The sequence below is a fragment of the Nycticebus coucang genome, chromosome 5, assembly GCF_027406575.1.
Source record: "Nycticebus coucang isolate mNycCou1 chromosome 5, mNycCou1.pri, whole genome shotgun sequence".
Classification (NCBI taxonomy): domain Eukaryota; kingdom Metazoa; phylum Chordata; class Mammalia; order Primates; family Lorisidae; genus Nycticebus; species Nycticebus coucang.
The window spans coordinates 108,823,802-108,895,890 of NC_069784.1; the positions used below are offsets into that span (position 1 = coordinate 108,823,802).

Genomic DNA, 72,089 nt, shown 5'->3' on the forward strand with positions numbered 1-72,089 from the left:
TTTACTTTATTCTTTGTCTTAGTAACAGTCTATATATAAGAAGTATGATTCATAAGGTAAGGAATAATCATAAATTTACAGAGGAAAATCTTCCATGGTCTTATTTATGGAATGGGAAAATGGGATAAAAGAATATACTTAATAGACAATGAACATGAATTCCCTGAGGTTTTCTGTATGTTGCACATACTCCTAGGCACATGGCTAATTAAGATACAGTGGCCTAAATAGCTAAGCCATTTATTTATTTATGTATTATGAGCTGTTTAATCTAAATTCAGAACCATGAAAAAGCCAGTCGCAGTGCCTCACACCTAGAAGGCTGAGGTGGGCAGCTTGCCTGAGCTCAGAAGTTCGAGACCAGCCAGAGCAAGAGTGAAACCCCCGTTTCTAAAAAAAAAAAACAAAACAGTCTGGCGTTGTAATAGGCACCTATAGTCTCAGCTACTTGAGAGGCTGAGACAGCTTCCCAAGTAGCTGAGACAAGAGGATCACTTGTGCCCAAGAGTTTGTGGTTGTTGTGAGCTATGATGCCACCACAACTCTACCCAGGGTGACAAAGTGAGACTCTGTCTCAAAAACAAATAAACACATGAAAAGCTCTTAACAATTTTTGGCATATTCTTTGCTGTTTTTTAATAAGGAGATTAAATATTTATTTTTAACAAAAATCTCATAAAATAATTCCTATTCATTTCAGTAAATTCAGAAAAGCACAAAAAACTATTTAAAAAGGATATAAAACTAGATGAACATTATTCACCAAGAGATTTATTATTATTATTTTAATCAATTTATTTTGTTGTTATTATTGTTGCAGTTTGGCTGGGGCCGGGTTCGAACCCACCACCCTAGTTTGGCCGGGGCTGGGTTCAAACCCACCACCCTCAGTATACGGGTCTGGGGTTACTGATATCTTCGGATACTGTGGTTGTTACAGTATACTTCATATACTTTGGATATCTGGGGTTGTTACTGCTATCTTCGGATACTGTGAGATGTGAGGTGCACAAATTATATTTGTGTATACTGAATCAGTTCCCTACCATTCCCAGAAAGTAACCAATTAGATTTTTTCTTAACTATTAATATATTGTGAATTAATGATATGGGAGCATAGATGATAATAAGCTTTATGCACTGCCATTCTCATGCTTACTGAAGCTCAGTTGCTTCAGATTGCCTTATCTCCAGTAGTAGGAATCTCTTTAATTTGTCTTCTGAGTCCTTCTGATATCTTAATGACACTTGTTCACTTCTTTTTTATTGTTGGAGATTCATTGAGGGTACAAAGATCCTTTATTATGAAATATCAAAAGATGTTCTGAACATAAATGTATTTATCTTACACATTTCTTGCCCTAGAATTGGAATTAGCCATTCTCTAAGAAAGCCCTAATTTCTTCAGAGGCAAGTAAAATTTCCAGAATACAATCTGGGCCTAGGGATGTTCATTGCTGTTGAGTTATCATTCCAGCTAATGCTCTTTTGCGGGCAGATGGATAGATTGTGTGTGTGAAAATAAAATACCTATGAGTTTATGCTGATATTTTCAGTTCAAATGCAGGACTTTAGAATTTTACTTACCACATTTATATCTATATTTTTTGACTTGCTTGCTCAGAATCCCAGTACTATTGAACACTGCGTGTAGAATGAGAATATCTATAGTGGCTAATGTTCTTTATTCTGTATTCTACACCACACAGTCTCAGAATAACATTATTAATATCACTACCATTAACAAAAGCAGCCAAAGTTAGGGGCAGAGAGTAAGGCGTATGGCATCTCCATTCCCTCCGCTGGTTGTAGTTTATACCATCAGAGAATATAGACACTGAAAACTATACTTTCTTCTTTTTAATCTAATTTAGTGTTAGTTCTAAAGTAAGCTACGTTCAAGTCTCAACCAGTACTGATGTTAATATCTCTCTGACCTTTTCATTGTTTGAGGGTGTTTGCTAGTAGGAAGGGCTCACAGGAACAATAAGCCCTGAGTTGTTGCATATTATTAATAGATTGTTTGTATCCTTCATTATTGAAAATCAGTTTTGGAGGGAAAAAAATCCTTGGCTCTCATTTTTTTCTTTAAACATGTTTTTTTTTTCTTTTTCCCCTTGGCATAAAGCATTGCTGTCAAAAAATCTAATGATGAGCTAATTTTCTTAGTATTTAAAAAACACATGTTCTTTTTACCTTCATGTCTAGATAGTTTTTCCTTTTTCTATAAATTCCAGCAATTATACTAGAATATGTCTTGGTGTTGCTTGATTTTATTAGCACACTCTTTCAATGTGTGATTTTAAAACACTTTTATTTTAGTAAAGTTTTCTTGATTTATATTTTTGGGTGTTTTCATCTTCAAGAGCACTGACCATCCACATATTTGATCTTCTTTCTACCCTGTTTCCCCGAAAATAAGACAGTGTCTTATTTTAAGGTGTGCTCCCAAAGATGCGCTAGGTCTTATTTTCAGGGGACGTCTTATCTTTCCTGTAAGTAGGTCTTATTTTCAGAGGATGTCTTATTTTGGGGGAAACAGGGTATCTACATTATGTATCACTTTTTAAAATTTAAATAAAAGAATAAAAATGTTTAATTTTTCTTCTTATCTGTTGTACTTATTTACTCCATGTTCCTTCTAGTTTGATATATTTTCTTTATTTCGAATTCTTTGTTGAATTCTATCACCGTATTTTTAAGATTTGTTAATTCTGATTTGTTGCTGTTTTATGATATCGTTTTCATGTGGTATTAAAAATATGGCAGTGTACTTCCTGAGATTTTGAACCTCTTCTCCCCTCCTTGTTGTTAATCTGGATCTTAATGTCTTTGCTGTTCCTGACCGGCTCAAGTTTTATATCCTATGATGTTTTACATTTACAGATAAGGTTATTATTTACCATGTATATCATGATGCTTTGAAGCATGTATATATGTGTGATGAATGTAGCTAATTGGCATACGTTACCTTACATGGTTATATTTTTCTGTTGATAATACTTTATATCCACTCTCTTAGCATTTTTTAGGAAAACAATGTATTATTAACTAAAGTCATAGGTTGTACAATAGATCTTTTAAACTTATTCCCCCACCTGAAATTTTGTATCCTTTGAACAACATCTCCCCAACCTGGTTTTCCCATCCACTCAAGCCCTGGTCACCATCATTTTACTCTCTACTTTTATGAGATCAACTTTTTTGATTCCCCATGTGAGTGAAATCATGTGGTATTTTTCTTTTTGTACCTGGCTTATTTCACTTAACATAATGTCCTTCAGGTTCATCCATGTTGTCACAAATGACAGGATTTCCTTCTTTTTTTCTGGCTGAATAGTATTCCAGCATGTATATGTGTACCACATTTTCCTTATCCATTCATCTGTAGATAAACATGTTGATTTCATAACTTGACTGTTGTGAACAGTGCTGCAATGAACATGCAGGGGCGGATTTGACATGCTGACTTTGTTTTGGGGGCTATATACACAGTTCTAGATCATATGGTAATTCTTTTTTTTGTGGAATCTTCATTGTGTTTTTTTATAATGACTGAACTAATTTACTTTCCCAATAGCCTTGTGCAGGCTTCCTTTTGTGCAGGGTTCCTTTTTCTCCCCATCCTCACCAAAACTTGCTGTCTTTTTTCTTTTTGATAATCATCATTCTAACAGGTGTAAAGTGATATCTTCACTTCACATAGGTTTGATTTGCATGTCCCTCATGATACCATTATTGAGCATTTTTTTCATTTACCTGTTGGCCATAAGTGTGTCTTCTTTTGAGAAATGTCTATTCAATGACCTGCTTAATTTTGACTTCCCTCCCAAGAGTGTGGTAGTCTTCTCTGGGAAAGGAGCCCTGGCTTTTAAGTTTTGTTGAAGTGGTGGGCCAAACCCCTACCAGTTTTAGCAACTGTTCTCAAGTTAGCTTGGTATGTTTCTAGTGGATACTTGCTGGCTGTTTTGAGGGTCTTATGTTCTCATAAGTATCGGATGCCCTGTTTGTTTCTCTGCTTTTTCGCACACCTGTAGACACAGTGCATTTCTTTGGGTAGTTGATGATTTGTCTCCTCTCATATCTTGGGGGCCAAGCAGTGTCTTGTCACCTAGTTTTGTTATAAATAGTTTTCATGGGGTTTTGGTTTTGTGGTTCAGTTACTTTGTTTTTATATGGGGAATTGGGAAATCTGAAATCTGAGCTTCTGTTACTACTTCTATCTTTCCAGAATTCTCTGATTCCTTTCGGAACAGTCAGGCTCAATGACCGCGGCCCTTCATCTTTGCAGTTGTCATTTAAGAGAAAGAGAATGTGAACTAACTGTGCCCTTGTGTGTCCTGGCCCATGTGTGTGTCGGCATATATGTGCGTTTATTTGGGGAAGGGGGTGCTGTTGCTGACAGCATTGCTATGTATGTATATGGGTGTATTCTAAAAGTTGAATGTTTTGACCAGAAATACTCTTCACATTTTGAACACAGGAAGTTTCCCCTTTGGTTTGTGGTGTGGACACTGTTTGGAGAACGAGTCTTTATTTTTGTCTCTCAGAATGACACTGGCACTACAACATTGCTAATTACCTTGGGAAAGGTTAGTCTGTCTGCAATTTTTTTCCTCCTAAAATCCACAGCTATTCTCATCTGGAAAACACTGGGCTTCTGTTTGCCCTTGGAGTTTTTCTTTTGTTTGCCATTTACTTTGGTTCACTTTTCTGTAGTGTAAAAAACTACCTGGATAGGTACAATATTCATTTCCATATCAGGGTTTCTCGAACAATTCCATTTTATCACTTCTAAACCATTTGGTAAGGTAGGGCTTACTAACCTTGAGGTCTAAGAGAGCTGAAGACTTGGCTTTTGAGACATTTCTATTAATGCTAATGAATGGAAGATTTGCTTGTCCTTTCTTTCCTATTTATCCTGTCCTTTATTTGTCCTTGGTTATCATGGCAACTGAAAACCGGATTATACAAAATAAGATTTATTCAATGGCTCCATTTTAACATAGACATAGGACACTTTAGTTCAGATATAGACCTACAGTACAGCATAAAACTAAAAAATATTTAAACATTTTCCATGCACAAGGCCGGTGGACTAGTTTGTGATGTGAAGGGTTGGAAAAATTAACTTACAATGGCCAGAGAGGTACTTATGTAAAGAGGACCAGGTGTCATATAATAGGGGTTGGTGGAGACTGAAGTAGTCTATAGAGAATTGCATTTTAAAGTGTCTATAATGTGCTGTGAATGTAACAAAAAATGCCTGTGTATTCAATATGGCGTTCACGCCTGAAAATTTGTGACACTTGATTCAGTGTGAAGAATGCTATGTAAAAACCCTGTGAATTAACTAGCTTATTAGTATATATGATAAGAGATATTTAGAACATCATTGATGAATTTTCTTAAGATCAAAATTTTCTGTTTATATTCAAAACTTAGAAATGTTTAGAAGAATAAATAACTGAGCCCTTTATAGAAAAAATATATACTTTATTTTCAACTAGAAAGGTGCAAACATGTAACTTTTGGTCACACTCTCAACAAATGAACTGTCCAAAAAACAGTCATAGTCAAAGTAGAAACAAATGCTTCCAGGTGAAAAAACTGATCAGCCATATAGAGTCGCTCTTTTTTTTTTTTTTTTAAATAAAGGACATTTGTTCATTAAAAGTGAGGCTTCCACATTTCCTACCTAGAATACATACTTCCAAAGACATTGCTGCCTCACCTTTAGTAAACAATCTGTTTTTGATGGACTGTCACTCTAACTGAGCAGAATTTCCATTTAAGTATCCATTTCACGCTTTGAATTACCAGACAAGTTTTACATCCTACCTAAGGTGTTCAGAAGTTGAGGCTAACATTGAAATATCAAAGCATTAAAAACAAAAACAAAAAGGCACAAACAACTTTAAATTAACTTAGATAACTGTACAAATATATATATATATACACACATACACACAAAATATTTACAAAATCAATAAAAAGATTCTGGCTTGTTATAGGCAAACTAACTTGCCACAAGCTGTCCAGTCTAATAGACAGGATTCTGATTCCTGAACACTTGTCAATGGAATCAGAATGTCAGCACTGAATCTGCTGTTCTGACTTAAAGAACAACTTGACTCAGCCGCATGATGGCAGGAGTGCACATCCTAGCTGTCGCTGGAGCTACTGGCAGGTCAGTGAGCATGCTAAAATTTCCCTTGGCAATTACATTCCAAAGAGCAGGCATATTGCTACTTGAAGATGACAGGCGACAGTACTAGCCTTTTTACTAATGCCCGCCCACTGCTCCTGAAGCCACGCCTTCTTCGACATTCTGGCACAGTGTGCTGATAATGTAGTCCCACGGTCAAGTCTTAACTTCTTCAAACCAGTGTCTGGGGTTGATAGGCTATTTGTGTGACACGCCACAATGTTCTGAATTGGGTGGGGGATGTTTCTCCCAGTTAGACAAACAGATTTAAATACCTTGTGCTACTGAAATCATTTTTTACATAAAAATGAGATGCGAATCAGTTCAAGTTCCAGTCTAAAGAGTTAATGTCTCTCTCTCTCTGAGGCTTCATGCCATGTCTCCGTACATCTTCCTGTAGTACAGGGACTCAAAGATGTCATTGTCTCCGGGACAGTTGTAATGGCAGGCACAGGTCTTGATGAACATCATGCTCTTTTTCATGACCTCACCATCAGGACACTTGAACTCCACAGGCAGGGTGGTGGTTCTGTGGGGGGTGCAGCACCGGCCGTCGGTGCACACTCCGCAGAACTTCGCCCGGTAGGTCTTCACGCTGGTACAGCCGGAAAGCTCAAACTTGACAGGTTTGGAGATTTTGGGGGTACGGATGCACTTTTTGCCCTTCTAAGGAAAAAGGGAAAAGAGGGAAAAAAAATCAATGACTATAAGGGGAGTGGTTTTCCTCAACCCTCTGTGCTCCAGTCTCCTGTTGTCTGACTTCTGTTTATATTTGGAGGAGAGGAAGTTTCAGTCTCCTTTGCCAGTTTCCCAAAAATAGACATGGCCTCTTTTGGAATGTTTTGAATTAACTATCACTGTGGGCAATTTTGTAGTGGAAAACTGGTGGTTCTTATTACACCATCTCTCACTGCAGCAAAACAGCTCAATGGTTAGATATTTTTGAAGAAAATGGGGTATAACAAGGGTGACACGAGACCTAACTTTGGTGCTATCCGCTATCGTCCGGTGACAATTAGTGAACAGGAGCTGAACATGCACCTTAATGTTCTCCTCCAGGTCCGCTTCGCAAGGCCGGACCATGCAGAGGCGGCTCTGCTTCTCCAGCCTGCAGAGGGCGTTGTCATTGGTGACCCGGGTGGAGATGCCCATCCCACAGGTCTTGGAACAAGCGCTCCACTCTGTGGTCTGGACCAGGCAGTTGGCTCGCATCATAGTTGGGTCTGGGCCAAACGTGTCTTCCAGTCGGTAGGCTGTGAGAGCGGGGAGCACAAACACGAGGTAAAGCGCCTGCATGAAAGATTCCCACCGCCTTAGCTAGCCAAAGTTAGGACGCCCTCCCCTGCCCGGGTCCAAGTCCCGACTCTGACTTAACAGGCAAAGACGCGACTCACCTGCCAGGGCAGGGCCGACCGCGGTCTGGTCCTTGGACTCGTCACACACCCACTCCTCGCAGCATTTCCCGGGCAGCTTGACCCTCCTCGGCAAGGGGCAGTCCGGGCTGGGCAGGCGGACGTCCATGCTGCACAGGGGCACGCAGCCCACCGCCCCGTCCAGGCAGGTGCATTGGTACTTGCAGCTGCTCTGGAAGGACTCTCCGCTCCGGTACACGGTCCCGCCGAAGACGCAGGGAGCACCATCCTTAGCTGAAGGGGAAGAAGAAAGGGGGAAAGAGGGGAGACGCGGAGGTCAGGCACCGGCTCCCCGCGCTCCACCAATAAGCGCGTCGGGGATGCGAGTGGGGATCTGGGCTGCAGGGGGCGGGCTGGACGCAGCCGGAGAGAGAAAATCGGCTGGAGTTTCTTTTTCTAGCGGGCGGGTGGGCGTGAGGGAGGAGGTGGCCGGACGCCGGGCGGCTGGGGCTGCGGGTCTTACCGGTGCACACGCCGATCTTGCGGTTGGCCGGGGAGCCAAAGTCGCAGAAGAGGCCCTTGTGCGGGTCGCAGGGGTCGCGCTCGGTGCACAGTTCGCCCAGCTGCTTGGCGCAGACGCGGCAGCAGCCGCAGCCGTCCAGCACCAGGCTCACGCCGGCGGGGCAGCGCGGCGCCGGGGCGGCTGGGCACTGGCACCGGCCGCCGCAGTCCTGGCTCGCGGCTGGCTGCGGGAGGAAGGGGCGGTGAGCGGGCGATCGGTCGGGGCGCACGCCCTCCCCGGCCGTCCCGAGTCACTCCCAGCAGCCGCCCGCAGCGGCTGGGGCTCCCGGTGCTTACCCGGCTGCAGAGGGCGAGGAGGAGCGCGAAGGCGAAGCGGACCGGGCCCACGCCGGCGGCGGTCATGGTCGGGGCGCTGCGGGCGGCTGGGAGCGAGACGCGGTGGCAAGGTGGGCGCGGCGGGCGGCGGGGCCGGGGCGCTGGCTCTGGCCGGTGGCGGTGCCTGGACGCGCCGGCTTTCGTCTCTGGGGCTGTAGCTGTCGGCCGAGCGGCTGCTGTCAAGCGGGAGGCGGTGGTTCGCCGGAGGTCGCAATGGCACTGGCTGCCTCCTCTCAGCGGGGAAGAGTTGTTGTGTGAGGCTGGGGCCGGCGGCCCAGGCTTTTATACGCTCAGGGCGGCCGGGCTCGCCAATGAGCTGAATGGAGTCCTACACAAACAGGGACATTCCTCGCATTCCTCCCCACCTTCCTGCCTCATCAACTCACACCGGATTGATCCTGACCCCTTGACACTCAGCATTCCTCCGTCTGAAAAAGTTGGCACACTCCAGCCCACGGGGGGAAAAAAAGGCACAGTATTTCCAGCATCAAATAGGACATTTTCCCCCCATGCTCTTCGCACCACTCCTAATTTACAGCATTTAAAAACACACCGGCAATTATTATTTTTCAAATACCATCTGTTTCTAATAACTTTCCCCCCATCTATCCACTGACATCAATCCTTTTTTAGGAGGTTGGTGGCTGAAGAGGCAAACGTCAGGGATTCCTAAAAATTCAAAAAGTCTTCCTTTTTATTGATTTTGTAGTGATTTTTTTTTTTGGAGACTATAGGCTCTTGAAACTATCCAGAGAACAGCAAAGGAGTGAGTTGCTTGGAACCATTTGAAATCCCCAAGATGTTTACCTACAAATTGATCCTTTTTTACTTAAGATAACGGTTTGGTTGCCCCTCTCCAGAAAAGAAAGAAAGAAAGAAAGAAAGAAAAAAAGACAATAATGGCAGGGGTCTGAGTCAGAGTGTAGCTTGCTGGTGGGAGATTTCCAGTACTCCTGCTTTGTGTTAGTACATGCAGGAGTTTTATTTCGGGGGGCACAGGGAAGAAAAGAGGAACGTGGCTGTCAACATTTCCAGAAAAGTAGGTCAGTTGTTCTGTCTGAGCAAAGGATTCTGTGTTGGGTGGGTAGAAGCTCTGGGTGTTGGGATGGGAACACAGGGATGAGAAGGTGGGAGTGAGACAGGGGGGTGACAGCAAGTGGCTTGGGGTTTACCTAGGCACACTTTAAATTGTGCACGAGGGTCTGTGAGAAATGAATGAATTTTCTTATACTAAAACCTGTAATCATCAAATGTGGATTGGATTTGTTTTGTCTTAAAGTAAACAGTTTGCTTCTATAACAAGAGTGGTGTACCCCATTGTATCTGATTGTAAACTAAGATTGTTAGGGAATAATACATTGTTAGTGTCTCCCCCCACATTTACGGCTAGTGAATGTCGCTTTTTACTACACCAGGAGCATACAGCCTGACCAAGGGAGGTCAGGTCAAGGAAAGAATAGGTTTTCTTCTTCCTGCTTGTGTGCAGATGTCAAATAATGGCCAAGAAACTTAAGCATCTCTCCCTTTCACAACATTGCTACATAGCTTCACGAAGGACCTCTTTAATTCACTGTGCTTTTTCTTTTCTTTCTTTCTTTTTTTGAAATAGAGTCTCACTATATCGCCCTCTGTAGACTGCTGTGGTGTCACAACTCACCGCAACCTCAAACTCTTGGGCTCAAGCAATTCTCTTGGCTCAGCCTCCCAAGTAGCTGGGATTACAGGTGCCTGTGACAACACCCGGCTATTTTTTGTTGCAGTTGTGATTGTTGTTTAGCTGGCCTCGTCTGGGTTCGAACCAGCCAGCCTGGGTATATGTGACTGGCGCTGTAACCACAGTGCTACAGGCACTGAGCCGATTCACTGTGCTTTCACTTAGAATCTATGCTGTTATGGCTTTGTTGTTAATAATCCCAGTTACCATTTTGTGTAAATAGAGTGATTCTAGAGCCACGTCATTTCCGTCCACATCATTTGACACTGATGTTACCAATCTCAACTTAGAGTGTAAGTTGTTGACCCTTCAGAGTGTAAGTTAAAGATAAATGTATCTGTTTTTGATGCAAAGACCAGCTTAAAAAAACAAAACAAAACACTTTATAGATTTATCACATGAAAAGAGCCTATTTAAACTGGCCAGATTTTTAAAGTTTCAATTCATTCTATTGAAAAATAGCCAAGAAAAAAAAAATAACTGTTCCAATTCCAGAAAAAAAAAAAGCCTGCTCCAACTTCAGCATAGACCACATCATCTGGGCACAATTACCGCGTTAGGCAAGCCACATGTTGTACAGTGTAGTTGCATGTCAATAGTGTGAATGGCCAGCAAAGGGAGCCTCTGAAGCTCAGGAAGAATCTTCATCATTGTTATTTCATGTTCTTTCCAAGCATTCCTCAAAGAGAAGAGTCCTAAGAGTTCCTATTTAAAGAAGGAACATTCCAAGTTAATAGCTGCATGTGTATTAAAGGCGACTTTGCCCCCAACCTTTTCTTCCCTTGTGGATGATTTTAAAAGTCCAAACTATGTGGGAAGCCACAGTGAAATCTTTCAAGACCCAAACCCCCAATTATGTCTACCACTAATGGTTGGAAAGGTGTGGTGGATGGGGAAGGGTAGGGATGGGAAGCACAAGCCTCCCCTAAGGTGGGATGTGGGATCGGTGGTGAACTCTGGTAGCTAACAGCTGAGATAGATGGGAGAATGGTTGGGGAATTTTTGAATCCTCAGGAGAGTCTGAGAGCTACCACCAACAGCTTCATGCATGCAGTGGGAAGACTGTCATTCATGCAGGGGATAAATTGCCGTCCTGGGTTATAGCTGGGTGACCAAGCTTGTATTCTTGGAACTGCCTTTCACAAATCTCAGAGAAGTCGCAAGCAAGAGCCAGATTCCTAAGTCTCCATTTATAGAATTTTTTCATTTCATAGAGTTCAATGTTAGATGATAATTTTCAGGGAATGGCTGCTTATATATTTTTTGTCTTTCTTGATTTTCTTTCTGGACATATATAAGTACATAGCTAGTCTACTCCATTATTCAAAAAATGTCAAAAATATAAAAAGAGTTTGATTGTATTACAAAATTCACATGGTCCCTTGAAATCTCAAAAAATCTATAGTTAGTTCCAAATGGATGATTTTAATATTGGTGAAGAGAAAATAAACATATTGAAATATATACTATATGAAATCTCAGAATAGAAAAAGATTCTGCTCATTGTAAGGCTAGGTTGGGGTTTTATGATCAAAACTATATTAAAGCGGTGAAAATAAAAGAGATTCATTAAGAGGATGACACAGAGATGAGAAAGACAGACCTGCATTTGCCCACACACCGAGAGAGAGAGAGAGAGAGAGAGAGAGAGAGAGAGAGAATGAATGAGAGAAGACACCCAAGGCATTCATAGACTCAACGTTTTCATTGAGATATAGGCCATCAAGTGCCAGTGGAAAGGCTGACTCTCTGTCCTTAATTCATGCCATGGAATCTGAATTCTTGCACTTTTATAAATGACTCAGCAAATGTTTTTATGTGCCTGGGCAGTAAAGTAGAAATAGGGGCTTCTTATAACTTTGTCTAACTCTGACTTATCCCCATTCTTTTGATTGACAGCAGTTCAGAGGTGGGAGAAAAAGGACTTTGAATTTGTGTGCAAAATAGCTAAGATGCACCAATTTTGACTTATAAGCAAGTGTTTATCTAGCAAATGTTTTTTAGAGAGCATCCCCCCCCCCCCCGCCAAAAAAAAATGAGGAATTACTAAGCTGGCTGCTGAGTCCTGTTTACCAGGCTATAGGAGGTATGTGTGTGTGTCCACCAGGGCACCATTTGTACTGGTCGTCTAGTTAAGTCTTGTAGGATGTTCAGCTGTGCATGTACTACATTCCTTCCCTTATGTTTTTTTGTTGTTTTTTCCCCCCTAAAAAAAAGGTTACTTGATCAGGTATCAGACACAGAGAAAACCTGGCAGGACTACAGAAAAGTGGCCAGACTTGGAGTGTTTGTGTACTTAAAGAAGGAATCTTGCACATTTTCAACTTCTAGTTGTAGACATATTCTTATAAGAGCAAGTAGGAGTCAGTGCCAGCCCTCAAAGCGGAAATCAAAGCTCCCAGGGAAACATACCAGAGGAATGTGCCTCAGAGCCAAGACCCATACGCAATGCATACACTGAGCTGTCAGACTCAAGGAAGTCTGGCCGTATATGGGCAGCTGGACAGTGAGCATTTGTCTTTTTGGTGGGTTGGGAGTGGGCTTCTGATGTTTTTAGCCTGCCTCAAATTCAATCGCATTAATTAATTCCACCAAAAAAAAAAAAAAAGGTATGCCAGAGGCTTTTTGAGGAATGGTGATAAATATTATTCTAAAATCTTCAGGGACCCTGGCTTGGCTTATGTGACCTTCTGTTTGCTTCAGATGAAGGTCAAGGAGAGGACTGATTCCCTGGGCACTCAGAGGTGGGGACGAAGCACGGATGTTTATTATCTAAATTATATATATGCATTACCTTCATGCTTTTCCCTCCTTATAATTATAATTCTCTGACTGTCTTGGGATATTTTCTGATGCAGAGGTATTTTTCAGAAGGCAGTCAAGGCTGTTGCATTTGGTTTGTGTTTCATGCTTGCCTGTTCCTTGCTTGTTGATAGAATTCTGGGCCAGAGAGATGAGAAAGAAAAGTGTCAGTTTTTATTAAGATATTCCTTCAATTTACAATTTGTTTCACTGATTTTGTTTGTTTAGTTAGACTCTTGTTTTTATTAGTTTACTTAGAATCTTGTGTTGCCTCTGGTCCACTAAGGTGCTGGCAGAGAATGGGGATGCCACTGGGGTGAGCCCCTACCGCTTTCCCTGCCAGGGTAGAATCTCAAATTCATTAGCAGCCAGGAATGTTAACAACTTTTTGCTTTTATCATACTGAATGTGGAAAGTTCCCTTGGAGATACTTAAGTGAGAGGGAAGAAAAAAAGAGGGGAGGTGACCATTCCTTTAAATGTGTAATTGATGAGACCAAATCAATGGTTTAGGAGAAAGAGAGACTTGGTACTAGATAACGTGTTTCAAAGAATAAGAGTAGGCAAAACTTTTTCAAAGGTTTTGAAAGGACTAGTATTGAATATTTCCTTAGGGTTTTGCTATGGAGCAGAGAGGGGAGTGAACTAAGCCAGACCCATCTTGGAAATGTGCACCCACCTCTGGCCAAAAGGCCCAAGGGCTCCTGTCACATCTTCTGGGCTTCCTGGGATACTTTTAGAAAATCATTGGATAGAGCCTGGAGGACTGGCTAGGAGGCGAAGGTGCGAGTCCCATACCTGCCATTTGTCTACCAGGTGAACTTCTCTCGGCCTAAAATTTCTTATCTGCTCAATAGTGCAGCTCAAGGAAACAATATTTATGAAATCACTTTCATCTAAGGTATTAGAGTTTAAAACTTACCCTTCTCTTCCATTCTTCCATGGCTCTTCCTTACTTTTAAAACTATGTTCAACTCAGAATGACTTTGAAAGCCCATTACAGTTGGACTTTATAACACCGTCCAACTTCACAGGGATTTTCGAGTGTTAAAACGAGGTAAGAGCTCAGAGAAAATAAAATCCTACTTCTACATTTTTTTGATTAGATGTTCAGAACAGATAGAGCCATTTAACACATGTCACTTTTTAACTTGTCTTAGACCGCTCACATCTCTTGTTTGTCATCTGTATGACAGGAATAGGGCAGTGCGTTTCTGTTTTAATCCTAGTTTTTATGATGCCTGAAAGGAAATTCTATACCCAGCTTATTTTCATTACCTGACAGCATATAATTCTTTCATTTTCATTATAATATATCTAGTTTTCATTCATTTGGGGGAAAGAGGAGAGGTTAGGAAATTCCAAATAGTTCTCGCTTCTTCAGTGAAAGATATGTGAGCTACCACTAAGAACATAGTATGTAAATAATAAACAACTAAAAATTTATCATTGCTTGTGTATATGATGTCTTCTTTAGATTTGGATTTCTTGGAAACCAAGGTGGTATTCTTTTACTTAACGTGATGCCACAGACCTTTAAGCGCCGCATATATTTGGGTTGATAGCTTTCTGAAACTCCTGGCCTCAAGGGATCTTTCTGCCTCAGGCTTCTGAGCTGCTGGGAATTCAGGTGTGAGCCACCATACCCAGCTGAGTTGACAGTTTTCTTTCATTTCATTTTGTAATGCGAACTCATACATCCATGATGGTAACAAGTCAGTTTTCAAATTAAAAGCAAACTAGTAGCCAGTATGTTCTAGAATGCTGAAAACTAATTGTTCAAATTGTCCAAAGAGTTTCTAAACTATTTCAGTATTTATAAATTTTTAAATAACTGTGCCTGTGGGGATCATATATGAAAATTTTAACACATGGATAAGGTTTTTTGAGAAAGTATCTTATCTTCTAAGTTAGAACTTTCACCATAGGTGAAGAAGAAAATCACATTCTATTTAAACTCTTGACATTATCAGATTTTGAAGTAATGAACTAATGGATTATTTAATTGGACCTTACGATGCACAATGCTAATTTTGTCTGATCAGTTTAAGAGGAATGTTTCTTAGAGCTGTGTCTGGCTGGGCACAAGAAATGGATATCCAATTTTGAATGTATAACCTTTCATTTATATGTAAATTTTATATTTACAAAGCCATTTCACATATACTATCTACTTTAGTTTTATACTAACACCATAAGGAATTATTACCCCCCACTGTGTAATTGAGGAAATTGAGGACCAAGGATGGTAATAGAACACAAGCTTGGGTAAAGGTGGAGAATGGATGTGTAAATTTGAATTCCTTTCTTCTGAAGAAAACATCCTTGCCTTTTCTTCTAAACTTCACTATTTCTTTTCTTCCCATTCTGTACACAGATCTTAAACTTTTAAAGCATATATCCTAGAAGGTATGTAAAACACATGTGGGCTGCTTGGCAGTCAATATTACCCTGTAATCTGAGATAAAAACAAAGTAGAAAGATAGTCTTTACTGAACTGTATTGCTAGAGAAACTCGGGCTTAGCTTATTTTTTAACAAGAAGGAGTTTTGTGATTTTGCTATGTAGACAGATGTGTTGCTTCTTATCTGCTAATGAACCGATGGAGCTAAAAAAGGAAAAGTGAATCAAGATGATAGATATGCTTTGGGTGGCTGAATGTCAGGGTGTGCACTGCTGTGACATCAGCTTCAGCCCACACTGAAAGTGTTGTCTCCACTGCTGTGAGGTCTTGTTTAGGCCGAGACCAGGACCAACCGCAGGCGCTATAAAAGTCTTCTTGAATAATTGCACCACTCACTGATAAGCTACCCTTGTGAGTAAATATCACAACAGAATATGTGGCAGGTCTTTAGTGCGGAAGCAGTATCTGCCACAAACACAGGTTATTCACAAGTATCCCTGAAGAAACTTGACCCAGCCTATTAATAACATAGTGTTTGTTCTATGAACTTGCCTTTACTTAAAATGCACTTTCTTCAAGCTGCGTACACTTTATAACTTTCCCTTCTGTCCTTTAACCATGGAAGGATTTGATTTGAATCATGACTAGTTTCATGTTGTTAAAGGAATGAAATTTATGTCCTAACACATATGGCAGAGATTGAGAGTGTGGTCTAAGAATGGCAGGTTTATAATTAGGGGGAATTTTCTTATTGACTGATGCATGTGTGTGAAAGTTACCAACTAGAGGATAAAGTTCCATATAAGATAGACTTGCTAATGTCTGGAAATGTTGCACCATTAAGCTATTTTTCACAGATAGATGATGAAAGCTTAATGTGTTCAAATGGACTTTTTTGCTGCATTTTCATCATTTCCATCATCTCTGTGGTGGTTCTTCCTGATTGTGGTTTGCCCTGCTGGTTCAATGTTCGGATGATTCCTGAGGCTCCACCTGCTTGCTTTCAGCTCAGAGATAAGCAAGCCAACCTGTGGCCCAGCTTCAGAGACACTTTGAACCAATTTTACTTTGCAGTAAGGCAGGGCACAGCCACAGCCAAATGTATCACTGCTTCGCTTTGACCACTTTGCAGGGAGGCCCCTCCCTCGTGGGTCAAGCCGATCTTTCCTAGCCTGCTTCTGAAGCAGCTCTCACAGGTGGGTTGCGGGAGACAGAGCTGGGGGAGCACCACAGCCTGTTTCTCATATGTTCTCATATGTAGCTGTCCTGTTTCTCATATGTTCTCATTTATACCCTGAACCTGGCCTTAATCTAAGGAGGTTTCGAAAACTCCAAACTCTTACATTTCTCATGTATCACATCCAAGTTTCCAAGTAGGGAAAATGACCTTATGTTGAGCAGAGATGTCCATCTGGAACCCATTTCGTCTCCATAAGTGCCAAGGACAAGGGGAATTCTTCAGACTGTGTGTGTGAGGGCAGGAGACCACAAGGCAGCAGCAATGCACCAAATGCATGGACAGCCACATCCCTTGGCGCCCTTTAAAGAAGCCTAGCTGGGGGTCATTTTGCTTAGGTTTCTTGATTTTTCCTGTCAGTGGTAGTGGGAGGGGAATACTGCTGTTGTATTCTTTCAGGCGCCTAATACTCAACCAAGTTAGGCCTACAAAAGCAAATGGGTGGTGGGGTAGGAAGACACCAGTAGGTGATTTTTAAAAAATTTGGTGTTTGTATTTTATTTTTAAGATCTTAAAAACAGAGCCTGACAAAATAAACTCAGTTCACATTTAATTAATTAAATAAGATTTTTAAGTTATAGTTTGACATTCTACTTTGAAATTTCATCACTCAAAATATGTTAATTTTATAATTTAAAGCATTTTCTAACATTAGCCACCATTTTGGGTTTTCAGAGGCCAAACTTTTTATCTTGAATTCAAATATTCTATAAAGTAGAGGTAATAATATAGAATTGGGCTCCGTGTCCTTAGCTCAGTCATTAGGGTACCAGCCACATACAACCGAGGCTGGCAGGTTCCATCCTGGCCCAGGCCTACTTAACAACAATGATAACTACAACAACAAAAAAAATAGCCAGGCATTGTGGCAGGTGCCTGTATTCCCAGCTCCTTGGGAGGCTGAGGTAAGAAAATTGCTTAAGCCCAAGAGTGTGAGGCTGCTGTGAGCTTTGACACCACTGCACTCTACTGAGGGCAACACAGGGAGACCCTATCTCAAAAAAAAAAATAGAATTGATCTGAGTATAGAATTTGCTGGACTTTGTGTTTTTCTTTCTCACTATTTCAGAAGAGTTTTTTTTTCTCTATCTGTACATTTATCCCCATTATCGAATGCACATTATTAAGCAAACGTCTCCATCTCTCTAAGTCTCCATTTGCCTCTTTTAACTTGGAAATAAAAATGGCACCCACTTCATGAGATTTCATAAGATTGTTGTGACAATTTGTAAATATTAAATACCAAAAATCTTATAAAGCACTTAGAGCAATAGTTGGCAAGACTAAATAGTCAATAAATGTTTGTTAAAGTAGAAGGAAACTTTCCTTTTAGGCCAATTTTAAATATTTTTAGATATTAAATTTCTGCCTTAGCATATTTGCCATATATCAACCCTTAACCCAGTAGCTTTTAGGGTCATGTATTATGCAGATTGCACTGGAAAAAAAAAAAAGAATGTCATGACAGTTCATATTAATTTTACTTTTTCCAGCAAGAAATATGCCATTATTGAATGATTTATGAATTGGAATTCTGTCTTTAGGATGTTGTTTTTATTGAAATTTTTTGGTCATCAAATTGCCACAGGGGGGAGTATAAGTTCTCGGAAAAAGTGGAGAATGCAATTCAAGGAATTTGGTACCTATTGTTATTAAACATGTCTGTATCTAAAGCATTTAAGCAGAGTATATTTAATACCTAGAGAAATTAGAAATATTTTTGCTAAAATAATAAATTAGGCTACTGTTTAATATCAGATTTAATAATTTTGTAATCTGTATCTGGAAAGTGTCTTGGGTGTGACATGGAGTGTGAGTGTCTGGGTGAGTGTGTGTGCCCTCCTAGTCAATACTGACGGTGTAGAAGAAAGGACAAAATGTATGTTTCTAGCTTTTTGCCATTAAAGTCATGAAGTGAGAGAGGGAGGGAGACAGAGACAGAAAATGAGAAAGTGTTAGTTTGTATAAATTGAGGATGAGAATGGCTTGAACACAATGATGTCATAAGGCCTCACAATATAGATAATATTGAGTGCATGAAATTCAATAACCCGAAATAGAACTGTTCCAAGTGGAAAATGAAATATTCCTTTTAGAGCCTTTTAGAGTTGTTAGATGCAGGGCATTTAACAGCTCTAAAAGCTGTGACCTAATTTCATAATACTCTTAAAGACATGGTTATTTCCTCTGTCTCTTAGAAGAACATGAAGTACAGCAAAGTCCTAGGGAAACGAAATGGAGGATCTTAAAGGTTGAGTAGTTTGATTATGGCCCCAACATGACCCTGTCCTGGTGGGAGCTGATCTTTGCAGATGGTTTGTCAGCCTTCCTTCTTCCCCCCTACAGATCTTTGCTCAGGCCTTCCCATCTGCCAGAGTTGATGCCACCTCTGCCACACTCTTCCTCACCTTCATCTTCTCCTCCTTTGGTGCAGTGGTCTGAAGATTTAGGATTTAAATACCAAAAATCTTATAAAGCACTTAGAGCAATACTTGGCAAGACTAAGGAGTCTATAAAGGTTTGTTAGAAGAAACCCCAATTCTGAAAGTTCTTTTTCTTACTGGATTTTTCTCATGTGTGTCTTTTCTATTTGCAACACTGATGTTCTGACTTGTTGAGGCCTTTGTACATATCTCATGCCCTTCCACTGTGCCCTGTGATGATTAATGTTGTGTGTCAACTTGATGGGGCCAGGGGATGCCTAGATATTATGAATTATTTTCAGATGTGTCTGGGAGTGTTTCAGAATAGATGAATATTTGAATTGATGGACCAGCATAAATCAGATGGGCCTCCCCAATGTGGGTTGTTCTCACCCAGTCCACTCAGGGTCTAAATGGAACAGAAAGGTGGAGGAAAGTGGGATTCACCCTCCCTTTCTGCCTGACTTCTTGAGCTGGGACATTGACCTTCTTCTGCCCTCAGCACTCCTGCTTCTTAGGCCTTCAGACTCAAACTGAAGTCTAAACTATTAGCTCTCTGGCTCTTGTGTTCTAACTATATCACTGGCTTTCTTGGGTTTCCAGCTTGCAGATAGCAGATTGTAGGACTTCTCAGCCTCCATAATTATGTGAGCCAATACCATATAATAAATCTGTTTTAAATATACACACACACATACATATTTGCACACATATACGTGTATAGACACACATGTACATACGTATACATATGGCTATTTAAATTTAAACTAATCAAGCCAAAAATTCATTTGCTCACTTGTACTACTTGCATGTCAAGTGCTCAGTAGCCTCACATGGCTGATAGTTACTGTCCTGGATGGCATGGAGAACATTTCCATCATGGAAAAGGCAGGTTAGTGCTGGTTCAGACAGACCTTCACTTGTGCTTTTGATCCAACTTCCTCCTGTCTTCTGTGGAACCATGTTCTCTCTTTTCTTCTTTCTCTTGTCTTTCAATTTGTTTTTCTCTGGTGGCTGCTTCTCAACCTGTGAACACGTGCACATTTCTGTCACGTGTAAAAGACAAAAACCCAAACAAATGAAATAACACAACACTCCCTTTGTCTTTCATGGCCCTCTTGATACTGCCTTTTTCATAATGAAGCTTCTACAACATACGCATACTCACACGCACAACAAACATGCACACAAGTGCTCTGTGTGCTACTATCTCCAAACACACACTTTCCAGTTGCCATGCGACCCCCTGCAATCATGCTCCTGACTGCTGCACAGCCGATTTCACCCAGGAACCTCTTCATTGCCAAATCTTCATTGCCAAATGAGTGGATTCTTTTTCACTCTCATGTGACTTGAGATGTGTGCAGGTCATGTATTAAATCCTGTTTTCTTACGAATATTTGGCCACTTGCTTTGATCTCTGTTGCAGACTTATCCCCTCCTGCCCCTGTGATGTGGGTGATCCACAGTCTTTTGTCCCAGTTTTCTTTTAACAGCCATGGTGTTGACGATTTCCTGCTTTCTGGATCCCAACCAGAAACTCTTTCCTGAGTTCACTTGTGCTATTAAGAGGATATTAAGATGAATGGCACACAGATTTTAAAGTAAGAATATTTAGAAATAGACTGATTACCTCTACCTCCTCTTCCTCATTCCAAAATCTGTTCCCTTTAAATATGTTCCCTGCCCTAGTGATTGGAAGCACCCCGTCTTCCCAGTCACTCCATACTGAAGCTGGCACATTGTCTGATACTCTTTTTTTTCTCTCATACCCTATATTCAGTCAGTCATGGAGTTCTGTGGACTCTACTTCTCATTATGTCTTCTCAATACATCATGTTCTCAACATCTCAATGCTTCCCAACTGGATCACTGCATTTGTTTTCCTTTACTAACTGGTCATCTGACCTACCTTATTGTCCTCTCCAATTCGTCCTCTCTATTGTTGCCTGCACATTCTACCAATGCAAAGTGCTTATCCACCTGCTTAGGACCCTACAAGGCTTCCCTTTCCCCTAAAATAGGCCCTTTGTCTGGCTGGTGTCCTCGCCGTCCTTCTCTATCACTGCCCATCTCCTGCGCTACTCCTTGTTTTTTACCCCCTACTTTGCTCAGTGTATTTGAAGCTTCTAATTTTATGATGCTACTTCATGCCTTTGTAACTTGCTCACATTGCTCTTCTAGTGCTTGGAGTGGAAAGATGTGCTCATATCAAATAAATTTGTGATTAGAGCAGGGAGCTCTTTCTATCTGTCGTCCAATAAATATATACTCACACATACACAGTGAAACAAATATTTTATGGAGAGAATTTTTATTGTTACTATATATGTATTTTAAAATCCGTTCTATTCCATTTAAAGAAAATTCTGGTCTTCATCTCCAAGATAATTTTACTGTCTAATTGAATCTAATATTGAATATTGAATCCCAAGTGATCAGGATTAATAAGTAGAGGGAGGTTGTGTAAAGATGTGAGCTTTGGAAATGCTGTGTTCATTCTGGGATCACCTGGAGTTGCTGAGAGACCACTATGATGAAGGCACTATACTGATACACAGAGCGGAGGAAATCCTTGATTTTTGATGGTAAATAAAGTGCCCCATCTCTCAACTTACCAGTTTCATGAGCCAATATGCACCCACCCCCACTTAAAAAATAGTTTCTAGGTATTGTGTACCACAAAATGTCCTAGCTCGGGTGCCTTTAGACCACATGTGGCCTTATAGGTCCTTAAGGGGGGCCCTTTGACTCAATCTAAAGTTAACTGAACAAATTATTTTAGTTTTATTAATACATTTTTATTTGCCTTTTATATTTTCATTTTGTTTTTTAGAAGGAACATATTTAAGGGACGTAGCCCTGCTGACACCCAGGTTCTAGCCCCCTGAGACCCATTTTGGACTTCTGACCTCCAAATTGTAATTCAATAAATTTAAGTCCTTTTAAGCCTAAATTTGCAGTAATTTATTATACTATCAAAAGAAAAGTAAGACAGACATGAAAGAAAAGTTGAGTTAGAAGCATCTAGTAGCTTTCTATCTGAAGTGATTGGCAGAGAAGTGAGAAAGAGAAAATGTGGAAGAGGTTTTGAAAGTGAAATCTCACTCAGCATTTTCAGTTTGAGACAAAAGAGGGAAAATTAAACCTAAAAAACAAAAACAAAGAATAAAACAAGTTTTAATGAAATATTCCTCCAAGATTGACTAGCACAATAAGAATATTATTAAGCCATAGGCTAAAGTGACCGCTGCTACACTCATGATTTGGTTCTAACTTCCTCCACCTGACTGGTGCCACTACCACATGAAGCTGGTTGGTGAGTTTGTGGGGGGTGGAGTACAACAGTCTGTTATCAGTGCACTGTGTTTCTGCTTGAAGTGGAATTTGTGAATGGCTGCACAGCTTGGTATATTTTTTAATTCTGTTTGCTTAACAGCCTATTGTGTCAAAGAAGACCCAGAGAACACTGAAAGAAGAAAACAGATTTTTAAATGAGGATAGAGAATGGCAACCTTGTTTCTGCTCAAGATAAGATGATTTGCTTGCTTTGTGACACTGCAATAGTTACATTGAAGAAATTCAGTGCTCATCAGCATAAGAACCACAAATATTTTAAGTTAAAGGGAGAGGTTTGAAACGTTATATTGCAGAAATGAAAAGATGAAAAGTAAAAACAAAGACAATTACTTCAAGCAGCAATAAGACCTGGAAATAATGTCATTGAAACGACTTATAAAATAGCTCATATACTTGGGAATAGAAAAAGGGAAGCCTTTTAGTAGTGTAGAAGTTGTGATGGAATAGACTGTTGAGAGTGTAGGCTATTTAGATCCCAATAATGTTTCAAAGTACAAATAACTGCCCCTTATAGGGAGAACCATAACTGTTTGGCAGCATGAATTAGTCTTAAACTTATCACAACAACTGTATACCATACTTCAAAAGGAAAATATATTATTCAATTTCTTTGGGTGAATCAACTGATACTACTGACTTGGCCCAGGATTTATACTTCCTTCCAGTCTTCACAGCAGATTGTCTTTGTTATGAAGAGTTGCTGGCTTTGGGCATTCTTGCAAATGGAACACAGGGATAGATACCTTCAACAACTTTTAAGATAAATGTTATGAAGCTGCAGTGAATCTGGTAAATTTAGTATGTGAGATGGTGCACCTGTTTATTGCACAGATTAAAAAAAGTTTAACAGATTCAGATGCTCTCATTTCTTTCCATTGTACCTTACATTAGCAAAATCTCTAAGCTAAAGCTACCTATTAAAGTGACAATTTGCAACCAGTTCTCTGTATTGTTAACTATATTCCTGCAAATGCAACATGGCACCATCAGTTTCATAACAAGCTAAAGTTGAATGATGAGGCATTCAGTGTGGATCTGCTGTATCATTCTAAAGTGTGCTGGCTGTCACAGATACAGGTGTTAGCCAAAATTTTATCTCTGTGAGAACAGTTAAATTTTATGAAGAGCAGAAACAATAATGTGAATTATTGAAAGAAGATTTCCATAGGAATGCAACATCTGTGTGAAATCATGTTAAATTAAATGACTTGAATATTTCTTTACGAGACAAAACAGCCTGTATATGATATGTGGCAAAAATCACAGCATTTTGAGAAAAGCTATCTTTTTTTTCAAAAATACTTCTTCAAAAGAAAGTTTCAGATGAACATTTTCCCTAGTTATCAAAGGTCACTGATGAGCAGGATGACGTGTGTGAATCATTTGAAGAATGCACAGCTGTCACAGACCTATCAATTAAAGAATACAGTAAAAGGTTCACTGACTGAGAGTCAGGGCATCCCTTAAATTAGCATTTCAGCCTCATTGAGTTATATCATCAAGGCACCTAAAGATGGAATTGATTGAGCTCTCTGTAGATGACATTTTAAAGTAATTGAGGCCGATAAAGATCCAATTGAAATATGAAAATATGCAGTAGAATACCCACACCGGAGGATCAACTGAAACTGTGGAGTTCCATGCTACAACCAAATATTTAAATGCTTTCCAACAAAAGGCAGACAGAGTCATTAAAAGGTTAGCTAATTTTACAATTAAATAGTTTCCATTTTTGAAATTATCAAGTATATAGTAGTTAGATTGTTACAAAATAATGTGCATTTTAAGTATCTAATTAAGGTTTCTTGAATGTGGACTTAACTTGATTGCAGCTAAATTATGTGGCCTTTCAACATGAAAAGGTTCCCCATCCCTGTCCTAGCTGATATAGACCTCACCAGCGTGAGAGAGACATACTTTTACTTTCACAGTAATATTTTCTAATATAATTACATTTTCAAATTCTATCATAATATTAGGTTATAGTAATGCTTTCTAGCTTTCTTTTTTATAAAACATAGTGGAATGTAAAGAAAATGAACATTTTTGTAACATTTCGTGGCAAAGACTTTTTAAAAGCTCTAAAAGCCTAGAAGGAAAGGGGTATAGAAATTCTTTTGGTTTACCGATATCAAAGATCATAGGGGAGCGTACTGGCAAATTGCAACTTAAAAAAAAAAAGTTTCTAGGCAATTTAAAGTATTTCTTGGAAGCTGACTTCTGAGTATTTGTGAATAACCTCTCACATAGCATCAAGTGCAAACAAATCCACCATTGAATGAATTCCTTATGTAAAGTTTGGGAACAAGCTTGCACTTTAAAATATTCTATAAATATTCTAGGTTTGGCTAACATTGCATAATTACTAAGGTGTTAGGAAGTATGATGGTACATAATACAGCATATTTATATCAATTTATGGATGAGTATTTTGTATTGATTATATAAAAAAATAAGGCTTATGCATTCATACCTGGTAAGTTTATATTTTTTCAGAATACTAAGGATTACAGTGTTTATTTTATTCAAGTCATAATTTACAAGTAAATAATTCTCAAGAAAATCGGATAGTAACACTATTAGGCGTTTAGGAAGAGTTGCTGATTGACTCATTGGCTGATGGAATTTAAAAAATTCCCATGTTTGGGCGGCGCCTGTGGCTCAGTCGGTGGGGTGCCAGCCCCATATACCGAGGGTGGCGGGTTCAAATCCAGCCCCGGCTGAACTGCAACCAAAAAATTGCTGGGCGTTGTGGTGGGCACCTGTAGTCCCAGCTACTCGGGAGGCTGAGGCAAGAGAATCGCTTAAGCCCAGGAGTTGGAGGTTGCTGTGAGCTGTGTGATGCCATGGCACTCTACCGAGGGTGATAAAGTGAGACTCTGTCTCTACAAAAAAAAAAAAAGAAAAAAAAAATTCCCATGTTTGTCAACGTTGCCTAACCTCAGGCATGGAAGATCTTAGTGGGAAATTCTCTCAGACTAACAAATATATTCACCTGTCCCAAATTAAAAGTCAGTTACTTATGTTTACCTGTCAATGAAATAAATAATTTACAAATATTTTGAGCATTTGGTACACTTCTAACATTGTATTAAACACAGTGGGATGTAAAAAGATACCTGGTTCTTGCTTACACAGAAGTTATGATCTATTTGCAGAAGCAAGACCTATTTGGGCTAAAAGTTCAACTAATCATCCTCTCAGTTGTATGACTTGGGAACCACAGGTCAATAAAAACCCTGAAGGGCTGGTGTAATGGAATAGGTCATAAACCTGAAATTAGGACTTTCCAGGAGCTTTAGAGAGGCACAGATTATGATAGAGCCATTCACCACAAGGCTTGAGAGCTCTTGCTCAAGTGTCAGTGAGTCAGTGGCAAGTCATGAAATGGTCATGGAGGGATGTAAGACTAGTGTTCCATGAGTGAAGAGCGGGCTGGCAGTGCGAGAATGTAGATTTCAAATGCCCTGTGATTTACCTTCCCACCTCAAAAGACTAGTCCAGCTTCCTCAGTACAAATAAAAAAGTAAAATAAAATAAATATCAATCTAGTAAAATACATGTGTTAAATACTTATGACTGCCTTCATTTCAGTTGAGGGAAAGGTGAAAATTTGATACTATTTTGCATTTTTTTCATAATTTGTGGGTAAAATATATGCATTAAGAATTAGTCCAGACAACTTTGCAGCATGCTCCCCAACTTCCGGAGGTAGGTGGCGGTGTGCGGGTGGTTGCGATGAATGTGCCAGGTCGCAGTGGCCGCGTGACAAGCCTGCGCTACCAATGCGCCCACTGGCCAAGAGAACTGAGCCTGTGATAGATCCTTTCGTAACACCAAGTATTATACCAGGACCTGCTGGTCCGCCCAGGAGGCCGCCATCTTCCTCACCGCCCGAAAGGCCAGACCTACTCCCCAGTGCATGCTGGGATCAGGGAGGGGCCCTGAGCGCCGCCATGATTTTGTACGGCAGGAACGCAAGGAACTCCGGGAGCGATGAGATTAGTTTTGAACACAAGGATGGCGGTGGGAACGCTTGGCCCTGGCTAGCATGAACAAGGGGAGAGAAGGTTAGGGGAAGGAAGCCCCAAGGACCGGCCGAACTGTGACCACAGTGGCGGGCTGAATGACTTTTTAGAAAACCTAGTGGACCAAAGTGGGCCGTGTCCTCGGGAGCACACCAGAGGCGAGAGCAAGGACATTTAGGTCCTTACTACCACTGGTCAAGACAGCTTCATGGGAAGGCTCTTGGGGAGCTGAGAAGATGGAGCGGGCGAATACTTTACGTCAAGAGGGAGAATCCAAAGGAGGTGTCTTAGCTCACTTGGAAAGAGTAGAGGCTGAAGTGAACAGATCCTGTAAAGGTAAACGGTCTGAAGAGCTGCAGAGTGCCCAGGCAGTGGAAAGTGCTCTTGAAACCAAGATCCATAAACTGAGGCTTCGATGAGCTGAGGGCTGACCTGAAGCAACCACAAGCCAGAGTTAAAGCATCTATTGCCAGTGTAGAACCTGATCAAAAAGTGGAGATCAGTGAGGAAGAAGATGTGGAAAGAAAGCAGGAACATATGAAAGCCATTTTGCAGGCATATGGTTTTACAGGACTCCTGGTAAACTGACCAGCCGAGGAGCCTGCATCTGCTTCAGTACTGCTTTTGAGGGGAACCTACTGGATTCTTATTTTGTGGACCTTGTCATACAGAAGCCTCTCCAGATACATCCCCATTCGGTTCCAGTCTTCATTCCTCTAGAAGAAACAGCTGCAAAATACTTACAGACTGACATTCAGCGCTTCCTGTTCAGTCTATGGGAGTATTTAAATGCTTACTCTGGGCGAAGTACCAAGCAGATCAACTTCAAAGTGACTTTGCCATTTTTCTGAATGGGCCGCTGCAGAGAAACTCCCTGTGCAGCTTGCTGTCATTTACTTACAAAGGGGATCCAAGGGATCAGTCTTTACAATTTTATGCAAGATTGCTGTATAAGGACCTCACAATGAGTCTTCCCACTGATGTCACTGTTACATATCAAGGAATGGAAGCATTATCCACTTCCCGGGAAGGACAGCGTGCATCCCATGAAATTCTGTTCTGTACAAAATCCCTACATCAAGTGTTTGCTTCATTTGCACAAAAAGGAGAAAATATGGATGTGAGCCTGGTCTCCTGGAATATTTTTTTCACTGGAACACGTCAGAAGTAAGTGAACTGGTACTATAGATGGTCCCAGGCAAGGTCCTGGGAACTGAAGACTTTGACTGACTCAGACTTCTTGCCTGGGGATCACCCTTGTAATGAGAACAGATATCTACTTCATCAGGAACAAATTTGAGTATAGACATTGGCATTTTGGGACAATTCCAAGATTGCCTGCTCACTTGTTATAGTGCCTAAAATCATCTATTCTTTTGAGGTATTGATTTGATCATACGTCTTGGTTGAAAATTCGAATGGTTTGTGGGTTGATAGAAGACATTTTAGGAAGGAGGGAAATGTATCATTCACTCAAAGAGTATTTCTAGCTTTTATGGAAGCTTTAAGTAATTCTGCCTCATTTTCATGAGATGTTTGAAAAGTTCTTAGAACACTCCAGGTTCATGATAATGAAGTACAACTTAAAGTTAAGAAGGGAAGTATGTTTAATCTTTAGTTTGGAGCAATGTTTCTAGGCCAGTGCTTTATAAGTAGTATGGTATGACAAAGCAATATGGATAAAGTAATTAGCGTTCAGTGTCTGTGATACTGTTTCCTAAAACATTTTAATAGAGCACTGAATGTATTAAGTGCCCTACAACAAGCATGGTTGGAAATCCACCCATTAACTTGGTTGTTGCAAAGGGAAACAGGCCTTCCCCTGTCCATATCTTTCATTCCCCTAGTCGGTTTAGTGAACCGTTTTCTCCCGGTAACCACTGGCCTCTGATCTGCTGGCACTTCTTGTTCCTTGGCTTATGGGTCAGTTCACAGATGTAAAAACCTGTGTGTTTGGCCAACTTCTCCCGTTTCAATTCCTTTCCCTCCCTTGCCCTGTCATAGGTGTGATTGCTACCACTGCCCAAAGTCCAGAGCGGCATTCAGGCTTCCCTCTGAAATGGTCACTTCCTAGACCTTATGGTGGGGAAGTAACCTCCATGTGTGCAAGGGACAGTAAAGCTGGCTTGTGCCACCCTTTAGATAGTAGCAGCTTAAGAATAAAAGCGATGTCTCACTTGAAGCCCTTGCCTTCCAGGCATGTGGTGAGGACCAGTGGCTGGAGTTAGCAAAGCACTTTGCCCTTCTCAGATAAGCGATGTCAATAGAATTTTCACAGTGATCACACTCAGGATGAATAAAGCTTTTAATAAAACAGTCTTGTTCTTTATCAATACCTGTAAATTTTCTTTTAAAGCAGTAGCAAAGGTGACTGTAGCAAGAGCTCAAAAGGCAAGGCAATATTGGAAAGTGTTTTTAAACAGAAGGTTAAAAATATAAATGTAGAAGATCTGTTTATATATTTTTCTTTCAGAAATAAATTTCCCTCCCCCACCAGGTGAAAGGAAAAAACAAAACAAAAACAAAAAGAAAAAAGAATTAGTCCACAAATCAAATGAAAATGGAATTAAAAGAAAATCAGTGACCAATTTCAGTAAATTTTAACTTTGGCTTACTTTATTTTTTAGAATATTTATTTATTTATTTATTTATCTATTTACTTTAGAGACAGGATCTCACTCTGTCACCCAAACTGGAGTTCAGTGGCATGATCATAACTCACTGTAGCCTCAAAATCCTGGGTTCAAGCAATACTCCTTCCTCAGCCTACAAAAATGCTGGGATTGTAGGCATGAGCCACCCTACCTGGCCAGGTTTACTTCCAATTTAATGTCCTAGGTTTTTTTTTGTTTGTTTGTTTTATGTATACAACCAGAAAACATTTTCCCCATTCATCTTCCAATTCAGTTGCTGGCTGTGATTGCCTAATATCATCTATCTCCATAACATTCAAACAGATGTGGAATTCTCTATCTTGTAGTGCTCTTGAAAGTGACCCTGACACACATGGTTCTTCTACTTTTTTTCTGATATAGGTGCTTATTGATACAACATTTTCATCTTATTACTGCTTCTTCTATATCCCATATGTTTTGATGTTTTGTGTCTTCATTTATACTTGTTTTGAGAAATTTTAAAACTTCTGTCTTAATATCCTCATTGATTCACTTCATAAGGAGAATACTGTTTAGTTTTCATGTATTTGTATATTTTCCAGTGTTCCTCTTGTTATTGATTTCTAGTTTTATTCCATTGCAGTCAGAGAATATACTTGGTATGATTTTTTTTTAATTTCTTGAGACTTGTTTTGTGGCCTACCATAGGCTCTCTTTTGGTTTCCATTTGCATGGAATATTCTTGAGAATGATGCATAAACTGAGGAGAAGAACATGTATTTTGCAACTGTTGGATGAAACATCTGTAAATATCTATTAGGTCCATTTGCTCTACAGTGCAGAGTAAGTCCAATGTTTGCTGTTGAGTTTTCTGTCTCAATGATCTGTCCAGTGCTGAAAGTGTTGACATCTCCAGTGATGGTTGTATTATTGGGGTTGATCTCTCTCATTAGCTCTGATGATATTTGATTTATATACAGGGTGGCCATAAAGTTCTTGTGCAATTTAAAATAGTGTGCAACTTAAAATTGCACATGAACTTTATGGACACCCTATATGGGCGCTCCAATGTTGGGTGCAAATATACCTAGAATTGTTATATCATCTTTCTGAATTGACCCCATTCTAGTAATATATTGTCCTTCTTTGTCTCTTTTAAAAGTTTTGTCTTACAATCTATTTTATTTGATGGGAAGATAGCTACTCTTACTCTTGTTTGGTTTCTATTTGCATGGCATATCTTTTTCTTTCCCTCTATTTTCCGTTTGTGTGTGTGTTTATAGATGAAGTGTGTTTCTGTAGACAACATAGGGTTGGCTCTTGTTATTTTTATCCATTCAAAAAATCTATGTCTTGATTGGAGAGTTTAATCCATTCATGTTCAATGTCATTATTGATAGGTAAGGACTTTCTGCTGCCATGTTGTTATTTGATTTTTATCTTTCTTATTTTATTCCTATCTTCTTTTGTTAAAAGTGATTTTTTTCCCCTGGTAATATGCTTTTATCTTTTTGTGTACCTGTTTTAGGTTTTTTTGATTTGAGATTGCCATGAGGCTTGTGAAAAACATTGTATAAACAATTGTTTTACTCTGCTTATAAACAAACAAACAAACAACCAAGCAAAAAGAACTCTTAACAGAAATTCTACCCTTTAACTCCATCCCCTTTTATACTATTTCTCTCTCAAAAAGTTATTGTTATTATTTTTGATAGGTTTGTCTTTTAGTCTTCCTACTCAAGATTTACATAGTTTACACACTGCAATTCTAGTAGTAGAGTATTCTGTGTTTGTTTTAATTCTGTTACAAGTAAGTTATAAACCTTCAGATGATTTCTTATTGCTTACTAACATCCTTTTTTTTCAGATTGAATATATATATATATTTTTAGACAGAGTCTCACTTTGTCACTGTTGGTAGAGTGCTGTGGTATCACAGCTCACAGCAAACTCAAACTCTTGGGCACAAATGATTCGCTTGCCTAAGCCGGGACTACAAGTGCCCACCACAACACCCAGCCATTTTTAGAGATGGGGTCTCCCTCTTGCTCAGGCTAGTCTCAAACCTGTGAACTCAGGCAATCCACCAGCCTCAGCCTCCCAGAGTGCTAGTATTACAGGCATGATCCACTACACCTGGCCCCAGATTGAATAACATTTTAGCGTTTCTTGTAGGACAGGTCTGGTGTTGATGAAATACCTCAGTTTTTGTTTGGGAAAGTATTTATTTCTCTTCCACATTTGAAGGATATTTTTGCAGGATATTATATTCTATTGCTGAAATTTGTTTCCTTCAGCACTTTGAATACGTCATGCCATATATGTCCTAGTAAATAAACAAACAAATAAATACATAAATAAATAAAGGAACTCCATTATGTCTGGGAGCAGTCCTTTATTTATGTATTTATTTATTTTTTGCTTCCTATAGGATCTTTTCTCCACCTGTGACCTTGGGGAGCTTGATTATTAAATGCCTTGAGGTAGGCGTGTTTGAGTTAAATCTGCTTGGTGTTCTGTGGCCTTCTTGTCCCTATATGCTGATAACTTTCTCTAGATTTGCAACGTTCTCTGACATTATTTCTTTGAATAAACTTTCTAACCCAATCTCTCTACCTCCTCTTTAAGGCCAAAAGCTCACAGATCTGCTGTTTTGTGGCTGTTTTCTAGCTCTTATAGGTGTGCTTCATTCTTATTTATTTTTTTCTTTTTTCTCTTCTGACTGTATTTTCAAATAGCCTGTGTTCCAACTCACTAATTCTTTATTCTGCTTGGTCAATTTTGCTGTTGAGAGACGCTGATGCATTTCTCAGTTTGTCAATTGAATAAATTCTTAAGCTCTACAGTTTCTGCCTTTTAAAAATTCTTTCTTTTATTTTCTTTCTTTTTTTTTTGTGTGTGTGTGTGTGTTTTGAGACTGAGTCTCATTTTGTTGCCCTCAATAGAGTGCTGTGGTGTTATAACTCACAGCAACCTCTAACTCTTGGGTTCAGGCGATTCTCATGCCTCAGCCTCCTGAGTAGCTGGGACTACAGGCACCCCCCACAATGCCAAGACTCCATCTCACTCTTGCTCAGGTTGGTCTCGGACCTGTGAGCTCAGGCAATCCATCTGCCTTGGCCTCCCAGAGTGCTGGGATTACAGGCGTGAGATACCTGGCCTTTTAAAATTATTTTAATCTCCTTGTTAAATTTCTCCAATAGGCTTCTGAATTACTTCTCTGTGTCATGTTGAAGTTCTTTGAGCTTCTTTAGGACAGTTATTTTGAATTCTTTGTCTGTAAGGTCCACTATCTCCATCACTCCAGGATTGGTCTTTAGCACCTTATTTAGTTCATTTGGTGAGGTCATCTTTTCCTGGGTGTTCCTGGTGCTTGTTCTTTGACATCTGGGAATTGAAGAGTTAGGTATTTATTCAGTCTTCACAGTCTGGGTTGTTTAACCCCCTCCTTCTTGAGAAGGTTTTCCAGATATTCAAAGGGAACTGAGTATTGTGATGTAAGTCTATGGTCCTTATATAGACTCCTCCTATATCAGTATTGGAGATGCCCTAATGCTATGACTCCTGCAGGCTCCTAGTGGTACTGCCTGGCAGATTTGGGTAAGATATCAGGGTTTTCGTGGATTACAAGACAAAGTCTCTCACTCTTTGTGCTGGGCTGCTGGAGTTGGGGGAGTATGATGTGGGCACACCCGGGTGGCTATCAGTGCTGGGTCAGATCTGAAGCCAGCTCAGCTCACTCAAAGCCAGGCTACTGTTTTGTTGCCTGGCTGCTTCTGTTTATTCAGTGCTCCAGCACTCTTTAATCAGCAGGTGGTGGATCCTACCAGGACTGGTTCTTTCCCTTCAGGGCAGCATGTTTCCTTCTGGCCCCTGGTGGGTCCAGAAATGCCATCTAGGAACTAAGCCCTGGACTCAAGAGCTTTAGGAGTCTGTTGGTGTAAAACAAAGTCCTTCAAAACCTTCCTTTTCCTTTCCACAAGTAGAAGACGACTCTTTCTGAGCTGCACTGCTGTACTTGGGGGGAGGGAGTGACACAGGCAACTGGCTTGGCCACTACTGCTGGTGTCTCTTTGGGTAAGGTACAGCCCAAGTCCACTGGCTTCAAGCCAGCACAGCTGCAGGACTTGACCAAGGACTGCAGCCTTTGTGGACTGACTGCCTTACAAATTTATTCCAGGCCCCAGGCTGCTTTTTATTAGCGGTGATAGTACTAGTGGGAAGTTGGGTTTCAAGGCAGAGGATTTCCTTCTGGCCGGGCTAGTCTAAATGTTCCCTCCATGGGCACCTGGGATTTCTGCCCTGAGCTGTGTTCCCCTCTGCCAGGATGGCCCTGAGTTTCAATTGAAAGCCCACAATCACTCCCTTCTTCTAGTTCTGGGCACACAGGTTCTCTCTCCACTGAGCATTGGCACAACACTGCTGGGGGATGGGGAAGGAATGGCGTGGGCAATGCAAGACTGTCTTTCCTGCCCTATTCAGTGCCTCTGTCATTGATATAATGTTAACACCTGATTGGTGCCTCTGGAGGTGCTTGCTTGGGTGGACATTTGTTCAGTTTGGTGTTCAGGTAGAGGGTCCAGAGCTTTACGTTTCTGTTGGGTCCTCTTGCTCTGGGTTCATTATTAAAACTGAGTTGACCTCAATGGTTATAAAAGTTCTACATATCCAGATATTAGCAGATAATTTTATCTGCAAGTTCAGAACGTAAAGGGAATATAATTTCCACTTTAAATACACAACTAGTCAATTTTTAGCTTGTTGTGAAAGTTAACCCCACGTACTTTGGTTTCAGGGAGTAGACTAAAGAAGTGACTGACAAAGTGATCTCCTGCTTTGCAAAAGGTAAGGCATGGAAGAAAGGAATAATAACCTGTAGAAACTCAATCACATGATCACATATGGACCAAGTGTTACCATTTTGCATTTCCATTTGTAAACTAGAATTTTACTGGACATAAATACAGCAAAAATATGTGCTTTTAATTTCAGTTTTTTTTCCTTTAAAAACAAAAGGCAAAGCATCTGTCCTAAAAGAAGAATAAACTTTAAATGATGCTTACTAATTACCAGGTCTTCTAAATATGGTTTCTAGAGTTTATTTAATGCAATTCATCTTCAGGAAGCTGCAGAGTAATGAAAGTTAAAGATTATACAGGAAATACCAACAGTTTTATCTATAGGAAAAATTCCTTGTAACAAGGGAAACTATTTCTAACCTGTTTCAGAATAGTTTTTTTTTTATTATTCTACTTTTTAAAGCTCAGTTTAGGGCAGCATAATAGAAATTAAAACATGATTGTTATTTGCAGTGATTTCTTTAATAATAATCACACCAGTATTTAGTGATTAATAATACAATTGGCAGAATTCCCTAAAATCCTTATGAATTTTATGTAGATAAAAATAGAGTGGTTTTTTCCCTCTTAAGGCTTGAAATATATTTATAGTCTTATCCAAAGCTACATAGCTAGTTAGTGGGAGACTTGGTGATAAGCACAGGTCACCTGACTCTAGTTCTGTCTCTCTCTCTCTTTTTTTCTCATTACAACCTCCTGTCTTATTTACAGTGGAGAAATATAATCTAAAGAAAACAAAAATAAATGGAAAAGAGCAAAATGAATTCTGACATATGTTTGTTTATTTTTTTTTAGTAAATTTCAGCATCTTGGTTAATTTTGATCCCAAGATATCGTCTATAGTGGATGTTGATGTGCAACCATGGGCATGGTGGTTCCAGGTGTTGGCTCTGGAGTCAGACCTCTTGGTGACGGTGGCTCTGTCCCTCATTATTATGAGAGCTTCTGTTGCAGTGGTGTCTCTGGAAGATAGGGAATGCAGGAGAACCTGATTTGGGGGGTTGTAAGAATTCAGTGAATTGTAGTTTAATTGAAGTGTTTAGAATAGTGTTGATATACATAGTAGATTTACCCTAAATATTAGACATTATTATATTTACTTTTCTTTTTGAGACCGAGTCTCACTGTGTCACCCTCAATAGAGTGCTATGACGTCACAGCTCACAGCAACCTCAAACTCTTGGGCTTAAGCAATTCTGTTGCCTCAGCCTCCCAAGTAGCTGGGACTACAGGTGCCTGCCATGATGCCTGGCTATGTTGTGTTGTTGTTGTTGTTGTTGTTGTTATTGTCACTGTTTAGCAGGCCTGGGCCAGGTTTGTACCTACCAGCCCTGGTGTATGTGGCTGGTGCTCTAACCACTGACGTACGGGCACCAAGCCTAGATATTATTATATTTAATTTAATCATTAGTGTTATCAAGGATGATTAAAGCTTTGCTATCCCAAATTAAAATCCTAAAAAAAAAAAAAATTGAACATCATGTATAAATTCACTTTCTGGAGAAGGGCATCTTAGTGCTCTGATGATCTCTCTTGTAAGCATTATTAACTCATGGTAAGAACCATTAAATGAGAAAAAGAAAAATAATGTTTTCACTTAGTAGAAACCTTATAAACCAGGTAAATTAGCAGCTCAGTTACTAAATTAAATTATTTTGTTTTGAAACTTAGGCTTTCTACTAAAAGCTATTTTTTAAATAGAGTAAGAAGTCTGTTTAGATGTAGGGTTAGTTCTTAGAAAGCAATCATTCAGATGGATTTCCAGTAAATGAATTTAAGACATGGATTAAATAATTATTAAGTATGTGAATCAAAAAATTATGAAGATCTTGGGAATTTGTGTTAGAAAATCTGTAAAAACTAAGCACCATTAAAGTAGTTTGGGTTCTAATTATTTTTGGTTCTGATTATAAAAAAATCTATGGTTTCTTTTTTTTTCTTATCTAGTTATACATAGAAGTAGAGACTTACAGAGTTGTAAAAAAAAACCTTTAGGATTGTGTAGTCTTATGTTTTCTAAATTTCTAACCACAGCACCTATTGCACAAATGCAATCTTGTACAGAAGCCAAAGGGAGCTGTGATTATTCCAAGGGAGGGGAGTAGAGCTGGGCTCACCACTTCTGTAGCACTCAGATGTCTACAGTGTGGAGGCTGAAATCCTTTCCTGTTGAAGGTAAAGAAATCAACTCCATTGGCAATGGGTGCCTTGCTCAAAGATGCATGCCCAGATTGACAGTGGAGAAGTCAGGTATTGAACGAATATATTCTGCTATGTCTGCTTTCTTGTTTGCTTTCTGTATCCTTCCTAGTAAAGAATTTTTAATTAGAAAACTTAGCAATCCAGACATTTTTGTCTTCTTCACTTTGATTAGAAATAGGCATTTTTAATGTGGCAATATGTATCAAAGTATCTGATTCCCTCTTGATGTCTCTGTCATGATCCGCAAGTCTGTGCTGGCTTCTGGCTAAAAGCTCAACTCATTCTCTAAACGTTCTGTGTAATAAAATTTGTACTGAAGGCTTAACTTTTTGTGATGGGACAATTTGTAGTGGTTAAACCTCTCTGCATAGTCAAGAAAGCAGGACAGAATATGTAATATAATAGATTGAAGGCCTTGGAAGCAAATAACGTAAGTAGGGCAAAATTATAATCCGTGAGGGAAGAGAAAGAAGCACAAGAGATGAGCTCAAATTCTCCCATGAGGTCATTTTCTAAATCACAGCACAGGTAAGTGAAATATAGGAAGAAAGTAGCCTTTATACTGGGTGAAGGAGGAAGAAGTCAGAATTTGGGGCAACCAAAGTGGCTAGGACTAGAGGGGCAAAATTCTGGAGAGGTTGAAACCACAAAAAAGTAGTTCAAATATCTGCATATAAATTCTTCTCAAGTCATTTGCTAACTACTAATCTGCATTCAAGACCCCCAAGAACCTCAGCACAAAAGAACATCTGTATGGCCAAATGAGATATTTTGGTACAGAAACTGGCCACATGGTGCTAAGGAGAGACATGGAATTAAAGTGCTGTCAAGGGAGAGGGGCGAAGGTAAACAATAGCAAACACTCCCAGACTTTCAGTGGAAACCATGTCTGTCAAACTCTGGGAATAGGGACCATACCCTAGGAAGCCGAAATAGATGAGCTCTATCAGGATTTTAAATCCGGCTTACACAGGATCAAGGTGATCCACCAGTAATCGTTTTCTGACTGCCAGCAGAAAATTTAACTGTCTTTGAAGGAAGATGTCATTCAAAGCCTCACAAGTTTTTAACCATAATATTCAGCATTCAATAGAAAACTGCAAGGCTTGCTGTAAAACAGGAAAAAAAAATGACCTAAGCCCAGAGAAAAAAAGACAATAAACCCATAAAGAATTCAGATATTAGATAGGGACTTAAAAATAACTATGATTAACATGATCAAGAAAACGGGGAAACTAATGGACAACATATGTGAAAAGATGGAGAACTTCAGAGGCTGGCGTTTATGTAAAATAATCAAGAGGATATTCTAGAACTGAAAAATATTTAATAATGAGAATTTTGGATGTTTTGAATAGCTGAGTGAACTCATCAGAACTCATCAGAACAGCTGAGTGACCTGGAAGACAGATCAAATGAAGCAAAGAAAGAAAAAGGATGAAAAAACAGAACAGAGGAGAGAAGACACGGTACAGAAACTGACTTCAGGGCTCACCCTTCTTTGGAAAGAGACTTCACACTTAGCTCTATGAATCACTTCTTTCTAGACCACTTGATGCTATTAGAAACACACTCAGACAAATCTAATTCCAGTGCTGACTCAAAGCATTTTTCAAGGTAACTTGGGGGATTGAAAGATTATATTTTTAACTTTAATTTTAATGGAAAAATTCATGGTTGTTTTTTTTAAAGTAGTGTCTTTGCCAAAATTTGACAACTTCTGAAAAGAGAACTGAGTAAAAGATTCTGGGAAGTAGGAGCAGTCTGGATCAAGTTTTCTTCCTAAAGGAAATGAGTACAATGTCATAAGAATATCTTAATATTTCCTTGTTTTAGTTCTTTTTAAATATTATGGTTTTCATTCCGAAACTATCTGGATGAGTGGCAGGTCCCCACCCCTGTCACTTTCTCCTGTTTTCTTTGCTTCCCATTTTTGGTCTGTTGAGGCTTATGTTCTTTTCCCTTTTACTGTGTGAAAAATCTATAAGGTTTTCCACTGTTGGAAAGTTAGGCAGAAACCAGAAGTTTTGATCCAAGTCCTTGTAAGTTGCAGCATGGTGTAATTTCACTGGCTGTAATGCCCCTTTTTTAAGTCTTAAACTATTTTTCTTGAGTCTTTTATGTATCGCCTGTCGACCCAACCTGACACCACTGGGAAAAAATGTATTCTGACAATAGTCTTATTGGTTCCTTAAGAAAACGATAAAAATGAGCGGCGCCTGTGGCTCAAGGAGTAGGGCACCGGTCCCATATGCCGGAGGTGGTGGGTTCAAACCCAGCCCCGGCCAAAAAACCAAAAAAAAAAAAAAAAGGAAGAAAAAAAAAAAACTACAAAAAAAAAAAGAAAACAATAAAAATATGAAGGCATATTTATGAAGATTCTAACAAAGAGTGACTAGTATATTTTATCTTTCCTATTTAGTGATCCTCAACTAAAAATCAACCAAAGGCCAATGTTTGTTATCATAAAACATTGGCTGTTTTCTTTTCTTTCTTTTTTTTTTTTTTTACAGACAATACGAACGCTTTATTTAACACTTCCAGATCATCCTTGTTTAGCCAAGTGGTCGCGATATAATATATCCAGAAATGGCTCCTGGCCTAGCAATAGCATTGTATTCCTCCCCTTCTTCCTACTCACCCCGCAACTTCCTCCCAAATCCTTGATGGCAAAGAGCTACCCCTGGGCATCAATAACACATGAATATAATTGCAAATAACTAATTGCCCCACAACTCTGCCTGATGCATTGTGATGCCCCAGTTTCTGAGGATAAGAAAGGACTGAGTTTGTATATAAATGGATGGTACCAGAAAGCTGCAGGAAATACTAATTATACTATATAATATTGAAGCACTTTAAAGATTTTTTCTAGATTATAAAATGCTTTCACAAATGCTATGTCATTTGACTTTCTGAAAATTGTTTGAGGTAGGAAGAATAATGTTATTATCCTCATTTCACAATGAGGAGACTAAGGTAGAAGAAAGGGGAGTGACTCAGCCATGCAACAAGCAGTGAGCATTAAAGTTAGGACTCACGCTGTGCAGCCACTCGGTGCTATCATACTCAGGAGGCTTGAGTAGCCTAGTAAGGGGATGCAGGCAGTATCATTACGCAAATACTTTCATAGTCTGCAGTAAGACTATGCCTACCTCAAACCCGTAACAGTGACAGACTATACTACATATTTTGGAATCCTATTTTAGTGCTAGTGGAAGAAAGATGGTCTATGTTGCAGAAGCTTTTTTTTTTTTTTATGTGATATTATTTTTATGAACTGGAAAAACAATGGCTGAAAAGAACAATTATGGTGTGTACCATTGTTATTGAATATATTTTCTTTTTTTTTATTTTATTTTATTTATTTATTTATTTATTTATTTTTATTGTTGGGGATTCATTGAGGGTACAATAAGCCAGTTACACTGATTGCAATTGTTAGGTAAAGTCCCTCTTGCAATCATGTCTTGCCCCCATAAAGTGTGACACACACTAAGGCCCCACCCTCCTCCCTCCGTCCCTCTTTCTGCTTCCCCCCCCAAACTTAATTGTCATTAATTGTCCTCATATCAAGATTGAGTACATAGGATTCATGCTTCTCCATTCTTGTGATGCTTTACTAAGAATAATGTCTTCCACTTCCATCCAGGTTAATACGAAGGATGTAAAGTCTCCATTTTTTTTAATAGTTGAATAGTATTCCATGGTATACATATACCACAGCTTGTTAATCCATTCCTGTGTTGGTGGGCATTTAGGCTGTTTCCACATTTTGGCAATGGTAAATTGAGCTGCAATAAACAGTCTAGTACAAGTGTCCTTATGATAAAAGGATTTTTTTCCTTCTGGGTAGATGCCCAGTAATGGGATTGCAGGATCGAATGGGAGGTCTAGGTTGAGTGCTTTGAGGTTTCTCCATACTTCCTTCCAGAAAGGTTGTACTAGTTTGCAGTCCCACCAGCAGTGTAAAAGTGTTCCCTTCTCTCCACATCCACGCCAGCATCTGCAGTGTTGAGATTTTGTGATGTGGGCCATTCTCACTGGGGTTAGATGATATCTCAGGGTGGTTTTGATTTGCATTTCTCTAATATATAGAGATGATGAACATATTTTCCATGTGTCTGTTAGCCATTCGTCTGTCATCTTTAGAGAAAGTTCTATTCATGTCTCTTGCCCATTGATATAAGGGATTGCTGGCTTTTTTCATGTGGATTAATTTGAGTTCTCTATAGATCCTGGTTATCAAGCATTTGTCTGATTGAAAATATGCAAATATCCTTTCCCATTGTGTAGGTTGTCTCTTTGCTTTGGTTATTGTGTCCTTAGCTGTACAGAAGCTTTTCAGTTTAATGAAGTCCCATTTGTTTATTTTGTTGTTGTTGCAATTGCCATGGCAGTCTTCTTCATGAAGTCTTCCCCCAGGCCAATATCTTCCAGTGTTTTTCCTATGCTTTCTTGGAGGATTTTTATTGTTTCATGCCTTAAATTTAAGTCCTTTATCCATCTTGAATCAATTTTTGTGAGTGGGGAAAGGTGTGGGTCCAGTTTCAGTCTTTTACATGTAGACATCCAGTTCTCCCAACACCATTTATTGAATAGGGAGTCTTTCCCCCAAGGTAAGTTCTTGTTTGGGTTATCAAAGATTAGGTGGTTGTAAGATGTTAGTTTCATTTCTTGGTTTTCAATTCGATTCCAAGTGTCTATGTCTCTGTTTTTGTGCCAGTACCATGCTGTCTTGAGCACTATGGCTTTGTAGTACAGACTAAAATCTGGTATGCTGATGCCCCCAGCTTTATTTTTGCTACTAAGAACTGCCTTAGCTATACGGGGTTTTTTCCGGTTCCATACAAAACGCAGAATCATTTTTTCCAAATCTTGAAAGTACGATGTAGGTACTTTGATAGGAATGGCATTGAATAGGTAGATAGCTTTGGGAAGTATAGACATTTTAACAATGTTGATTCTTCCCATCCATGAGCATGGTATGTTCTTCCATTTGTTAATATCCTCTGCTATTTCCTTTCTGAGGAGTTCATAGTTTTCTTTATAGAGGTCCTTCACCTCCTTCGTTAGGTATATTCCTAGGTATTTCATTTTCTTTGAAACTATGGTGAAGGGAGTTGTGTCCTTAATTAGCTTCTCATCTTGACTGTTATTGGTGTATACAAAGGCTACTGACTTGTGGACATTGATTTTATATCCTGAAACATTACTGTATTTTTTGATGACCTCTAGGAGTCTTGTGGTTGAGTCTTTGGGGTTCTCTAAGTATAAGATCATGTCATCAGCAAAGAGGGAGAGTTTGACCTCCTCTGCTCCCATTTGGATTCCCTTTATTTCCTTGTCTTGCCTAATTGTATTGGCTAGAACTTCCAGCACTATGTTGAATAGTAAAGGTGACAGAGGACAACCTTGTCTGGTTCCAGTTCTAAGAGGAAAAGCTTTCAGTTTTACTCCATTCAGTAAAATATTGGCTGTGGGTTTGTCATAGATAGTTTCAATCAGTTTTAGAAATGTGCCACCTATGCCTATACTCTTCAGTGTTCTAATTAGAAAAGGATGCTGGATTTTATCAAATGCTTTTTCTGCATCTATTGAGAGGATCATGTGATCTTTATTTTTGCCTCTGTTAATATGGTGGATAACGTTTATGGACTTGCGTATGTTAAACCAGCCTTGCATCCCTGGGATGAAGCCTGCTTGATCATGATGAATGACTTTTTTGATGATAAGCTGTAATCTATTGGCTAGGATTTTGTTGAGAATTTTTCCATCTATATTCATGAGTGAGATTGGTCTGAAATTCTCCTTTTTGTTTGGGTCTTTTCCTGGTTTTGGTATCAGGGTGATGTTTGCTTCATAGAATGTGTTGGGGAAGATTCCTTCCTCCTCAGTTTTTTGGAATAATTTCTGCAGGATGGGAATAAGCTCTTCCTTGAAGGTTTGATAGAATTCTGCAGTGAAGCCATCTGGACCAGGGCATTTTTTAGTTGGAAGCTTTTTTATTGTTTCTTTGATCTCAGTGCTTGAAATTGGTCTGTTCAGGAGGTCTATTTCATCCTGGCTAAGTCTAGGGAGAGGGTGTGATTCCAAATATTGATCCATTTCCTTCACATTGTCAAATTTCTGGGCATAGAGTTTCTGGTAGTATTCAGAGATGATCTCTTGTATCTCTGTGGGATCAGTTGTTATTTCCCCTTTATCGTTTCTGATTGAGGTTATTAGAGATTTTACTTTTCTATTTCTAGTTAGTCTGGCCAATGGTTTGTCTATTTTATTTATTTTTTCAAAAAACCAACTCCTTGTTTCATTAATTTGCTGAATGATTCTTTTGTTTTCAATTTCATTGATCTCTGATTTGATTTTGGATATTTCTTTTCTTCTACTGAGTTTAGGCTTAGATTGTTCTTCTTTTTCCAATTCCATAAGATCTCTTGTGAGATTGTTGATGTGCTCTCTTTCTGTTTTTCGAATGTAGGCATCTAAAGCGATGAATTTTCCTCTCAAAACTGCTTTTGCAGTATCCCACAGGTTTTGGTAGCTTGTGTCTTCATTGTTGTTATGCTCAAGGAAGTTAATGATTTCCTGTTTTATTTCTTCCTTCACCCATCTGTTATTCAACAGAAGATTGTTTAATTTCCATGCCTTTGGGTGGGCTTGAGCATTTTTGTTAGAGTTGAGTTCCACCTTTAGTGCCTTATGGTCTGAAAAGATACAAGGTAAAATTTCAATTCTTTTGATTCTGTTGATATTTGTTTTGTGTCCCAGGATATGATCAATTTTGGAGAATGTTCCATGGGATGATGAGAAGAATGTATATTCTTTATCTTTGGGGTGGAGTGTTCTATATGCGTCTATCAAGCATAGTTGTTCTAGGGTCTCATTTAAATCTCTTACATCTTTGTTTAATTTCTGTTTAGAGGATCTGTCCAGCTCTGTAAGAGGTGTGTTAAAGTCCCCTGTTATTATGGTATTATCAGATATCATATTGCTCAGACTGAGTAAGGTCTGCTTCAAGAATCTGGGAGCATTTAAATTGGGTGCATAAATATTTAGAATTGAAATGTCTTCTTGTTGTAGTTTTCCCTTGACCAATATAAAGTGACCATCTTTGTCTTTTTTGACTTTAGTTGCTTTAAATCCACATGTATCTGAAAATAAGATTGCAACTCCTCTTTTCTTCTGAATTCCATTTGCCTGAAAAATTGTCTTCCAACCCTTGACTCGGAGCTTTAATTTGTCTTTTGAAGCCAGGTGTGTTTCTTGCAGACAGCAAATGGATGGCTTGTGTTTTTTAATCCAGTCAGCCAATCTATGTCTCTTCAGTGGGGGAATTCAAGCCATTAACATTTATTGAGATAATTGATAAGTGTGGTAGTATTCTATTCGTCTTATTTTGTGAGAGTCCATTGCTTAGTTTTATCTTTTGCATCAGTGTGGAGGTTAGGTTCTGTCCTTTGATTTCTGAGTTCTTACTTTGCTGCTGATCCATTGTGGTGGTCAGTGTGCAGAACAGGTTGAAGTATTTCCTGTAGAGCGGGTCTTATTGTGGCAAATTTCCTCAATGTTTGTATATCCGTGAATGATTTGATTTCTCCGTCAATTTTGAAGCTTAGCTTAGCAGGGTACAGAATTCTGGGCTGAAAATTGTTCTGTTTAAGTAGATTAAACGTAGATGACCATTGTCTTCTTGCTTGGAAAGTTTCATTAGAGAAGTCTGCGGTAACTCTGATGGATTTGCACCTGTAGGTCAACTGGCGCTTACTCCTGGCAGCTTGCAGAATCTTTTCTTTTGTCTTGACTTTGGACAGGTTCATCACAATGTGTCTTGGAGAAGCTCGGTTAGAGTTGAGGCGACCCGGGGTCCGATATCCCTCTGAAAGCAGTGTGTCAGACTCTTTGGTGATGTTTGGGAAATTTTCTTTTATAATATTCTCTAGTATGGCTTCCATTCCTCTGGGGCATTCTTCTTCCCCTTCTGGAATTCCTATAACTCGTATGTTGGAACGCTTCATAAAGTCCCATAATTCTGACAGTGAACGTTCTGCTTTTTCTCTCTTCTTTTCTGCCTCTTTTACTATCTGAGTTATCTCAAGAACTTTGTCTTCTACCTCTGAAATTCTTTCTTCTGCATGGTCTAACCTGTTGCTGATACTTTCCATTGTATCTTTAAGTTCCCTAATTGACTGTTTCAGTTCCTTCAGATCTGCTATATCCTTTTTATATTCTTCATATCGTTCATCTCTTATTTGATTCTGTTTTTGGATTTCCTTTTGGTTATTTTCCACTTTATTAGCAATTTCCTTCATTGTTTCCATCATTTCTTTCATTGTTTTCAACATGTGTATTCTAAATTCCCTTTCTGTCATTCCTAACATTTCTATACTGGTGGAATCATCTGCAGTAGCTACCTCATGGTCCCTTGGTGGGGTTGTTCTAGACTGGTTCTTCATGTTGCCTGGAGTTTTCTGCTGATTCTTCCTTGTGAGTGATTTCTTTTATCTGTTTCCTTGCCCTAATTTTCCTTTCACTTCCTCTTGCTCTTTAAGTTCTTGTGCCTGTGGACTAAGGGTTACAGGACCAGAAGGGTGAGAAGGTTGAAGAGCAAAAAAAGGGGATGAAAGAAAGGAGGACCGAGTGATAAGAAAAAAAGAAAGCTAGAGAAAGGAGAGGGGGTGGGTATAAGGAATATTGACAGAAAGAGGGAGACAGGGCAATATAGGTGTACAGTAGGGTACTTTGACACAACCTTAAAAAACCCCACCTTCTGGGGGTGCCCAGTTGCGTGGTTCCCTTGAGGTCAGCAGCTCTTTGCTAACCTGATCAGACACAGTACCCCACCTCCACCAAGTAGAGAGGAAAGACAAAAATGCTATAAATCAAACCAAAAGAAGCAAACAGAAAACTTTACGGGGATAAAATTGGGTGAAAAACCAAATTATATCGGTAGAAACACTAGCAAAAATGAAGTTGAAGTTATTAAAAAAGGCAGCAATGGGAAATTATAATTAAACTAAGAAAATTGAGAAAGAAAAAGGGATCTGTGTGGAAAAGATTGAAATTAAAAAAACAAAAGAACATCAGCAACGTCAAACAAGCAAAAAAAACAACCAAACAAAAAAAAAAGAAAAAAATACACAACCAAAAACAAAGCAGTTTGTATATGTTATTGAATATTGTCTGGGCAACACGTGGTCTTCTGGGATATGAGATGTTAGTCACAGTTCTGATACGACTGGAGGCTACTGATTTCTCAAACCCCAGCAGGTAGACACCCTAAATCTCTCTTTAGCCTACTTAAAAGGCACTTTGAACTTGTAAACTTGCTGAGCAGAAGCTTTCCCAGCTTTCTCGCTGGAATCGCTGCTGAAGTGGCTATCCACTTACCCAGTGTGCCAAAACCGGTCTCACTCTGCCCCTGAGGGTTAGGGCTGCAAGGCGGCTCAAACCCCACCCTTAGGCTACTTGGTTGCTGGGTTACCATCTCCCACCCGTTTCTAGCTCTGCGACCCTGAGGGCGGAGCTTGCTGGGGCAGATCACTGACAATGGATCCGTGTGACCCACCGCCAAACACTATTAGCTCCGTCTGGCTCAGCGGCTCAGACTGGGGCCCTAGACAACGGCCAAAGTTCTCACACTCCCGCTCAGGCCTTCCCCAAGGCAGTTCAACTCAGTGCCAAGTCCAAGGACATCAAAACAGTTCACAGGTAAGGCCTTTCTGGTTTGCAGTCTCGCTGCTACTAAACTTACAGTTGTGGGCGGGTTTAGACGGATTGAACACACGCGACCACTTGCCAGTTTTCCACTGTTTTAGTCCTCCTCTTGGGGTCCAGAAGTCTCTCGCTGACTCCCTGTATCTTCATAGGAGTGATGATAGGCAGTTCCCACCAGCCAGAGATGCCTGGAGTCCTATCTCCCCAGACTCACGGTGCCCAGATGCAAGGAAGCTGTTACTCGGCTGCCATCTTGCTCCGCCCCTATTCGTTGCAGAAGCTTTTTACCGTGTGAATCCCCACATTGTTCTGAGAAATGGTATTATAATAGACAAGAGTTTCAGAAAATTTTAAAACTTCTTTCTTTTATCATAATCTGGACCTTAAGAGGAAGGAAGTAAATACCTACAGGTGGTTTGGGAAACTTAGGAGAATCTTCTTGGGAATATGCAATAGTGATTTGTCCAGATAAGGGCTTTGGGGATCCAGAGTCATTTAAACTGTCTACCAACCTGATGCAAAGTACATAAGCAGGCCCTGTGGGAGTGCTTCTTAGTGTGGGGATCACGCCGTCAGACAGTTCTCTATGAGTCTCTCACATTTCTACATGTCTTGTGAGTGGAGGAACTGACTTTATTTCATTCCATCATTTCAAGAATGTTTGTGGACAGCCTTGAAAGTGTCGCTCTCCAGAGCAAAGAGTAGGCATGCATACTGTCCACCACAAAAGATTTAGGTTCCCTAAAAAGCTGAGGGTTCTTCTCTATAATGCCTACTGTGTAAAAGTGCCACTTGACCCTCTTTATGTTGCCCTATGTGAATTGGCACTACAGGAACTGACATTTCAGCTACTTCTGTTTCTGAGACTAATATAGTCAATAGTCTCTGACCTAGAAATGTCACATCTTCTAGCATCTATAAAATGTCACAACTTCTATCATTCTATAAAAGTATGATAGGCTAATTGTCAGCTTACAATAGACTTTGCAGTTCTTCTTCTTGTTGTTCTTTTTTTTTTTAACACAGCATCTCACTCTGTTGCCCAGGCTAGAGTGCATGACATTAGCCTAGTTCACCGCAATGTCAGACTCTGAGTTCAAGCAATTCTCCTGCCTCAGCCTGCTGAGTAGGTGGGACTACAGGCACCTGCCACAACATCTGGCTACTTTTTCTATTTTTAGTAGAGATGGGGTCTCATTCTTTCTCAGGCTGGTTTCAAACTCCTGACTCAAGGGATCCTTCCACTTTGGCCTCCCAGAGGATTACAGGAGTGAGCCACCATGCCCAGCCGATTCTTTACAAATCACAGGGCACTCCCTCATCCCCCATCTGTAGCCTAATGCAAGAAAACAAACAACCCTCCCAAACCCCCCACAGGCATTTAGAGTTCATGTATATGCAGTTTTCTGCGAGTTTTGTATTTCTAGCAAGATGATTCTGACATTTCACAATTATCCCTTGTCTGTGGAAACCAGATACCTAGCTAGTGAAAAAGTCAGCAAATAATGATACTGTGAACAATTTGGGGACTTTCAGATAATTTACTGCTTATCCTCCACTGTTGACTTGAGTCTGTTTATGACTGCCATGAGCAGCCTGGAATATGGGTCTTCAGTCTGGGTAGCTGCTTCCATTTTTCCATTTTATTGTTCAGCACCTTTGGAAATTATCCTCCTTGCTCCCCACTAGGCTGAGTTTTGACTCCCAGTCACATTTGGATGATAATTCTTGTCAATATAACCATGTTGTCTCTTAACTTTTTATGATGATGAATCAAATAACCTCAACAAACCATCTCTGATGGGACTTATACTTGTTTAAGACTGGGGAATTTTGTCACCCTCATATATTACGTAGAGCCCAGTTATGGGTAAGAAGGTTTTACAAGCTCGGGCTCTCTTCGTGTTCAAGGTCAATGTGATTTTCTATGATTAACGCTGCCCAGCAACTGTGACATTCATTTCTGTTCCTAACCCCATCAGACTTTTTATTTATGTTCAGTCAGGATTTGGATTTTAGTTTGGCCCCATTCATTTATTCTAAAAACATTTATTGAAACCTGACTGGATGCACAGCACTGTCCCTAAAGGATTCTGTCCAGGTGAAAAGAAGTATAAGCAGTCCCTGAGTTACAAACATCTGACTTATGTACAACTGGCACTTACGAATGGAGGCTATTACAGTAAGTCCCCGAGTTACAGACATCTGACTGATGTATGACTAGTACTATGGATGGAGGCTATTACAGGTGATAGGTCAATGGACATGGTCCAACTGCCATACGGATTCAACTTAAGAACAAATCTACAGTACCTTTCACATTAATTACCAGGGGACTGCCTGTAATTCCCGTTAAGGGGAGGAGAGCATCCTCTGTGGTCCTGCCTAAGGTCAGCAGTTCACTTCAGGGAAGGGAGGCGCAGACTGAGGAATCTCTCATTGATTGTAAGTCCATGAGGGCAGGCAGAGTCTTTCTCTGGTGCTGCTTTTCTGCTGAGTATGCTGCCTGACAAATAATAATAAGGTCAAAATGAATTAAAATAACAGCTCTCTTAGATGGTCTTTTTTCGCCTTAATCATTCACCTTGAATTTTATTTATGAAGTTGTTGACTACATTAATTGAGTATATTGGGTTATGGTAAACATTCTGTATTACATGACTGCTTTACTTTCTGCTCTTTCTTTTCCTTTAACCAGAAAATAAATTAATGATCACTAGATTTCATACTTTTCAGTACCGTGTTTTATATCAGAACCATACTTCTTTGTTCTACTCTGAAGGTACAGAGAACAATGCTATAGAAAAACTACTTACATATAACTCAACTGTTAGGTTGAACCATGTGAAATTGATGGTATTTGAGATTTTTTAATCTTCAGTCAAAAAATTCTTTAGGTTAAACTTAATGGATTGTGTTTTTTAAGAAAATAAAACTACTGAAATGCCTATAAAAGAATGAACATTTCTCCACAAACATTCCCATTGTATACTCTACGATGAAGAATAACTTCTAGCCATAGTGAATGGTATTTGTGTGTTTTCATTTTCTTACCAAAATTCTTCCAAACTGATGAGTCACATCACAAAATATTGCTTTCCCAGCTCCATTAGGTGCACATTTGCTTCATATTATTTGAGGACTTGCATTATTAGAATGAGAGGAAACCACAGAAATGATGGATTCTTGGTTCACTATGTTAACAAAAAGTTACTGAGTGCCAATAAAACAGTATTTACTGCGTGATCAAAAGTAAAAGACTGCCCTTGCCTCCTTGGAATGTATTGTTTATATTTTGTATCGTTTCTATCAAAGAGCTTTGTAAGCACAGTCATGTGTCATTTAACAACAGGGATAGTTCTGAGAGATGAGTCCTTACGGTGACTTTGTTGCTATACATCATCAAGTGTACTTGTGCTGACCTCTAAATGGCACAGCCTAGTGCTCCTGGAGTACATATGTATACAGCATGTTACTTCACCGAGCATTAAAGGCAACCGTAACACAATGCTAGGTATTGTGTTTAATCTTATGGAACCACTGTCGGTCGTATAGATGCAGTCTATTGGTGACCAAAAGGTCCTTATGCAACATGCTGCTGTAAGTGTAAAATTATAGCCATAATAGGTGCTTCAAAGGAGAGTGCATCACAGCAAAGATGTTTCAGGAAGTTGATTAAGGCAAGGAGGGCAGGGAGGGCCTTTCTGAGGAAGTGATGGCTGAGCCAAGGTTAAGCACAGGTGTTAACCTGATGAAAGGGACCGGTGGTGCTGACATGAAGTAATGCTGTTTGGTTCAGATAAATGGGTATTTATAGAATGTCTACCATATGCCGGACACCATGCTTTGATGCTGGGAAATAAAAATGAATAAGACATGTTCTTTGCCCCCAGTCAATAGCTTACTATAAGGCTTTCATTGTCATGTAATTTATAAGTCAGGAGTGTTGCCCTTTATGTATTTGCTTTGTTTCTATGTAGTTTCAATTTCATTGTCTCAGGATTACTTCAGTGAAGTAGGTAGGCCAGTCATCCTCAATAAATCAAACACAGTCTTTGTCATGGAGTCAAAGTTTAACTAACACACAGTTTGCTGTATTAAAGTCCCCAAACACTATTCTAGGCCCTGCCATCCACTGAATATGGTTCCATGGCGTAGCTGATGACTGTTTCAGAGTCTGCCAGCAGCATGGCTCCAGGAAGGAAGCCAGACTGGAGCAAACAAGAGAAGCATTATGACTTTATCTTTTAACCATTAACTGAAATGACTCCTTTATTAACCCAGCTCCAGAAACAAATTATAAACATACAGGAGGTGCACTTGATTAACTTATTTTCATGTTAAGTATTATTCAGACGTGGAGTACAAACTTGTGGGGACACTCAGGAAACACACAGATGACACATCAGGAGTGTCAAAAAAGGAAGAGGCAAGAAGTGCACCAAAATGGAGATCGCCAAAATGGAAAGAAGAACCATGACACAAAACAATGTCCACCAGAGCCAGGTTTTTGCCCAGCCTATCAGGCCAGTCCTCATTCTCCACACCCACCTGAAGCACTTTCAAGGCCTGTCATCATTAATCCTGCCAGAGGCTAGGGCTAAGCCCTTTCAGTATCTTTCAGTTTCTGCTATTGCTTGATTATTGTAGAATTTATTGACTCTTGTTCCATTTGGCTTTATGCTGTAATCTTGTGGAGAACTTATCTAGACTTTTGAGTGATGACTCTCTGCTTTTCTTGTTTGGGTCACCGTACCTCCAAATCCCAGCCCTTATGACCCTACTCTGACCATCAGGCCTCTTGGCTTGTTCCTTTTCCTAGGACTTCCAGCCCTCCATGAAGGGATAGATGAGAAGCCAGTGATGTCAAGGTCTGTGTCTCTGTCCTGTGGTCTCATTTCATTATTTTTAAAGTTTTCACTCTTTTTTGGCAGGGATTCATAAATTTCTTTTATAGATTGGTATCAATGTAAGTAGTTAGGCTACACATCCTAACTACTTATTTTCTTTTTCTCTATGTTTGTTTGTTTATTTTTGGGGGGGGTGATGGAGGTACCTTATCTTTGGGAATAATTTATTAGGGGAAAGCAATATTTCCAAGTTATAGAAGACGTCTCCGTATTGCACCTTTCAGTGACCTGTCCAACCTCACACCCTGCTGCTTATTGTGGTGTAATCAAGTAGTGAAGAACGACAGCTTCAAATTTGATTTCTTAATTGAGCATCACATCATATAAGTATGTTAACCAAACAGGTGAGTGTTAATGGTTTGAGTTCATCAGTTAAGAAGTTTTAAAGACTATTTTAAGAAATTAAGTCAGAGACAGCAGTATAAAATGACTTTTTGGAAGATAGAAAATATACCTTTTTATTTACAATCTATAAAACTTTCGAGATTTGCTTTTGAGAATTCAGCGTGTGTTCTGTCGTTAACAATTCCACACTTTTCCTGTGAAGATCTATTATCAACCCTGTTGATGATAGCTGTGATTTTTGCCTAAAATATCTAAATGCATGTGGTGAACGACATTTTCAGACTTTATATCTAGCAAGTTGTTTGTGATATCTCATTTCCAGACTATTCTGTAAGAAGGAATTACATAAGTACTATTTTGCCCATTAAATAACTGTTTTTGCTTAATTTTTTATTCTGGAAATTTACTAACAATATACTGCAGTAGTAATCTAGTGGTGCCAAAGATATTCTTCTTTTATTTTGGAACAAGTTGCTAGTGACTCAGAGCACATTGGGCGTCCAAGCTATGGTTAACTGGTGGTCAAGTTGGGAAATTCTGTTCCCATTAAATCTCCTTTTCTTAGCCCAGAACACCTCTCCACTCAACATTTTTTTCTTTTGATTTGTCATGCTCATGGTCTCTGCTTGGTGTTTTCAGACCAAAAGTAGAGGCAATGACATGCTCTGAGAAGTATTGTTCCTGGTGCATTTCCCGCTTAGCTAAAAACATGAAGTACAGGCCATTTCATGGAAAAGCCCTTTTTTGTGATATTTCCAACTCTGGAAGTTTGGATCAGCTTTGGTTGAGCGTTTGAACTTTTGGCTTTTTACTTACAGTAAAACCTTCTAACTTGAGAATTTTAGCACAATTTCTACTTATAATAAAATATCAGCTGTATTTAGATTATGCCTACGCATGAATCAGTTTACTTTTAAACCATTTTTACTTAATATCAGACTGTACTTGTAGCCAAAAAAGGCACACAGAATTGTAAGATATACTACTTAGTGGTAGAAAGAGCAGTCATTTTAACAGTTTCAGAACTTTGCTCATTTATTGGATAGTTTATTTAAAATGCGTCTTTGTCTTAGTCTATTTTTTGTTGCCTATAACAGAACACCTGAAACTGGGTAATTTATAAAGAAAAGGAATTTGTTGATTATAATTATGGAGGCTGAGAAGTCCAAGGTCAAAGGGTCATATCTGGTGGTCAAGGGGCCTTTTTGCTGGTAGAGGCTCTGCAGAGTCCTATAGCTCACACACAGGGCATCACATGGCCAAGGTGGCTGAGTGTGTTAGCTCAGGTCCCTCTTCCTCTTCTTATAAAGCCTCCAGTCATACTCCCATATTAACTCTTTAGTCTATACACTCATCAATCCATTAGTCTGTGAATAAATTAATCCACTCATGAGGCGGAGACCTCAGGACCCAATCATGTCTTAAAGGCTCCACCTTTTAATACTGCTACATTGGGCATTGGGTTTCAATAAGAGTTTCAGAAGGACAAACATTTAAACCACAGCATGTCTACTACTGTAAGGGTTTATTCATTTGTGAGCATTTGATGAAAAAGTTTACTATTTAAAATAAGTACAGAAGCAAAAATTTTGGGTTAAATAAAATAGTCTGATAACTCTTTTGACAGGGAATTGCAGGTCCTAACAGAAAACAAATCTAAATTACTTTGCACTCCAGTAATCATTCAACCAATTTTTAGTAATTCTAGGAGACAGAGGAAGTTTACAGTTAGAAATTCATGTAGGATATATATGCATCTATCTATATATGTCTGTGCATGTATGTGTGTGTTTGTGTGTGTGTATATATATATATATAATATATATTTAGGTCCATTGAAGTAAAACTCTAATTGGACAGACTAGCCAGAGACAAATCAGTCAGATAAGGTTATATTTAATTCCAGCCAAGTGATACGGGCTAATCTTACTGGAATTAGATGATATCTCAAAGTAGTTTTGATTTGCATTTCTCTGATGATTAAGGATGATGAGCATTTTTTCATATGTCTGTAGGCCATGAGCCTGTCTTCTTCAGAAAAGTTTCTCTTCAAGTCCCTTGCCCAGCCTGCGATGGAATCATTTGTTCTTTTCTTGCTTATAAGTTTGAGTTCTCTGTGGATTCTGGTTATTAAACCCTTGTCAGAGACATAACCTGCAAATATCTTCTCCCATTCTGAGGGCTCAGCCCTACTATGAAACTAATTTATGGCTTTCACATGAAAGCCATAACCCAGTGATAACCTAAGAATATGGGGAAGGGGGAGAGGGAGGGGAGGGAGGGGGGAGGATGGGCGGAGGGAGGGTGATTGGTGGGATTACACCTGCGGTGCATCTTACAAGGGTACATGTGAAACTTAGTAAATGTAGAATATAAATGTCTTAACACAATAACCAAGAAAATGCCAGGAAGGCTATGTTAACCAGTGTCATGAAAATGTGTCAAACGGTCTATAAAACCAGTGTATGGTGCCCCATGATTGCATTAATGCACACAGCTATGATTTAATAATAATAAAAAAATAATAATAATTCCAGGCAGGTCAGCTGGCCTTGAGCAATTTGGTATGTTATTTTCCAGCATTGGTGAGTGACTTAATCTTTCTTAGTCTTTTGCAATTTTTGCAATAGAGGAGATTGGCCTTGGTAAATTGAATGGATTGCATGGTTTTATTTGTTCTCTTCTTATTAAGCTATCAAATGTGATCCTACAGCAGTTTGATTTTTAAGCATGATAAATGGCAAAATCACATTCTAGATTGAGTTGTTAAATACATTCATTTCACTTGCCTTGGTAAGATGTAATTTGCTACAATTATTTTTTCACCTTTGATTTTACATTAATGGCAAGTCATCTGAAGGAAGAGGAAAAATTGTCAAGGAGCATAGAGTACAGAGGTAAGAGAATCATTCAGAAGAATCATAGCCCTTCAGCTTTAACTCTTATTGAAAAAGGAATTTAATTCAATATTTATAGAAGTTCTGAAATGACTGAATACTTCTTTTTATTCCATGTCTTCTTTGCTTCCATTTAGGTGGAATGTACTGGACAAGATTAGAAATGGCTGTTCTTTCAGTTTTTTATGGTTCAGACTAAAAGCAAAGTGCCAGAGTTCTTAAAAGTAATCTCTCTTTATGAGATTCCAAGCCCTTGTGCAGACTCAGAAAGTGAAGACGACATCTAGGTTTTTAAAGAATTTATCAAACTGTATATACCATACTAAACTTTTGAAATTTTTCTCATGGCTAGTTGATGACACAACCTTCCAATCCGGGTCAACCCCGCCTGCCCTAAACCTTCTTCCAAAGCAAGAAAAACAAAGGAAAAGACACAGCTAAAACCTATTAAAATGCTGCAGAAGCCAAACATTTTTCTATTGTGTCTGCATCACATGATATCCATTTTCTTCCCTTAATTCTTGGAATAATATCACCCACAAGTTAAAATCTTACATTTCAGATTTTTTAGCTCTAGCTGAATAATACTGGATGAGTTAGAAAGTCCTAGCAGTGAATTTATAAAGAAAATGTTGACAGAGCTTGGATTCTCATAGTGCTGGTGGGTACCATGATTATAATAATGGTTTCCTTTAAAACTCTTCCATTAAATGTTCCAAACAGTGGAATTTGTAGTTTTTCCTTTGGTCTTAAGATCAAAAAAAAAAAAAAAGAACAACTTTATATTTCTAAGGTTGGAAAGCGTCTATATTTCCACAATTTCTGTGGGAAAACAATCCACCCTTTCTCAGTTTATTGAAAACCACCGCCTTGGCTTCAATACCTGCCATTACAAGCCCTTTCATTTCATCTCATATCTCCTTTTAGGAAGTCAGAGTCTGTCTGTGTCACTTTTTTGTTGTTGTTGTTGCTTGTTTGCTTTCCTTCCCATGTGGTTGGCTTTCAAAGACTACATACAGTAAATGAAAAGTGGTTTGAAAAACTGAAGATAGGGTAGAGTAGTGGTTAAGAGTGTAAACCCGGGACACATTGTTTAGGGCCCGTGGTAGCTGGGTGACTTAGGCAAACCATGTAACTCTTAAGCTTCCCTTTTTATCATCTGTAAAATGTGAATACTAATAGTATCTGCTTCAGAGGGCTTTGGTAAGAATCAAATAAAGTAACAAATGGAATATGACTAGATGAGCACCACTGATTGATGCTCTCATCAGAAATTTTATTTATTTATTTATTTATTTATTTTAGAGATGAGCAGGGTGGTCTCACTATGTTGCCCAGGCTGAACTTGAACTCCCAGGCTCAGGGATCCTTCTGCCTCAGTCTAGATGCTTTATTTTTAACAGAGAATTTGGATATATTTTCTAGTAGCAATTAGTATCTATGAAAGCTTTATTTTTGCAACAAGCATGTTTAAGTGTTTTCACTTAAAATTTTAAAATAAAATTAATTGAAGCCTATTTACTCATTGGACAACTCTTTATTGAGTGCCTACTGTGTGCCATTTGGGGAACACAGCTTCTTCCTCCAAGGAGCTCATAGCCACTATATTTGTGTTTTGAGAATTATCTTGAAGTTAGAAAAGACTTTTTTTTTTTTTTTTGCAGTTTTTGGCAGGGGCTGGGTTTAAACCCACCACCTCTGGCATATGGGGCCGGCGCCCTACTCCGTTGAGCCACAGGCGCTGCTCTAGAAAAGACTTTTTAAAGGTTGAACAGAATGTGCACAAAATTTTGCTCTTTGTGTTTTAGAAGCTGATTTAAGAAAGCAAAATACCATTATTTCTACTCTTCATGTGGACTGTAAAGTTTAAGTTGCAGAAAAAGGTCCATTATGATTTAAATAACCCAGAACCCCAATACAGATGGATACTGTCGCATGTTAATAAACAACTGTAATAAAGCTTTGGAAAGTAATTTTTGTTTACAAATAACCTATGCTTCCCCTACCATGTCTCCCAAAGTAAAGCCCAGAGGGAATGCTTGTCTATAATTTAAATGTCTACATTTTCACAGAGCCTTTGAATTTCTTTTAAAAAAAAAACTATTGTTACATAGAAAAGAAAAGTGCTTTTTAGGATTTGGTATTATTTAGATATTTCTCTTACACTAAGAAAAACTGAGGCCTTAAAAAGAGTGGGTCCTACCTCACCACTTTGTGTTTTGGGTTTTTTTTGTTGTTGTTGTTACTTATTTATTCAGAGGTTGACCCACTATTGACTTGAGGTAAATTAAAAGACAAACAAAAACTAAATGATCACAATCAGTCATAGATTCGGGTCACTTCTCTTAAACAAACAAATGAAAAAAGTGGTAAAATACAACTAAGAATGCAGAATTAAATTCTTAGTAAGAGGTGTCGAAGAGCAGAAATTCAAGAGAAAGGGTAAAGAACAATTGCTATTGCTCTGTCTTAAGTTTTGGATTTAATTTACTGGGCAAAATGTAAATGAACAAAATTTGAACTATCCTGATTCTGGAGAAGAGAGATTGCAATTCTGAAGTGTTTTTAATGAAATAAAATAAACTTTTGAAACACTTAGTAAGTTGATCGTTACCCTACATGTATTAATTGTTTAGTGTGTATTAGAATATCTTTATTGTGACTTCTCAACTGTCTCTGACTTGGCTTGTCAATTTAACAATAAATATTTTTGTATGTCTATTATATTCAAGACCGTGAAGGTTGAGTTTCTTTTTTTTTTTTTCCTATTTTGCAACAAATTATAATGTTTACATTAGGGTTTATTCCCCCTAAGATATCTTTTATCTTTGTTACATAGATTGTTCTGACAAAAAAAAAATACCCCAAAACCCTTTTATCAGTTTAAGGATGATACCTTGTGTTCCTAATTGAATATTTTTCTACCATGAGTGGATGTTGAGTTTTATCAAATGATTTTTTCCCCCTGGACCTTTTGAAATGTACAAATGATTTCCCTCTCTTTCTTTCTTTTGTTCTCTAAGTTTGTTGAATTTTGTTAATAGATTTCAAATATTAAATCCCTTTTATAGTTTTTGGGAAAATTCATTTTGACTGTGATATTTTATCCTGTTTATATTGTCACTGAATTTGATGTGCTAATATTTTGTGTGTGAGTTTAATATCTATGTTCATGAATCAGATTGGCTTGTTATATTTCATTTTGGTAAAATTCTTTTCATATTTTGGTATCACTGATATGCTGTGTTCATTATATAAGACTGGAAATATTTCCTTGTTTCTCTTCTCTGGGAAACTCTGTGTAAAGTTGGTATTATTTCTTCCTTAAGTGTTTTATAGGGATCACTGATGAAATCATTTAAGAAACCTGAAGCTTTCTTCCTGGGAGAGAAATAACGGACCTAATTTCTTTCATAGATACAGTACTATTCAGATTTTTACTTTTTTCTGTGGTCAATTTGCCTTCCTCCCTTTTTCCCTCTCTCCCTTCTTTTCATGGTTTTCTTTTTTCCTTACACAGCTCTGTTTCTGTGGGGAAAGGGCTCTTACCAGGCCCTAACCAGGCTGGTGATTTGATTTTGTATGTCCAGCCTCCAGAATTGTGAGAAATACATGGCTGTTGTTTAAGACACTCAGTCTGTAGTATTTTTGTTAGAGCAGCCCAAACCAAGACAAAGGCGATTAGTGAGTGATGTGATAAGTGACTAGGCTGTGATGGGCTGGGTGCTAGTTCAGAGAAAGTGAACAGGCCAGGAAAATCCTCTCTGTAGAGGCAACCTGTGAATGGAAGGATAAGAATGAGCCAGGTGTGAAGAAGCCAGAGTGTGTGTGTTGGGGGGACCCACAGGTAGGAAAAGGCCAGAACCAAGGGCCCAAGGCTGGTGTGTGATGGGCCGTGGAGAGAGCAGGAGAGGCCATGTGGTGAGCAAGAGCCCAGCCTTTTCATGCAGAGCCCGGCGGGCCAAGGTAAGGAACCCACTGGAAGTCCTTCAGCCAGTGCAGTGTCCTCTGATCTACTTTTGCAGTACAAAGGCCTCTCCGACAGGTGACAGAGAAGAATTAGAGAGAGGCAAGAGGGGAGGTAGGAAGACCAGTGAGGAGGCTGAGGCTCTGGCCCAGGACAGAGATGATGCTGATTAGAGTGAGAGAGGTTTCAGGGCAAAGGGAAACCAACTGGGCATGGACAATGCAGCTGGAACCGCCAGGGCTTGCTGATGAGTGACATCTGGGGAATAAGACCCATGTCTTAGTATTTTAAAAACTTTAAATTTTGTGTTGTGGGTAAATGCTAATAGCAACATCTTAACTGAGTGGTTCAAATTCTTAGCTCAGAATTTATAAATTAAAAGGTTGATATTCACTGGGATAATTAGTTTTTGCTCTCTTTTTTTAATTCAGAAAAAGCAGGCGAGTATTTTTTTTTCTTTTTTTAAAACAGAACAATAATTCCAACTTTGAAGTTGTCCTTGTATATGTCCTTCAACCTCAGGGAAACACCTGTTTCTCTGGCTTTCCAAGTTCACAAACACCCAGAAAAGGAGATGCAATAATAGAATTTTGTCATCCCTGTTAGACTAGAGATTAAAAGAAAATAGCAACACCTCTCCCTAGGCTTTCCTCATTATTCATGTGCATTTCTCTGGAATTTTATGACCTGAAGAAAAGCAAATGATTTTTATGTAACCTTATTCGAAATAAACTTAATCTACACCAGTGATTCCTCAATTTAATGTGCACATAAATCACCTGAGAGTTTTTTGGAAATGAAGGTTCTGACTCCCCAGGTCTGAGGGAGCCCAAGATTCTGCATTTTTATGAAGCTCCCAGCTGGTTGCAGAATACACTTGAATACGAAGGATCTCAGTATTATTTTACTTTAGGCCTCTTACCAGCTACGTGGTATTAATCTCTTAGATTTTTATTTTTTCGGTTTTGTCAAACTGGAGAAAACGATCTGTGAGAACGGAACACATATTTGGCAAGCAGAATAAACAAATTAGACATTCCCCCTCCCCGGAATTCTTTATAGATTTGTAATTACTTTCTGTCCTTGGTCTAAAACAGCCCGGCATATTGATTGTTTTCTGGTGTGTTCTTCACCCTAAGGACTAAAAATCTATGTACATTCCATATAGTGACTATTTCCCTAAATATTCCCAGCTTCTTTCAAGATGAACTCTATACCAACACTAGAAAAAAGTTCAGTGGCCTTTTGGGGACATCTACAATATGATCCTAAATAGCTTTCTTTCAACATCTGATGTTCGAAAGTCCACAGAATTTTAAGATCTCTTTTCTAGTTAGCATTAACCATATGTAATTTTCTTCTGAAAGCATTTGTTGCTTTTGGAAAGGCCCACATTTTGAAAGGAAAAAGCACATTACAGTTTAGATAAGATACTGAGGAAGGAGAGGATTTAATTTAAGAACTTTATTTCTCTCAAAATGTTATTATGGGAATTTTCAAACACACAGAAAAAAAAACTGTGCAGTCAACACTCACATACCTACTAATTTTAATGAGTAAAACTGTGAAAAATTAGTATGTCCATATAGTCTGTAGACTCATGAATTAGAAGATGCAGTAATTTATTCCTATGGGAGGCCAAGGAAATACAAAAAAGTATAAAACTAAAAGTAAAATCACACTAATATTTGTATACAAATTCTTAGTTGTAGTGTAGCAGATCCATCTGTAACTTGTTTACTTGTTCAATTAGTTTTTTCCAACCATTACAAATTTTCCATAAACCAATATGACTATAGATATTACAATTTTTTATAAAAGCACCTTTCAATGTGAACTTATTAGCAAATTTTTAGCCACTTATGTTCTAAATTAGTTGGACAATGGAGTTGGTATTTTAATTTTGTGTGGGATACAGCTCAAGTCAACTCTTATATCTGCCAACCTTCGAAGTTAACAGTTTCCCAGCTCAATAATCCTGGGGGCTGATTGTGATCCATGTTCATTTCATGATGTAGTCCATAAGGGCAAAATGATTCAGTCCGTCTTCCTTCCATTGTCCTGTAAGTGTAGCCTTTAGACCTTGTAAGGGTATTCTGTGATTTTTTTTTTTTTTTTGGTTTATAATCATTTTCCAAATATTTACTGAGCCTCTACTTTTTAATGAGCATGATATTAGGGACATAAAAGCAAAGCAAATATAGGCTCAATCTTCATGCAGCTTAGACTTTAGTTAAGTAATAAAGAAAATAATTTTTATAAGTTATTGAGCAAAGAATCTGCTATAATTTACTTACTTCAGTTGATAAAAAATATATTGAGATGTTGGTAAATTCCATCAGCTGCCATGAGTTGTTATCCTGGGTCAGGGCAAATATAAACACATCCTAAAAATGGAGTTGCATTCTGTTTACTGTAATACCCTTGGCCATATGTCCATGTTGAAATTCTGATTCTGAGCTAGCAACTCAAAAACCATTGTTAAGACCTGACTTTTTTTTCCTTTTTTTATTCTAGAGAAAAATTCAAAGTTTTTGTTACTCTTTTATAGATTTTTGTATTAAACAAAAGAAAAAAGTAGAAATTTGTCACCATTGCTATCTTTACACAAGTCAGTATTCTTCCTAACATGCCTTCTGGTGTGTTTCCTTTGGTCACTTCAGGACAAGCAGCGTAACCATATCCCCTTTAGAGGACAGCGTCCTGTGCTCCTCAGAGCTGTCACCTGTGCATAGGCACACATGCTTTTGAGAACTTTGGGGCTGAATTTGAGCAGGGTCTGGGAGAAAACTTTCCCAAGGACTGAGGTAAACAGAGATGCAAAGCAGGATGGGCTTATCCTAAAGGTTTCATCACTAGGGGAATCATCACTTCCAGCTATGGCTTCCTTCCTTCTCGAGACTGAACTCTTGGACAGTTAGTAGTGGGGGAAGGTCAGGAACATGGGAGGGTGGAGGCTGTTTCTTTCTAGGCACTGTGGAGCTTTCTACCCTCACCTCCTGGACTCCTGCTCTCTTGTGGCTCAGTTAAGCTGTTAAAGACGAAGTTGTGTCCTCCAAAATGATATGTTGAGGTGCTAACCCTCAGAACCTTTGAATGTGAACTTACCCTGTTTCCCCAAAAATAAGACAGTGTCTTATTTTAAGGTGTGCTCCCAAAGATGCGCTAGGTCTTATTTTCAGGGGACGTCTTATCTTTCTTGTAAGTAGGTCTTATTTTCAGGGAAATGGGGTATTTATAAATAGGGTCTTTGCAGATATAATTGAGATGAGGACAAACTGAATTAGTATGGACCCTGATCTGATGGAGATGAGGGAGATTTGGACACAGACACACACGTGGAGGAAGATCATGTACAGAAGGGGGCAGAGATTGGAGTGATGTCTCAACAAACCAAGGAATGCTGAGAGTTATCAGCACTCACCAGAAGTGAGGAGAGGCAAGGAAGGATCTCTCCTCCAGAACCTCCAGAGAGAGCCAGGCTCTGCCAACAGCTTGTATTTGGACTCTGACTTCTGGAACTGTAAGAGAATGAATCTCTGTGGTTTTTTTTTTTTTTTTTTTTGCAGTTTTGGGCTGCAAAAACTGCAGTTTTTTTTTTTTTTTTGCTGGGTTTGAACCCGCCACCTCCGGCATATGGGGCTGGCGCCCTACCCCTTTGAGCCACAGGCGCTGCCTGAATCTCTGTGGTTTTAACTTATCCAGTTAGTTTTGGAACTAATACACTAATCCATAGAAAAAGGCATCATCCAACCATTAAGATGTGAACAGGAAACCTTTCTGTTCCCTCATCCCTTCCAAGTCTAAGTGGGAATTCTCCCCTAGCCTCCAGGATGGTGGCTTTTTCAGTCTTCCAGTGTCACCCTTCCTATGCCAGAGCTAGAGCATGAGTTAGGCATTTGTCCTGGGACACAGGCAGGCCCTTCGACGTGCCTGGAGCATATGCCCGGGACTCCAGAGGCAGAATCTTTTTTAGGTGCCCCAGCATGCAGTTCCTCACCCAGCTGCCCACTGCAGGCCTGTGCTCCAGCTACTTGGGAGGTTAGGACACAGTGCCCAATGTCAGTGGAGCCTCACATGCACCAGTTTTTCAGCTTGCTTTCTGCAGCCAGACCATCCTCTCTCCAGAATGCTCTTTATTATTGCTTAATAGCCAGAAAGACTTGGGATTTCTTACTGAATGTAACAATAAATTTCTGATTACCTAGGAAAGGTATTTTTGGAGTAATATATTGAGATATGTAAATATATACGTACATACATGTACACACATACGGCTGCAAACTTGCACCGAGTGTGCGAGTGTATTTTAGTCTCTTCTTTGACTATCTTCACTGGCTTCCTATTACTTGGTGAATAAAGTCTAAGATAGCTCTTAGCTTAGCATTCAAAGCTGGCCACTGTCTGCTGGCTGGCCTCTTTAATGTAGGTAATGACAACACCACCAATGAAAACGTCTCTAAATGCAGAGCACAGTCAGGCACAGGGGCTCACGCGCTGAACTAGCTGAACTCTTTGGTGAGCTGTTTTCCATCTCTCAAAACCCAGCTTATATATCAACTCCCACAACAAGAATCTTTCCTCATTTCAACAGTCTATTTTAAGAAACCATAATACTTTGTTTATGTCTCTCTGATCACATTGCCCAATGTGGTATGGGTTTTTGTATATTTGTCTAATCCTCATTTCCTGGGCCTATGCTGTAAGTGGTAGGTAGAAAGTTTTTCTTGTTAAAAAGAAAATTAGTAGCACAATGTATTTGTGAAAACTGAAAGCCCAGAATTTGAGGCATGTTCCATTTTTATTTTATTTAATTTGTTTATTTTGAGACAGAGTCCCACTTTGTTGCCCCAGTAGAGTGCCGTAGTGTCAAAGCTCACAGCAAACTCAAATTCTTAGGCTCAAGTGATCCTCTTGCCTCAGCCTCCCAAGTAGCTGGAGTACAGGCATCTGCAACAATGGCCAGCTATTTATAGAGAAGGGGTTTTGCTCTTTCTCAGGCTGGTCTCTAACTCTTAAGCTTAAGCAATCCACCTGCCTCAACTTCCCACAGTGCTAGGCTTACAGGCATGAGCCCCGCACCCAACTGTGCTCCACATTTAGAGGCGTTTTCATTGGTGGTGTTGTCATTGCCACAGCTGACACTTAGTACCCGCTTCTTCTTTGCCAGGCAATGAACTGCATAAATTACTTTGTGCTCTTCGCACTAATGCGTGCTGCTGTTCTTATTCATTGTAGCATCCAGCATGGCACATGCCCAGGTACGGAGGCTCAATAAGTGTTCACCAAAAGGTGAATCTAGATGGCAAGTGCATATAAAAAATGAGAGTGTTGGTTTTCTTCTCTTGACCTAAATAGACATATCATGATTAAGAAAATGATGACTGGGGGCAAAGCACAATTGTAAGAGGGACTTTACCTAACAAATGCAATCAGTGTAACCTGGTTTCTTGTACCCTCAATGAATCCCCAACAAAAAGGAAAGATAAGAAGGAAGGAAGGAAAAAGGAAGGAAGGAAGAAAGAAAATGATGACCTAATTGATTCATTAGGAAACTAATCCAAAGGAAGTCTGTTTGTCTTGGAGTATGCTCTAAATTGCAGAGGGGATTTACGAATGAGGAAGGGATAAATAAAGTTCTGAACCACAATCCTAATGTGTTCCTATTTTATCTTATCTGTGTGGATACAAAGATACACTAATATAAAGTCAACTCTTCTGATTTTTTTTAACTGTGGTCCTTATGTGCTTATGTGATAGAAAGAAAAGCAAACTGAAAGCAACGTGTGAAATGCACAGCACAAACTGTCTTTTATTTTTATTCCACCATTTTGCACATGATACATAAGGAGAAGTAACCTATAATACTCTGAAATACAGCTATACAGTTTTTCTGTAATAATTGAAATTGTTCATTGAAATGATAGTATAAAGAGCTAAGCACGTATGGATTTTTTTTTTTTAATGTTCACATCAAGTTTAATGAAAGGTGTGGGCAAAGATGGCATTGCACCGAGGGTGGTTGGAAGCTTGTTTTTATACTGGGAATAGGAGGAGGAGGATTCCACAGCTTGCTGGAAGGGTCTGGTGGGTTAGGGTCTTTCCAGTGGAACTCTTGGGGTGGGATAGGTAGGCCTTTTGTTCTAAGGGAGGAGGAAGTGGATGGATTTAGTCCCCCAACATTCCTGATTCTTGTTAAAAGAGTTAATAGGGATGATGGTCTGTCTTCTGAAACAGCTTCTCCTAGTTATCCTCAATGGGATGAGTCCGGTGTTGCTGGGCTGCATAGGTTTGGTGTAGTAGGAATTGGGTTGCAACTGAGAGAGGGTTTGGGACTAGTAGGACTTGGGTTGCTACTGTGGCTGACACCTTTTTTACCCTGTCTTGAATAAATGAGGACAGGAATTGGATGCTGTAAGGGGCAATGGATAAGATAGGAGGATTGCAGTGAGGGAGCATGAGGGGTGAGATCTAGTGTCTCCACGGGCTGTCGAACCAGGAGCCCTCATTTTGAGGTCATAGGTGGATAGCTTGTTACTGAAGTCAGGTAATAGTCACCCTCTTGGTTCAGGCCAGACTTGTCGTTGTAGAAATAGGAGGTCTTCTATAAAAAAGTATAATGGCTCCCTTCCCTTGCTGTGATGCCTAGCCCCATGATGGGAGGGATTAATTGGAATGTTTGCTTTTTAATAACTTTTTAATTTCCTATCATGGTCCAGCCTGTGTGCTCAGCATCTGGTGACTTACTGTGCAGAGCTCAGCACAGCTCATAAGAGGCTCCCAACCACCCGGCTACCATGTGGACTTGGTGTAAAATTCAGACTAGTTTGGAAAGCAGTTCAGATTTTCTGTTTTTTTCTTTCTTTCTTTCTTTGTATTTCTTTCCGTAAGAAAGCTGAGTCTGACCTATTTTTAGGATTTGGCCCATGGAATTGAACTTGGTGGTTTTTGTTTCACTGTTGTTGTTTTTCTTCTTTTAGGTGGGAAAAAAAAGCACAGAAGTTCTGGCTACCACAACTAGAAAAGCATTAGACCTTTCTTCTTTTAATTATACACTTGAAGATATACTAGGGTGGGTGTGTGTTTTGTATTTCCTGGAAATTGTGGTATTTTATTTCTCCTAAGTCCTTCTAACCTTTTCCTTTAAATAACTCACTGACACTTGATGGTCCTTACAAGGATGACATCATCACAACACCTTAAAATTAATCTACCTGTTAGTTTCCATTTTATTTGTGGCAGCTTTTAACCATAAAAATCCTATGTTTTTTCCCTGGTATGATTTCCTATCCTACCCTTTGTCTACCTTCTAAATCCCTGAATCTCCCCGTAGCTGAAGAAGGTTGAACTAAACTCCTTCATCACTCCTGAGAGTTTAGACAACTTAGAGGAAATTATTTGACACTAAGATTATCCCATCAAAATATGATGACCTTTATTCCCTTTCAATACTCTTCTGAGTCTGTTGTAAATTCTTACTTCAGTAAATGTTAAAGGAAATAAATAAACTTAATTTGTTATCAAGTGCTTCCATTACCCAAGTTACTGAATATTATACAAGTATCCTTGCACTTGTTCCCAAAACTGGCAGGATTGGAACGCTCCTATCTCTTCCATTGCCTTAGGCAGATGCAGGACTTTAGTTTTGGAAATTAGGATGACAAATACAGGAAGACATGATAAGCCATTAAAATATTTAATCATCAAAATTAGGGCAAATTTATTATTTCGGTAGATGGAAAAACTGCAATCTGACTACCAAAAAATAATGGTCATCATTTTTATTCCAAAATTTGTTTTGGAGGTTCATTAGCATCCACTGAACTTTTCCCCCTACTATGTTAACACATCTTTTTCATGTTTGACAGTCTGGCCAGGATTGGAAACAGAGGTGTGAAGGAATTGCGAGAGTGGCTGTTTTTGCAGTACTTTTGGCTAGAAGTAAAATAAGCAGGAAATTCTAAAATGTCTTGAGAAACTTTGTCCTGAAGAAAATTCTAGCCTGAATTTTTTAAAATATGAGATTTAGAGAATTAGGTTAATATTCAAATTAGAAAGGGAGCTTATATAGATAATAGCAATTGTAATCGCAGGTGTTCTAACATCTGTATGCCTATATGGTACTTTCTAGGGTTTTCAATTTTTTTTTACACTTTTTCTACTCTGGTGACTACAAACTTTGGTGGTATTACTTCCATTTTAGAAATGAGGTAAATGAAGTGTGATGTTCACGAAGTTTGTTTAATTGCCCTGACTAGGGAAGTATCTTTCACCTGTCAGGCACTCATCCGTATTTTGAAATTTCTTGATATGAGTGTAGATTAAGCTTATTCTGAAACTCAGTAGTGTTGAGGTCTGTTCCCAGTATCATTTGTGAGTACAAATTCAACTCTTCACTTTTTGAATAATCTTTAAAAAAAGATATGCTAAGTGCTTAACTATGCATGTGCTTGTGCTTGGTTTCTAGAATCAAGATATTCCATAAGTCATTCTGTTATTTCAGAAGTTATAAAGTATTGTTATAAGGGATTACAAGTCAACACTGATTTGAAAGAATATAAGCATTAGATCCCAATTCCAAGAAGAATGTTAGTTTATGATTAAAAGGAAGAAGAATTTGGATTCAAACTTTATAAAGTGCTGTGGATGCCTATGGTAAATAAAAGCACATAAAATAGTATGTTATTATTCTGAGAGTTTAGCTAAACTGAACTTGTTAGCTTAAAAACTGGTTTAGAAGAGCTCTCACACATTTTTAGTGGGATAAAGTTTCGAAGATATTATTAAACCCTAGTGGCAATGCTTTGTTTGAATCAATACAATGATATTTTCTAAAAATTTGAATGTAACCCTTTATGAATATATGAATGTTTTATGTATCCTGAAAATGCAGCTAACTATATGGTTTCAGTAAGCATGAGTATGCTTCAGAACATCTGCATGACTGTTTTTATGCCTATTGGGATGAAGCTCAGTGTAGAAAATAGGTATATAGGTTGGATGTAGTTCAGAACTATATCATTCAAGAAATGAAGCTCTTGCTTTTCAGCCATAGCAATATATAAAAGTTAAATTACATGTATACATATATACTTTATTCTAATACTTCATAAGGAGGTGGTTACATTATATTATAGGAATCCTGATATAGAGTTATGATTACAGAGAATATTCAGTTTTCATGATCTGTATACAGAAATGATTTTTATGTGTCAACTTGACTGTGCTATAGGGTGCCCAGATTAAACATTATTTCTGTACTGTGTCTGTAAGTGAATTTTAGATAGGGTTAGCATTTGAATTGGTAGACTTAGTAAAGTAGATTGGAGGGCAGCACCCAATATGTTGAAGGACTAAGTAGAACAAAAAGTGGAAGAAGGAAGAATTTACCTTCTTTTCATTCTGCCTAGTTGAGTGAGCTGATATATTCCATCTCATCTTCTCCTGCCCTTGGACTGGGTTTTACAACATTGGCTCTGTTGATTTTCAGTCCATAGGACTCAGGCTGGAATTACAGCACCAGCTGGGCTGAGTCTCTAGCTTGCAGATGGCAGACAGATTTCTCAGCTTTCATAATCACATGAGACAATTCTTCATAGCCATAGTATATTATTGGCTCTGTTTCTTTAGAAAATCTTCATGAATACAGGTAGATTTCCACTTATTATGAGGAAGCTACTGTTTAAAAGAGCTGTTGGAAGTTTGATTGGACTGCCTCAGAAGGTTGTAACTTTCCCGTCAGTGGAGGCAGTCAATCAGAGTTGTACTGGGTATCCAGCATTGGATAAGATTTGGTTAGACTATCTTGGAAGTCTCTATGATTCATTGCTGATGGAGGACATCAGGTTCAAGAGACAAGGGCAGAGTTTGCATTGGAAAGAACTTCAGAAACTACTTAGTCCCAGTCTTTCATCTTTCAGAGAAGGATAATGAGCCACAGAGAATGCAAATGTCTCATCCAAGGTCAAATAGCCAATATGTTTTAGAGGATTTCTTTGACAGGAAGCTATCCTTTTGGTTTTATTTAGAACCCAACAAAATATAACTGCATCCCCAGTGATCTGTCTGCCTATGTGGTGTGGGGGAATGTGGACAATTACTGAATGCAGAAAGTCTTATTTCAGGGCTATTAACCTTTATTTGACATATATAACTCTCAAAGAACCTTTTTTGTATGTGAAAAAGTAAGCATTAACTACATTTTAAGTTTTAATTTATTTTGAAGAGGTTGTGCATGTTTGTGGCAATGGGGATGTGTCTCATAAGGCTTGTAACAAAAGTATCTTCTAGTGAGAGCAAAGGGGAAGATCAGCAATAAAAGGTAAGTACTAAGAGTTCTGAATTCACTTCCTTTTGTTATCAGCCATTCCTTGTGGAACATGAGGTAAAAAAAGGTCTGTTGTTCCGTTGGTAGGAAGAGCAGCCACTCAGCTTGATAGAGTTCAGGAGGGTTCCCATGCTGACTGCTAATCAGCCATTATTCTGAGCCCCTGGGCACCGATCCCCTCTCACACCTGCTTGTGCCTTGGCTGCCCTCACCCTACACATACACCCATTCATATTGTAACTGAAAGGTTGACATTTTCTTTTTGTTGGTTGTATACTGAGAATTAATTTCTAGCCAAAATGATATGAGTCTTGTTCAACAAACTGGTTTTAGGCCACCCAAGACAATCTTTAATCTTCAGAATCTATTCTTTCAGTGAGTCAGGTTTTTGGTAATGACCGTAAAGTGGTGGGAAATTTCTTAATCACCTCTGCCATACAGTTTGGGGAACTTTTTATTTTATTTTATTTTATTTTTTTGTAGAGACAGAGTCTCACTTTATGGCCCTCGGTAGAGTGCCGTGGCCTCACACAGCTCACAGCAACCTCCAACTCCTGGGCTTAAGCGATTCTCTTGCCTCAGCCTCCTGAGTAGCTGGGACTACAGGCGCCCGCCACAATGCCCAGCTATTTTTTGGTTGCAGTTTGGCCGGGGCCGGGTTTGAACCCGCCACCCTCGGTATATGGGGCCGGCGCCTTACCAACTGAGCCACAGGCGCCGCCCTTGGGGAACTTTTTATGAAGGCCTTTTATTAAGTCTTTAAATCCTTTCTTGTTATATTAAAAATACTGTCGGAGCATTCTGCATAATGAGGTTATTCAGATAATGGAAGAGATTTTTATCATTGGTGGCATTGTGGCTTTTAAAATTTTCTAGTTGGTTGAAAGGATGGATGAAATCAAAAGATCTTCTCTTAAAACCTTGGGTATTATGCATGCGAGGCACTTAAATAATGAAACAGTCAACATTTATGGAGTGCTTACTATGTACCAAACAGTATGCTGAGTCCTTGATATATAATCATCTAATTTAATTCTTATACTAACCCTGTGAAAGAGTCCTTTTTTCATTTCCATTTTACAGATGAGGAATTTGGTGGTTCAGAGTAGTGAAATGACTTACAAATCACATCACCAGGTCACAAGTGGTAGATTAAGGATGCAGACCTCAATGTGTCTAGTTCTGTTGGGAGCTGTAAAGGAATCAGAAGCTGAGCTTCATTTCCATCTTCGAAGAACCCTCAGGCCTGGATTCATACACAGGCCATAGTGTACCCTAGGCCACTTCCAGGCTCTGGTCCAGGCTTGCTCTTATCACTTGGACCTGTTCTAGGATCCTCTGCTCTGTGAACTCAGCATTAGTCCAAGGTTGGGGTATAGTTCAGCAGCAATGGAAACAGGCAATACTTGTACGGTTGTGGAGAGACCTCTGTAGCTCAAAACCAGAAAAAAACATCTCATTAATAGCTGCTCTGCTCCTATCTCACTGTCCTCGATGGTCTGTCTCTTCTGTTCCCACCCTCCATCATTCCATTTATGTCTTATCTAGATTCTCCTACTTCCAAGTGTAATCCCAAATCATCTTTCTTGATCACCATAGATACATATATTCCAAGTTAAAAAACACTGTTTGAATTACAGAGGAATTGAATTGAGAAAGTGAAGCTCAGGAGTGAGAGTAGGCATCATATAAAAGTTTCTTTTTCTTCCTCTGTGGGAGTATCTGAGTGCTTTGGTCTAGTAGACATTCAAAAAGCATGTGAATGGATTTATTTTATAACTTTTGGAGGAATTATGTCATGGTATAGCAGTGATGTTTATAAAATGCTTTGGCAGATTTTTCTGATTGGGGAGAAAGATGAACAAATATTTATTAGACTCCTTACTACTCAGAGTAGAGGGGGGAAAATTGAGTTTAACTTTGTAAAGAATGAAGAAAGGTTCTTACTCATGGAATTCCATTCCAAATCACTTCAACTTATATTTAAGAACTAATGACTTAGTTCTGGGAAGACTTAATTTGCTTCCGCTGTGGTAGTCATTGAGCAAAGCAGATGAAAGGCAGCTTTTTTTGATGCTCTGTGGTACATTTATTTTACATGTACTCCTGCCAGACATCTGGAGGATATGAATGATAGGACTATGAGTCAGTTACCTCTGGGGGCAGAATTTCTAGTAGGATTTTACTTAAAATAAGTAACAATGATTGCCACAATAAACTCCCAAATCCTAATGGCTTGACACACATAAAGGTGTAGTTCTTTTTTTTTTTTCTAGGTTTTTTTTTTTTATTTGTATCAGTCTGTATTTTCATGGATACACATATACATATCTTTTTTTATTATTAAATCATAGCTGTGTACATTAATGTGATCATGGGGCACCATACACTGGTTTTATAGACCGTTTGACACATTTTCATCACACTGGTTAACATAGCCTTCCTGGCATTTTCTTAGTTAATTGTGTTAAGACATTTATATTCTACATTTACTAAGTTTCACATGTACCCTTGTAAGATGCACCGCAGGTGTAATCCCACCAATCACCCTCCCTCTGCCCATCCCCCCCCACCCCTCTTTTTCCCCCTTCTCCTTATTCTTAGGTTATAACTGGGTTATAGCTTTCATGTGAAAGCTATAAATTAGTTTCATAGTAGGGCTGAGTACATTGGATATTTTTTCTTCCATTCTTGAGATACTTTACTAAGAAGAATATGTTCCAGCTCCAACCATGTAAACATGAGAGAGGTAAAGTCTCCATCTTTCTTTAAGGCTGCATAATATTCCATGGTGTACATATACCACAGTTTATTAATCCATTTGTGGATCCATGGGCACTTGGGCTTTTTACATGACTTAGCAATTATGAATTGGGCTGCAATAAACATTCTGGTAGAAATATCTTGTTTATGATGTGATTTTTGGTCTTCTGGGTATATACCTAGTAGAGGAATTATAGGATTGAATGGCAGATCTATTTTTAGATCTCTAAGTGTTCTCCAAACATCTTTCCAAAAGGAATGTATTAATTTTCATTCTCACCAGCAGTGTAGAAGTGTTCCCTTTTCTCCACATCCACGCCAACATCTCTGGTCTTGGGATTTTGTGATATGGGCTAATCTTACTGGAGTTAGATGATATCTCAAAGTAATTTTGATTTGCATTTCTCTGATGATTAAAGATGATGAGCATTTTTTCATATGTCTGTAGGCCGTGCGCCTGTCTTCTTCAGAGAAGTTTCTCTTCAAGTCCCTTGCCCAGCCTGCGATGGGATCACTTGTTCTTTTCTTGCGTATATGTTAAGAGTTCTCTGTGGATTCTGGTTATTAAACCTTTGTCGGAGACATAACCTGCAAATATCTTCTCTCATTATGAGGGCTGTTTGCTTGCTTTACTTACTGTGTTCTTGGCTGTGCAGAAGCTTTTTAGTTTATTCAGGTCCCAGTAGTGTATTTTTGAAGCCGCTTCAATTGCCTGGGGTGTCCTCCTCATAAAATACTCACCCAGACCGATTTCCTCAAGGGTTTTCCCTGCACTTTCTTTATTTTTATAGTTTCATGTCTTAAGTTTAAATCTTTAATCCAGTGAGAGTCTATCTTAGTTAATGGTGAAAGGTGTGGGTCCAGTTTCAGTCTTCTACAGGTGCCAGCCAGTTCACACAGCACCATTTGTTAAATAGGGAATCGTTTCCCCCCTGAATGTTTTTAATTGGCTTGTCAAAGATCAAATAATAGTAAGTAGCTGGATTCATCTCTTGGTTCTCTATTCGGTTCCAGACATCTACTTCTCTGTTTTTGTGCCAGTACCATGCTGTTTTGATCACTA

General features: G+C 39.1%; 1 protein-coding gene and 1 pseudogene across 1 annotated transcript; one reads left to right on the forward strand and one right to left on the reverse strand.

Annotated features, from left to right (window-relative positions):
- Nucleotides 1-5,475: 5,475 nt before the first annotated feature.
- On the reverse strand, nucleotides 5,476-8,726 carry CCN2 (cellular communication network factor 2). Its single transcript, XM_053591099.1, has 5 exons — nucleotides 8,419-8,726; nucleotides 8,084-8,306; nucleotides 7,603-7,854; nucleotides 7,250-7,461; nucleotides 5,476-6,874 (listed from the first exon to the last, which is right to left on the reverse strand). Exons 1-5 carry the CDS (start codon nucleotides 8,482-8,484, stop codon nucleotides 6,578-6,580), a joined length of 1,050 nt encoding a protein of 349 aa, XP_053447074.1. The 5' UTR covers nucleotides 8,485-8,726; the 3' UTR covers nucleotides 5,476-6,577.
- A 17,934-nt stretch (nucleotides 8,727-26,660) lies between these two features.
- LOC128585564 (centromere protein O-like) lies at nucleotides 26,661-27,595 on the forward strand (annotated as a pseudogene).
- The last annotated feature ends 44,494 nt before the right edge of the window (nucleotides 27,596-72,089 follow it).

Excerpts from the sequence above, each read along its gene's own strand:
- CCN2 (XM_053591099.1), bottom strand. The coding sequence starts at position 8,484 with ATGACCGCCGCCGGCGTGGGCCCGGTCCGCTTCGCCTTCGCGCTCCTC. Across the intron at positions 7,462-7,602 it reads GGTCGGCCCTGCCCTGGCAG|CCTACCGACTGGAAGACACG; the intron begins GTGAGTCGCGTC and ends CCGCTCTCACAG. Across the intron at positions 6,875-7,249 it reads ACCTGGAGGAGAACATTAAG|AAGGGCAAAAAGTGCATCCG; the intron begins GTGCATGTTCAG and ends CTTTTTCCTTAG.